This window comes from Lagenorhynchus albirostris, chromosome 5, assembly GCF_949774975.1.
Source record: "Lagenorhynchus albirostris chromosome 5, mLagAlb1.1, whole genome shotgun sequence".
Lineage (NCBI taxonomy): Eukaryota > Metazoa > Chordata > Mammalia > Artiodactyla > Delphinidae > Lagenorhynchus > Lagenorhynchus albirostris.
In genome coordinates, this window is record NC_083099.1 from 63,064,697 (window position 1) to 63,135,478 (window position 70,782).

A 70,782-nucleotide genomic window follows, 5' to 3' on the forward strand; every position below is an offset into this window, starting at 1 on the left:
ACCCAGCCGTCCAGGGAACTGGCCAAGGGAGTATGAGCAGAAGCAAATGAGTTGTGCCTCTAGTTCTCTTTGCTTTCTTTTCCTGCTGCCTGGAATGTGAAAACTGTAATTACTAGCTGTTCTCCCCACCCACCCCCAGATCTACTTGCCATAACTAACATAGTTAAAAGCAGAGATCTCAGAAAGAAAAGAGAAGAGAGAATGCGGCAGAAAAAAAAAAGTACATGAAGAAATAATGGCCACATTTTCCCCAAATTTCATGAAAACATCAACCTACAGATCCTAGAAGTTCAGTGAGCCTCCAAGCAGGATAAATAAAAAGAAAACCATACCCAGGTCCATCATAGGCAAACTGTTGAAAACTAAATATAAATAGAAAATCTTAAAAGTAGCCAGATAAAAGACACATTTACACAGGAGAGCAATGAAATGAATGGTGGCTGACTTCTCATGAAAAACAATGGAGGCCAGAAGATAGTGGAATAACATCTTCAGATGACTGAAAGAAAAACCTGACAATCTACAATTTTCTATTCTGTGAATATACCCCTCAAAAATGAGGATAAATTACAGTCATTTAAAAGTAAATGATAAAACAAATGACAGCTGAGAGAACTCATTGCCTGCAAAACTGCAGTACAAGAAAAGTTCAACTAGGGACTTCCCTGGTGGTCCAGTGGTTAAGACTCCATGCTTCCACTGCAGGGGGCACAGGTTCAATCCCTGGTGGGGGAACTAAAAGCCCACATGCTATGCAGCATGGCCAAAAAAAAAAAGTTCAACTAGATAGAAACTCATGTATAGAACATCACATCCAACAACTGCACGTCCTTTTCAAGTGCACACAGAGTGTTCAACAGGACAGACCAGATGCTGGAGCATAATGTAAGTCTCAATACATTTTGAAAGGGCTTCCCTGGTGGCGCAGTGGTTAAGAATCCGCCTGCTAACGCAGGGGACACGGGTTCAAGCCCTGGTCCGGGAAGATCCCATATACCGCGGAACAACTAAGCCCGGGAGCCTCGAGCCCGTGCTCCGCAGCAAGAGAAGCCACGGCGATGAGAAGCCCGCGCACCACAACGAAGGGCAGCCCCCGCCTGCAGCAACTAGAGAAAGCCTGCGCGCAGCAACGAAGACACAACACAGCCAAATATTAAATAAATTTATATTAAAAAAATATATTGACAAGGGACTTCCCTGGTGGTCCAGTGGTTAAGACTCTGCACTTCCACGGCACGGAGCGTGGCTTGGATCCCTGGTTGGGGAACTAAGATCCTGCATGCCGGGCGGTGCCGCCAAAAAGTTAAAAAAAAAAAAAAAACATTTTGAAAGACTGAAATCTTATGAGTATGTTCTCTAAGTATAACATAAGAAAGTTAGAAATCAGTAACAACATGATAGCTAGAAAATCCCCAAATGGGGACTTCCCTGGTGGTCCAGTGGTTAAGACTTCACCTTCCAATGCAGGGGGTGTGGGTTTGATCCCTGGTCGGGGAGCTACAATCCCACATTCCTTGTGGCCAAAAAACCAAAACATAAAACAGAAGCAATATTGTAACAAATTCAATAAAGACTTTATAAATGGTCGACATCAAAAAAAATCTTTTAAAAAAATTAAAATAAATTAAAAAAAAGAAAATCCCCAAGTATTTGGAAATTAAACAAGATAATTCTTAATAAATTAGGGGTCAAAAAAGAAAACACAGAGGAATTAGAAAATAAATTAGAAAATAAAGCTGAATGATAAAGGCTGAAATTATAAAACAGCAAAATCAGTGAGATGCATCGAAGCAGCATTTAGAGAGAAGTCTACAGGTTTAAATGTTTACATCAGAAAAGCAACAAGGGTTTAAAAATCAATGATTTAAGTTTCCAGCTTAAGAAATAAGAATTATATGGGTAAATCAAAGTCAAAGTAAGTAGAAGGAAGGAAATAATAAAGATAAGGGTGAAGATCAATAAAACAGACGATAGTCAAACCATAAAGAAAACAAACAGAGCCAAAAGTTGGTTCTGTGAAAAGTTTAATAAAAACAATAAACCTTTTATAAGATTCGTCAAGAAAATAAAAAGAGAGAAAACACAAATTACCAATATCAGGAACAAAGGATGGAGGTCAATAAGGATTCTCAGACTATGAAAAAATTAAAATGGTTTACTATGGAATAATCTATGCCAATAAATTCACCAACTTAAATGAAATGAACATTCCTTGGAAAACAAAACTTACCTAAACTGACTCAAGAAGAAACAGAAAATTTAAATATCCCTATGCCCGACTACCACAAGCAACTTTATGCCAATAAAATGGCCAACCTGGAAGAAATGGACAAATTCTTAGAAAGGTATAACCTTCCAAGACTGAACCAGGAAGAAATAGAAAATATGAACAGACCAATCACAAGTAATGAAATTGAAACTGTGATTAAAAATCTTCCAACAAACAAAAGTCCAGGACCAGGTGTCTTCACAGGTGAATTCTATCAAACACTTAGAGAAGAGCTAACACCCATCCTTCTCAAACTCTGCCAAAAAATGACAGAGGAAGGAACACTCCCAAACTCATTCTTTGAGGCCACCATCACCCTGATACCAAAACCAGACAAAGATACTACAAAAAAAGTAAATTATAGACCAATATCACTGATGAATATAGATGCAAAAATCCTCAATAAAATACTAGCAAACAGAATCCAACAACACATTAAACGGATCATACACCATGATCAAGTGGGATTTATCCCAGAGATACAAGCCTTCTTCAATGTATGCAAATCAATCAATGTGATACACCATATTAACAAATTGAAGAAGAAAAACCATATGATCATCTCAGTAGATGCAGAAAAAACTTTTGACAAAATTGAACACCAATTTATGATAAAAACTCTCCAGAAAGTGGGCATATAGGGAACCCACCTCAACGTAATAAAGGCCATATAAAACAAACCCACAGCAAGCATCATTCTCAATAGTGAAAAACTGAAAGCATTTCCTCTAAGATCAGGAACAAGATAAGGATGGCCACTCTCACCACTATTATTCAACATAGTTTTGGAAGTCCTAGCCACGGCAATCAGAGAAGAAAAAGAAATAAAAGGAATACAAATTGAAAAAGAAGTAAAGCTATCACTGTTTGCAGATGACATGATACTATACATAGAGAATCCTAAAGATGCCACCAGAAAACTACTAGAGCTAATCACTGAATTTGGTAAAGTTGCAGGATTCAAAATTAATGCACAGAAATCTCTTGCAGTCCTATACACTAACAACAAAATATCAGAAAGAGAAATTAAGGAAACAATCCCATTCACCATTGCAAAAAAAAGAATAAAATACCTAGGAATAAACCTACCTAAGGAGGTAAAAGGCCTGTACTCAGAAAACTGTAAGACACTGATGAAAGAAATCAAAGATGACACAAACAGATGGAGAGATATGCCATATTCTTGGATTGGAAGAATCAATATTGTGAAAATGACTTTACTACCCAAAGCAATCTACAGATTCAATGCAATCCCTATCAAATTACCAATGGCATTTTTTACAGAACTAGAACAAAAAATCTTAAAATTTTCATGGAGACACAAAACACCCTGAATAGTGAAAGCAGTCTTGTGGGAAAAAAAGCGGAGCTGGAGGAATCAGAGTCCCTGACTTCAGACTATACTACAGAGATACAGTAATCAAGACAATATGGTACTGGCACAAAAACAGAAATATAGATCAATGGAACAGGATAGAAAGCCCAGAGATAAAGCCACACACCTATGGTCAACTAATCTATGACAAAGGAGGGAAGAATATACAATGGAGAAAAGACAGTCTCTTCAGTAAGTGGTGCTGGGAAAACTGGACAGCTACATGTAAAAGAATGAAATTAGATCACTCCCTAACACCATACACAAAAATACACTCAAAATGGATTAGAGACCTAAATGTAGGACCAGACACTATAAAACTCTTAGAGGAAAACATAGGAAGCACACTCTTTGACAAAAATCACAGCAAGGTCTTTTTTGATCCACCTCCTAGAGTAATGGAAATAAGAACAAAAATAAAGAAATGGGACCTAATAAAACTTAAAAGCTTTTGCAAAGCAAAGGAAACTACAAACAAGACGAAAAGGTGACCCTCAGAATGGGTGAAAATATTTGCAAATGAATAAACAAAGGATTAATCTCCAAAATATATAAACAGCTCATGCAGCTCAATATTAAAAAAACGAACAACCCCATCCAAAAATGGGCAGAAGACCTAAATAGACATTTCTCCAAAGAAGACATGCAGATGGCCAAGAAGCACATGAAAAGCTGCTCAACATCACTAATTATTAGAGAAATGCAAATCAAAACTACAACGAGGTATCACCTCACACCAGTTAGAATGGGCATCATCAGAAAATCTACCAACAACAAATGCTGGAGAGGGTGTGGAGAAAAGGGAACCCTTTTGAACTGTTGGTGGGAATGTAAATTGATACAGCCACTATGGAGAACAGTATGGAGGTCCCTTAAAAAACTAAAAATAGAATTACCATATGACCCAGCAATCCCACTACTGGGCATATATCCAGAGAAAACCATAATTCAAAAAGACACATGCACCCCAATGTTCATTGCAGCACTATTTACAATAGCCATGTCATGGAAGCAACCTAAATGCCCATCTAGATGAATGGATAAAGAAGATGTGGTACATATATACAATGGAATATTACTCAGCCATAAAAAGGAATGAAATTGGGTCATTTGTAGAGATGTGCATGGATCTAGAGACTGTCACAGAGAGTGAAGTAAGTCAGAAAGAGAAAAAGAAATATCATATATTAATGCACATATGTGGAACCTAGAAAAATGGTACAGATGAACCGGTTTGCAGGGCAGAAATAGAGACACAGATGTAGAGAACAAATGTATGGACACCAAGGGGGGGAAGTGGCGGGGGGGTGGTAGTGGTGTGATGAATTGGGAGATTGGGATTGACATATATACACTAATATGTATTTTTTAAAAAATGAATAAAATAAATAAATATCCCTATGCCCATTAAATAAATTGAATTTCTAATAATAATTTTTAAAAAAACTTTCCACACAAGAAGCTGGCGGCCCCGATGGTCTCATCAGTGAATTCTCTCAAGCATTTAAGGGAAATGGAAGGCGTGGCAAGATCATATTGTAGAAGAGCACGTGGATAAGAAATATTGTTGCAGCTGTATTTGGAAATTGCAGTCTGCCACAGTGAGGCTGAGATAGGCAGAGATTTTAGGATACAAAAAGAACAAACCATAAAAGAAAATAAAAGTAAATTGAACTTACCAAAGAAAGTCTACTCATTGTAAGATGCTCTGAAGAAAATGAAAACTCACCACTCAGACTGGGAGAAAATATTTGCAATTGTTGGGCCTTAGAGCAGGCTGCCCAAGATATGCCATAATGGCATATTAATTATTTTGAAGTAGAGTTACTTGAGAAATAGCTGGTGGAAAAAAAATATTAAAAAAACACTCTGACCCCCCCAATCCCCACCCCTTTGCCCCTGAAAGCGGAAACTAAATCTCCCATGTGAATCTATCCTCCCTGTACCAGGAAGATAGAAAGCATCCTTATTACCAGAGTTAGGGAATTGAATGCTAAAAAAGCTGGATAAACAAACTTTGTTGTTTCTTTATTAGTCTGCTGCTTCAAGCACAAGGCCTTTTGCTAAATCTTCACAAATAATTGTTTCTTTGTCTAAAAATTTTATACGCAACACCCAGCTTGTTCACCTTGGGAGTCCCATTTCTGTGTCACCTCCATGTGTATGAATTAAATTGTTTTTTTTTTCCTCCCTGTTAACTTGTCTTGTGTCAATTGAATTATTAGACCAACCAAAAGAACTCAAGAGGGGTGGGGGGTGGGGGAATTTCCCCTTCCCCAGCAGTTGGCATAGTGGGCAGGATATCGGCTGGACAGGCTCCCCCCTGAGGCTGCTGCAGCTGAGAAATCCTGAAACCTCTGACAAAGGCAGAATGTAAGAGTTCTTACCTGGGTCTCTGGTGGAACAGAAAGTCATGAGAGTCCCTTTTCTTTCTTTCTAAACTTAGATTAACGGGAGAAAATATTTGTGGAACTGATTCCTTGGACCTACCAACTCTGGTGTTTGGGAAATGAGTGCTCTAGGTTTTTATGGATTCTCTCCTTTCAGAGATGGTCACTGTTTTTCTTTGTCTCTGTCTGTTGTATTGTTTGTCATTAGGAGGAAGAATCATAGAGAAAAATGCAGGCATTAACCCTTTGTAATCTTGCTGTTTGAGCTGGCCTCACAGACTGGGTGAGTTAACCGTTCTCACCAGAATGGCGTCTGTTTAGACAAACTTTGCTGTGGGTTCCCTATGTAAACTGGATGAGATTTTTCCTTCCATCTCATTTTACGTCCTGAGAGCTTGGCTTTGTGACTAGTGAGAATAGTCTCTATGGTCTCCATTATCTGTAAGGTGCACTTATCGGGGTGCATCTGGTTGACAGTTGAATAGACTGGGGTTCTGAGACATGACGTCATAAGCAGCACTCTCTTTGTCCAGCCGTGCCAGGTCATAGGGGTGGTTGTCATAAGGAGTCCCAGTCCATAAGGGGCTTATTGTCACATCATCATTTGTTGCTTGTTAGTACTGGTAAGGTCCCATTCCAGTAGTGCCTGCCTGGTGTCATAGATTAGTTCGTCTGTAATTCGAGGCATCTCACGTTTTTTGTGAGAGCTTGGAGACAGTTTTTACTACACCATCCTTACTGCCTGGGCAGTGAAGGCCTTTGCTTTCTTAGACTAACTTTGGGAGTGAACGTTTGGATTATGAGGACTCATTGTCTGTACCCTCTCCAGGATCTCATCTTGCATCCTTGGTAAAGATTTATTCTAAGCCTGGAAACTTTCCTCCAGATCTTTCCATGAAAAGGCTTATTGAATTGAGTCACTATTGGAATAAATATGCTAAAGGAGAGCCTACTCATCAATGGCCACATTTTTTGAATTGGAAAAACTTCTGTATTTGAAAAAAATTTTGGAGAGCTCTCATCATAAACAGCTGTCATTTTGGTACTTATGGGAGGACTAAGTTGAAAAGAGAACACAAAAAGAGCATACCAGCTATATCCTTAGGGAATCCCTTAATAAAATGAAAGATAGAAGTTGGAACAGAAATTAAAAACCAAATCTGATGTAAATACCCCTTCTCTTCCCTTTTATACTCCACTTTATCCAGCTCCCTGTATCTGACCCTCCAGAAGATCTTCTGGATTTCTGGGTTCCCAATCTGATGCCCCCTTAAAACCAAGCTATTATTTTCACCTCAATTCCTGCTGATGCAGCCTGGTTTACGATAACTGAGCTCTGTTTAGCTTTTTTTTTCAATCCCATTGCACCCCGACTCACAATTTCTTTTTGCATTTCTATTAAAGGGAGACAGTTAACATGGACTCGAATACCTCAGGAGATATTGTTAATCTCCCTCAACATTTTCCCAAGTCCTTAGAGCCAACTTAGAAACCATAGCCTTTACCCAGGTCTCCACGCTTGTCCGTTATATTGATGACCTTTTACTTTGTATTCAAACTAAGCAGGGAGCACTTATAGATGCCCTCATTCTCCTAAAGGCACTAGCTGAACAAGGCCATAAAATCTCCAGATCTAAACTTCAATGGGTACAAATAACTGTTACTTACTTAGGATATGACATATCTCAGGGCATTCAAAGACTCACCCCCAAATGCCTTGAGTCACTTTAGGCCATCCTTCTCCCCAAAACGAAAAAAACAGTTACATAAATTTTTACGGGCAGCTGGCTACTGTCACCAGTGGATTCCTAATATTGCAGCTCTTGCTAAATCTCTGTATGCATTCCTCCCAGATATCACCCCGGAGCCCATTTCCTGGCCTTCAGAGGCATTACGCTCCTTTGAAGCCTTAGAATTAACTCTGTCACACCTCTGGTTCTTGGCTTACCTACTTTTAATAAACCTTTTCATCAGTACTGCCACAAAAATAATGGGATTGCTGCAGGCATTCTAGGATAGCCTTTTGCCTCTCAGATACATCATATAGTATATTTCTCATGCCAATTAGGCCCTGTGCCATCCAGTATGCTGCTGTGTGGTGGCCACAGCTGCCACCTTGACTGACAAAGCCAGTACTCTAATTAGGCTCTCCCATTCACCTCTATGTTCCCCATGCTGTGTCTGCTATCTTACAAGTTCATAGAATGCAGCACCTCTCTACATAGTGACAGATCACCTAGGACGAGGATCTTTTAATTTACCCTTCCATCACCGTACATTGTTGTAACACTTTAAATCCAGCTATTCTACTACCCCTGCCTCATGATGGAGAGCCCCATTCCATTCCACATGATTGCCTTGCAACTATAGACATGGTCTCAAAGCCATGAGAGGATCTTTCAGACATCCCTTTAGACAACCCAGACTTACTTTTATTTTGTGATGACTCTTGTAAAGAAATTTCTGAGGAAACCTAACTGGTTATGCCATAGTTTCCCCACATGAAACACTTGAGGCCTACTCTTTGCCCACTATAAAACCAGCCCAAGCTGTTGAACTCATAGCTCTTGGAGTCTGCCAAGCTGTTGGCATAATTCGGAAATCCCATGGATTCTTACCTTCTGCAGGTACTCCTGTTGCTAATGGGCATATAATTGCTGCCCTATTACAAGCTAGTCACCTCCCTTCTAAAATTGCTCTTGTTCACTGTTCAGCCCATACTAAGGAGAGTGATGCTATATCTTTGGGAAACAATAGAGCTGACAGAGCTGCTAAACATGCAATGCAAATGGACCCCCCTTATCCTTTCTCCACCCAATCTTTAAACCTGGCTTTATCTCTGATTGATATTATTAACTATCAGGCAAAGGCCCCACAATCCAAAAAAGACAAATGGATACAAAAGGTGCCAAACAATTATCAGATTGATTATACATTGGTCCAAACAGACTTCCTATACTCCTTTTCTTTTGACTTTTTGGCTTGCACTTAACTCTCATCAAATGGGACACATGTATAGACAGGGGATAGTTAAGGAACCAAAAGACAATTGGTTTTGCCCTCGCATCCACAAAATTTCAGACCAAATTATTTCCCAGTGCACAACTTGTAAATCTCACCAAACTTCTGGAAGAAGTCAGTACACCCCGGGAAGTTCTCCCAGTCCCACACTGCCCTTCTCAGCACTCCAAATTGATTTTATTGATTTGATCTCAGCTTTCAGCTATTCTCACTGTTTGGTTATTGTCTGCTTGTTTAATGGATGGACTGAATGCTAACTGGTTAGATGTGCTGCTGCCATCACAGTGGTAAAGACGTTGATAACCTAGATTATTCCTCGTCTTGGCATGCCTTTATGGATTGAATCAGAGCAAGAACTCATTTTACAGCAGAGATGAACCAACTGCTTGCAAAAACTTTGAGGCACTCATTAAAATTCCATGCCCCATACCACCCTCAATCATCAAGGCAAGTGGAAAAATCTAGCCATAGAAAGTACTTTAGGAAAGATCTGTCAAGAAACTGGACTTAAATAGCCAAAACCTTTGCCCCTGGCCCTTGAAAGATCTAGAATACTCAAGTAGGAGGCATGGATTAATCCCTTTTGAAATAGTATTTGGATACGCAGTGCTTATTGGCATGTCTAAACCTTCCATTCCTGGATTAAGTGAATGTTATGGAAATGTGAGTGAACTATTTGATGCTATGACCAGCTAGATACAAGAACTAACCAGTGTACTTAAAGCATATTGCCAACAGGAAAAAGGGGCATGGTCTCTACCTACCTACAAGCCTTGCCATCCTTTTCGACCAAGAGACCGGGTGTACATCAAGGTCCTTAGAAGGAAACACGTGCTGTTACCTCACTGAGAAGGGCCTTATGAGGTACTGCTGACCACATACACTACTAACAAAATAAAAGAAAAATCCTCCTGCATTCATGCAAGCCATACGAAAATAGACCTGGATCGTTGCTCTCAAAACAGTTGGGAGACAATCCCTATAGGTGACCTCAAAGTAAGGATTTCCAGGGCCAATTCCCAGGCCCCAGAAGCAGCGGCATCATGAAGTAGACAGCTTTTCCCAAGTTCATAGATCAAGAAACTTTGCTTTTGGACTTCCCTGGTGGTGCAGTGGTTAAGAATCCGCCTGCCAATGCAAGGCATACGGGTTCGATCCCTGGTCCAGGAAGATCCCACATGCCGCGGAGCTACTAAGCCCGTGCACCACAACTACTGAAGCCTGCGTGCCTAGGACCCATGCTCCACAAGAAGAGAAGCCACCGCAATGAGAAGCCCACATGCCGCAACGAAGAGTAGCTCCCACTCACCACAACTAGAGAAAGCCTGCATGCAGCAACGAAGACCCAACACAGCCAAAAAAAAAAAAAAAAAAGAAACTTTGCTTTCACCTATTTCCCCCCTTTTTTTAAGACTCCCTGTATATATGTTAAAAAACAAACAAAAACCTCATCTTCTCTTCAATGGCCACTTTCCTCCCATGTATTAGTCATTTTAGAAGGCTGGCTGGAGAGTGCTTGTCTCCATCTATCCTGCTCCCCCTCTAAGTCTACACTATGGCTCTTTTTCAGCCTATGTCTTACCCTTATTAACCCTTACTTTTTCAGCGGGTTGGGCACTAACCAAGCACCCTATTATGCCATTTTACAAAACCCTGGCCACGTTAACCAGTCAGTCTGACTGTTGGATATGTCAGCATCTAGGTAGTGCAAGAGAACCTGAACTGGCCTTGGTTCCTGCTGATGTTCACACCTGGTGGACTAGGTGGGAGGTGCTTGGATGACAGGGTATGGTATCCATAATTAGAAAAACATCACCCTGCCTCTCCTTCTGGTGAGCTATTTGGGCCCTGGCAAACCTGTATAGAAGCTCAAGGAGTGTCTCTTGCCCAGATAAAGACAATAGGTGAAAAATTTTGTATTAAAAACAAACATGACACTGGACCTTTTCTGGGTGACATACCAAGACAATATTGCAGTCAGACCTTGTGGTTTGATTCCACAAATGGCATCTTCAAACCTCTCAGGGAGATTGTAAGTGACTCTAGCTCTACCCTTTTTGGTACGAACGTCTGCCAAATCACCAACTGTTTTGGGTAGTTCGCAAGCCGTCCTTGTACAGCTTGGGGTATTAAAGCTGCTCCCCTGATTAAACTGCTAAATACCACAAACTCTATATGAGTGGACCAAAAATCTGTATGACAGAACTAAGCTTTACAGCTGTCAAAACCACACTACAGGCCTCCTATACCAGCTATTGCGGAATCTGTTCTGCTCTCACAGATTGACAGGAACACATGGAAAATGGAGGTGTATGGATGCTAACAGTCCCAATGGCAAAGGCCATGGAATACTGCAGACCCTGGAGATTACAGGTTCCACTCTAACCTTGTCTGTAAACCACACTGGTCTTTTTGTTTTATGTGGCAACAAAGTATATAAAGGGTTCCCATCTAAATGGTCAGGATGACGCGGACTTGGGTACCTGGCTCCTTCTGTCACCAAATACTCCACCCTAAATGCCAGCCAAATTATAGACTTGGGCTCCTTTGGTCCTAAAGTTGTGTCACATAAACATGGCAGTCAGAACTGTAGAAAATCCCCTTGTGTATCACAACTCCAAGTTCTTTTCAGCATTGAGGGTCTTATTCCCAAGCTTTGGAGATTATGAATTGGAAAAAGCTATCTTATATCTCTCCATGATAAGGGAACAAGAGTTCAATATCACTATGCAGACTTCAAAAACACTCCAGTTGGAAGCTGATGTCTTAGAGTCTGTGATGCTCCAAAACTGACGTGCTCTGGACATGCTGGCAGATCAGCAAGGAGGAGCTTGTCCAATCACTGGTGAAAAATGTTGCTTCTATGTTAATCAAACCAGACAAGTAGTGTCTAACTTACATCTATTACAATAGAAGATTAACACTCTCTACCACATAAATGAAGGCATTTTATTGGACTGATCTAATCCCAGGATTGGGGAACTAGATTAATGGGGTTGGGGAAATGTGCTTCAATTTTTTCTCTTCTGTTTATTCATCCTCATTCTAATCTACAGTCTTTCCCCCCTTTGCAGATCTCTTACCTCTCAGCACTCACCTGGTTTTGCTCTTCACAGCCACCAACTTAGCTTTCAATATGTGGAGGGAACCATTGGGGTTCAGAGCAGACTGCCTTAAGATATGCCACAATGGTGTATTGATTATTTTGAATTAATGTTATGTGAGAAACAGCTGGTGGAAAAAAAAGATATTTAAAAAAAAACCAAACAAAACAAAAAAAAAAACACTCTGACTCCCCTATTTCCCCCTGAAAGCAGGAACTAAATCTCCCATGTGAAAGTATCCTCCCTGTACCAGGAGAATAGAAAGCATCCTTATCACTAGAGTTAGGGAATTCAAGGCTAAGAAAGCTGGATAAACAAACTTTGTTATTTCTTCATTCATCTGCTACCCCAGGCACAAGCTCCTTTGTTAAATCTTCACAAATAATTGTTTCTTTGTCTAAAAATGATATATAAACAGCCTGCTTTGATAACTTTGGGGGTTCCAGTTCTACAAGACTTCTGTGTGTAGGAATTAAATTTTTTTTTTCTCCTGCTAATCTGTCTTATGTCAATTTAATTATTAGACCAGCCAAAAGAACTCAAGAGGGGTAGAGAGGGATTTCCCCCTCCCCAACACAGTACCTATATATGACAAAGAATTTTTATCCAGAATGTAAAAAGAACTTTTGTAGGAAATTAATTCCCTGGTGGTCCAGTGGTTAGGACTCCGAGTTTCCACTGCAGGGGGCATGATTTCAATTTCTGGTCAAGGAACTAAGATCCTGCAAGCCACGTGGCATGCCCCCCCCCAAAAAAAACCCCACAACTCTTGTAAATCAATAATAAAAAGGCAAATAACCCAATTAAAGATAGATAAAAGACTTGAAAACAGAAACTTCACAAAACAAAGTTCTCAGTCAATAAGCACAGAAGATGTTCAACTTTCTAGTCATCAGGGAAATGCAAATTAAAGCCAAAATAAGACATTGCTTTACACCCCTTAGCATAACTAAAATTAAAAAGACTGAAAATTCTAAGGGTTGGCAGGATGTGGAACAGCTGGACTTTCACATATTGCTGGTGACTATGTAAATGGGACAACCATTTAGGAAAACGGTGTTGCAGTTTCTTATATAAAGGTAAACATATACCACCTATGACCCAGTGAGGTAGGCAGAGCAATATCCTCTGACCCCCTACAAATATGTCCTCATCCCAATCCCTAGAACTTGTGAATATCTTACACAATGTGGCAAAAGGGACAGGCCATACAGATGTGATTAAATTAAGGACTTTGTGATTGAGAAATTGTCTCAGGTTATCCATGTGGGCTCAGTGTAATCACAAGGGAAGGGGGCCATGATCCAGGGAATGCAGGCAGCTTCTAGAAGCTGAGAAAAGTACAGAAACTAATTCACCCTTGCTATGGACTGAACTGTCACCCTTCACAATTTATATGTTGAAGACCTAAACCCAGTGTGATGGTATTCAGAGATGGGGTCTTTGGGATGTCCTTAAGGTTAGATGAGGTCATAAGAGTGGGGCCTTCATGATGGGATTAGTGCCCTTCAAAAAAGAGACACCAGAGAGCACCACCCCCTCCATCCCCATTCCCCCCTGCTACTGTGAGCACACAGCAAGAAGGTGGCCATCTGCAAGCCAGGAAGAAAACCTTCACTGGAACCTGACTGTGCTGTCACTCTGATCTCAGCCTTCAAGGTGTCAAAACTGAGAAAATTAATTTCTATCTTTTAAGCCACCCAGTCTATGGTACTTCATTATGGCAGCCGGGCTGACTATGGCACCCCTAGAGCCTCCAGGAAGGAACCTCCAGGAAGGAACGCAGCCCTGATGACCACAGCTTTAGCCCAGTGAGACCTGTGTCCCAGTTCTGACCACAGAACTATAAAATAATGAATCCATGTTGTTTTAAGCCACTAAGTTTGTGGTAATTTGTTACAGGAGAAATAGAAAACTAATACACTCAGCAATTCCTCTTCTAGATATTTACCCAAGAGAAATGAAAACAAAAAAACACTACAAAAATACTTGTACATGAATGTTCCTGGTAGCTTTATTCACAATAGTAAAAACCTAAAAATAATCCAAATGTCTATCCACAGGAGAACTAATAAACAAATTGTGGCATAGTCAGACAATGGGATACTGTTTAACAACTTAAAAAGAATGAACTATTGTTATCTGCAGCAATATGCATGAATCTCAAAAACATCATGTTTGTTGAGTGAAAGACACCAGATACAAATGAGTATATGATGTATGATTCCATTCATATGGTGCTCAAGAAGGGGTAAAACTGATTTATGGTGATAGACATTGGAATGGTGGTTGCCTGTGAGGTTTGAGCACAAGGGAATTTTCTGGGGTGATGGACATAGCCTATATTTTGATTTAGTGTGTTGGTTATATAGGAATAAAAATTCATTAAAACCTTTTGTCTTATTCACTTGAGATCTTTGCATTTCACTGTGCTTAAGTTCTCCTCAATCAAAAAAAAAAATGGAAAAACAAATATTGTCAACAAATATTGATATCTCCCAGTCTTTGGCATGTCATTTATATATCCTATATTTTTTCACTGAACATAAAAAAAACCCTTTGTGCAGTAGTTAATGTTTCCTGCTGTAATTGATGAATCCCAAAATTCCACTGTCTTAGCACTAAAATGTTTCTCATTCACAGGAAGCCCAAATGGAGCTCCTGATCATTGCATTTGTTTGCATCAAGCCAGAAGCAGGGTTAAAGCTGAGAGAGTACATGTGAAGTCTGTATGGACCATGCCTGGCAGGGACATGCATCACTTTTGCTCTCCTTCTGTTGGCCTGAATTTAGCCGCATAGCTACACCTAACTGAAGAAAGGCTGGTCATTTTGTAGTCTAGCCAAGAGCCCTAGAAGACGATGAAAGGGAACTGATGATAAGTTAGCAGTGACACACTGCTAACACACTGTGTTATTAAACTCTCATATTAGCTAACATGTGTTAAGTATTTATGGTTCACCAGCAACTGTTCTAAGAGCTTTACGTTTAATCAACAACTCTCTGAGGTACATACTAGTTTAATCTCCATTTTACAAGTGAGGAAACAGAGGTGTAGAGAAATTAAATGAGTTGTCCAAGTCCTGCAACTCATAAGAAGTGGAGTCTGGATTTGAACTCAGGCAGCCTAAGCCTAGAGAATGAGGCCGTAACCACCATTTTATGCTGCATCCATTTAAAGACTGCATAATATTCTAAATGTTTGGATGAGCCAGACTTTACTTAACCATTTTCATATTGGGAGAGATTTAGATTATGTGTCATTGGGGCCTGTGTAAGTAATGCATTGCTGAACATCTTAACAGTGTTTTATTTCCCCTCCATCACAGATTAATTCCTTAGGATTCATTCTTTTTTATCTTTTAAAGTTTGCTAAATTAGGCAGATGAAACTCTGCTTCCTTTCTGAATTATGCATTGCATACAAAGGACCTCATTATTGACAAGACGTTCATCACTGGATGTTAAATGTTTTGGTTCAGCTCTGTCAGTCTGCAAATTACTCTCTACAAAATATCAATCTGCTTTTGTTGATATTTGGCCCTAAGATACTTGAGTAGACAGACAGTTCCTCACTTCATACAATGGAATCATCAATTTTTCATTGGAAAAGATTTCACAGCTTTATCTGGTCCAACTCAGCTGATGGAAGAAGATAGTTCTAAAAACGGGGGGACAAAAATAGAAGTTTTATAAATTGAATCACATGTTTTACTTACGAAGGGAGACTGCCCTCAAAGAGAGTCTAGGAGAAATGCCTCAATAAGTGAAAATTTAGCTTGTGAACAATTAGCAGCTGTTAAAGTCAAGATAGAGAAAAGGACCAAACTGGAAGCTGGCAAATTGGAAGTGATTCGGCTGTTACAAAGTAATAACTACACTTACCAAGTGCTTACTGTGAGTCAAACACTCTCAAACACTGTGCTTAGCACTTTACATACTTTGTCTCATTTAATCCTTGAGGCAAACCTATGGGGTATATATTGTTAATATCCCTGTTGTACAAATGAGGGAACTGGGGCTTGGAGACATTCAATGTGGATGCACTACTTTTAAAAGCAGAAAACCATCCCCAACAAAATAGCTTATGAAACCTCATTAACACAGTTTATCTCCTTTTAGATTTTTTGATTGACAGGGCTGAGGGTAGAGTGAGAATTCCACTCAGGTAGATAATTCCAAAATCCTAAAATACTCTTAGTTTCTCAGGTAAAAATATGGAATAGGATGGAAAGTTAACTAGTCTGGTGAAAATCGAACTTTTCTTGAAAGCGAGTGGGAGGGATGGGCTATGTAATGTTGACTGATTGATTGATGACCTTCCAAGAAGGGGTGACCCACCGACCCACTGGGAAGTCCATTGTAGTTTCTATTCCGTCACTTGCTCTTTCTCAGTTTCAAAGCTCTCCCACCAGGTGTCTGGGGAACCCTCCCCCCTTCCTTCTCTTCCTTCACCCTCTCCCACAGACTCTCCCAGCCTGTCCCAGGCCCAACCCTCCCTGCCTGTCTCAGTCCTTCCCTGTCATTCAAGCCACACCCTTGGGAACCTTCTTGAACTTCTCAGAAGGGAGCGGCTGGCTTTCAACGGGCCCCATCTGTTTAAATGAGAAATTCCTTCCTAGATCCCAACCCTTATCCTAAGGCTCCCTTTCCTCGTGTGGAACAGGGATGTGTCACAGGGGTTGTCTGTCCCCTGATGACTGTCCTTCAGTCTCAGATACCATAGGAAGCTGAACGCTTGCTCTCAAGGGACTGATGGGGAGACAGGTCCCAGGGATTTCTCTCTGGTGCTCCTGTGGGCACAGCATGGAGTTGAGGATAGCCAGACACTGGATGCAGTTTGGATCACGTCCTACATTCGGGACGCATGGCTTCCGCTGTCCCCACCTGGATGTGGCAACCTCCTCTAGGGCAGGGGAGGAGATTCCAGGGAAAACAAGATCAGAATGATTGTGTAGTGGGGTGTGTGGGTGCGTGTGTAGTAAGAGGCCTTGGTCCCAGCCAATACCGCTGATGCATCTGGTCTTGCGGCTGCACTGGCTTGGGTGCAAAGGCCCACGGGAGTTACCACACCTGCTGCCTTCCTCAGGGAGCGCAGTCTCCTTAGAAAGGAAAGACGTACACATGCTGGCTTTCTTACGGGCACCATATTCACTAAAAGCGTAAATGACGTGAAAACACCCATGCGCAGTGGAGACCTGGCTGACTAGGGACCTGCGGAGACTCAGAAAGCTGGGATTGCGCTTGCGGGCGGGGAACGGCAGGCATGTGGGTGGATTTCTGGGGTGGCCGTGGATCAGTGGTTAAGGCGTGCGAGTTACAGGACCTGGATTTGGGTCCTGGTATTATGACTATCTTGTTGAGTGACCTTAGCCAAACTGCTTAACCACAGTTTCTATATCTGAAAAGCAGGAGTCTTAATGCTACCTTATAGGTTCTCTTGTTCTGTTTCGGTTTTGATAATTAAAAGAGAGGTTATGTGTGCAAGAGCCTGGCATGTATTAAGTGCTCCATAACATTACGGAAGCCTGAATCTAGCACATTCGGGAGACTCGTGGTCTGTACAGGGAATTGCCTGGCGCAGCAGAACTCCTGTTAGGAATACATTAGTTTCCACCCGAGGAACTGCTAACAGTAGTTGCCTCCCAGAAATGGAAATGGTTACCGGGGGCAAGGGAGGGAGGCCCATTTATTTTTTTGAATTTTTTCCATATACATCTATTTCTTGTTTTTAAAAAAATAAGTAAAATTTAAAGTTTTTAAAAAGAACATACTGTATTGTATTAGTGTTTTAAGGTTGTCAGAACATCCATATATAGATGATTTTAATTCAAACTTCAAAACAATCTTGAAGTTGTTTTGAAGAAGTGGGTATTTATCTTCATTTTATAGATGAAGAAATAGAGGATCAGAGGAGTTAATTGACTTAAGGTCCCACAGCTCATGGTTAGAGAGAAGGCAGAGCCTAGCCTTGATCCAGGGCCCTTTATTAGTTTTTACCCGTTTTATTAAGAAATGATTGACATGCATCACTGTATAAGTTTAAGGTGTACAGGGTGACCTGGGCCTTTTAAACCACATTGCTTCTACTATGACAAGGGCCTGAGGCAACACCCCAGGACTACCATGGCTTGATCTCTGAACCTCTGTGTGTCCTAGGCAGGGGGAGATGGGGAAGCTCAGTGCCTCAGTTTCCCTCTGTGTCAACTGCTCTGATGCTTCATGAAGAAAGACGTTGGATAAACTTGTTTCCCCCTCTCTTCAGTCACATAGCCCCTCCTCTGTGCTGACAAGGGGGTATGCAGAGGAGACAGGATCTTCGGCTCTTCCCCTCAGTGGTGGAAGGATGGGGTCCTTGACCTGCATCAGTATCACCTGGGAGTCTCTGTGCTGCCAAGGGCCCCACACTTAGCCTGGGGTGAGCTGGGCCTGGCATCACTTAGAAGCTGCCCAGGAGATGTGGTTGTGCAGCCAGGTTGAAGGCCACTGGGTTGGAGGATTGTAATCAGGCTGCTGGGCAGTGCTGAGGCTCACCTGAGGAGAGGGTGGAGAACTGCACCTTTGCCTGCATGCAGTGTTCTGCGCTCTGAACATTTAACAAGGGTCTCTGATGCACTCTGGTTCCAGTGCACCACTGGCTGCACAAGTGAAGGTACTTGATCAAAGCTTGAAGACTGATGACTAAGCTACCTCATTCTCCCACCCTTAGATGGAAACAGTCACAGAGAAAGCCTGAGACTCTTGCTTAAGACCACAGATCCAACTGTGGGGAGATTGAGTCTGGGTAGAGGTTGATTTTTCTGTCCGTGTCTTCCCAATTCCCAGAGTTTCCATGGCTCCGTTCTCTGTACCTAGGAAAAGAGAAACACTTGGTCCTGCCGACGTTAGGTTTCTCTACATTTGGTGGGTCATTTGCCACCGAAGTTTGTAACTGTTCAACTAGTGCCTCCTAGTGGTGACTCTCAGGAACCACTCTGATTTCACGGGTATCCTGGAAGGTTGGTGTTCAGGGCAGGAAATACCTAGATGCACCTAGATGGGGTGTGGTAAGGGGAATCCAGACGTTGGGTCCATGTGTAACTTCCATATCTCCACTGTGCCTATCATGCTGGTGCTGGGGTGTCCAATGACAAAGGCTGGCTGATGTCTGTTGACTGGGTCATTTCATCTACTTGGTTGTTCTGTGCCTCTCCAATGTTAGATGCTCTCTGATGGATATTACCATGTGATACCGAGATCTGCACACTGGGACCCGCTCCCATATGTCTACTCACATCCTCTGCCCACTCCTGGTCCTCATCCTCCAATCTTTTTCCTTCCAGGCCCCTGACCAGTCAGCCAAGCCATCAGCCACTGCCTGGACATTGTACGTATTTTATCTTCAGGACTCTTCTCTTTCCACACAAAGAGGATGATGAGACGCACCATCTGAAACTCTGCCTATATACCGGAGGGCTTCCTCCCTGTTTTTTCAAGGCCACCCCTGAGGAGGCTGTAGTGCAGCTCTTATCATTTTCAGTTCACACATGCGTAGAAAGCTGGCTCATTTGTAACCCAAACTCGGGCTTTTTCTTCCTCCTCTGGCGGGTTGGACAGGAATCCCTTCTGGGCGTGAGCTGAAGAAGGGGCACTGGGACCACAGAGGCAGGGGCCATGCAGCTGGCCTGTTCCTCTTGGTCCTGCCCATGCTCAGCCCTGGCTGTGCCATTTCTACCTTACAGTGAACCGATGCTGGGCCTGCTGGATCTTAAAACTGGTCTGACAAGACCCAGTTCACAATGGGCAGTTCTGGCTGCATGGTCATTTGGTGCCCCGTAGATGTTTGCTTTGTTTTGTTGGTGGAAGCATAATTCTCTGCTGCAGAGAACATGGCCTTGCTAGTGAACCCAGGGGTCTCACTGTGAGTATCTCACTGGAGCTTATCACCCACCCCACAAGGTACCTTTCCCACCACTGAAACCTTCAGCACCATGATGTCGGCTGGGTCATATGGCTCAGGTGACAGAGCTGCTTGCATGTCGGGTAACACAGGGCCACTTGCAGACACTAGAGTGGGGCCCCCGGAGAGGGGCTTCCCTTTCCTGCTCAGGTGAGGCTCTGCAAGCTAAACGTGTTAAGTTCTTAGAAGAAGAGAGAGAAACAGAGAAAGGAAATGAAGTTGCTCTTTGCCGGCCCATCGCGTGTTGTTTTGGATATTTTTATGTATACATCTCCCAACGAGCTGTGGCTTCCTGTAGGGCAGAAGTAGGATCACAGCTCCTCTACCTATATAGCTCTGCGATCCTGGGCAAGCCACCTCACTTCTCAAGCCTCAGTGTCCCCCTCTGTAAACCGGGGATAAAGTCAGAGCCCACCGTGGCGCTGTGAGCCTTAAGAGAGAAAACACACAGGCCCCGGAGTGGCGTCTGCGCACAGTCAGCACTCCTTAAGGGCTGGCTAGCGTCCTTCCCTGTGACCCTCTGATACAAGATCCACCCCAACCCCAGTGCTCAGTAAATGTATGCTAATGTGTTAGTGGGCGTCAATGAGTTCATGGAACCCTTGGGTCACCCGTGGTTAACGTGTGTGCGTTTTAATAGGATCGTTTATAGTGACTCCAATGATGTGCGGATCATCTGGGGGCTGTGGGGTTGTTCTCTCAGGTTGTAAACCCGCCACTGCTCTGCTCCACATTCTTTTCGGGGTCTCCAGCCTACCTGCTCTGCAACCTGGGGTCTCACAGGTGCCCCAAGTCCAGGACTGCAGCGTGTATGTATATGTGGTTTGTGTATAAGTGTGTTGTTTGTATGTATGTGTGTGTGCCGTTTATGTATTGTATGTATATATGTGTGTCCTACAGTTAAGTCCCCAGAAGCCGAAAGAACCACAGACTTGGGTTCACCTTGGGTGCCACCACCACCCACCTCTGAGGGCTCTGAGCCCCTCCCTGCTCTTCCAACTTGACTGCAGACAGCACCTGTGCCCTGATATTTGTATCTAAGCATCTAACCTAGGGCCTTGGCTAAATGGGTGCTCAATTCTGTAGTACTTTTTCCCTAACTGAATAGAAAAGAAAAAAAAGCTGTCTTGGGATGGTCTTTTCTGGGTAGTGCTGCAGTGCCCTCTAGTGGGTTCTCTCTGAACTTCTTAAATTATAGTCCTTGAGCTGTAAAGCTCAGAAGTCAGTCCTGGGAATCCAGCTGAGCTTGGCCCCCATTGCTGTTGGTCATTCCTCTGCCTTGCAGAGAGCAAGGCTCAGTAGGAGCTGAGGCTGTGCGGGGGCAAGGCTGGGGTCATACTTGGGAGAGGGTTGAAGTCAGCCAACTAGATGAGAGCCTGTGGGCAGGGTAGTAGGGGAAAGCCAGACCACACAGTTTCTCCCCATCCCTCCCTTCTCTTTCTCTTCTCAGGCAGAAATGACTCAATTGATGCCTTGATTCTGTTAATTAAAAAAGGGTACCTAAGACAAGATGGCACATAGAGAGAAAAATTCTCTTGTATCAGGCTAATGCTTGCACACTCACATCTAATCCATCAGCAAGTCTTGTTGGTTCTAGATCCAAAACACATCCCAAATTCATTCTCACTGCCAGACCATTGCCCAAGCCACCATCGTCTCTGGTTTGAGTTATCCCAGTAGCCTCCCAGCCCACCCTCTGGGTTCTACTCTTCCTCCCCTACAATCCAGACTCCATGTAGCACCAGAATGTTCCTTTTTTTTTTTTTTTAATTTATTTTTGGCTGCATTGGGTCTTTGTTGCTGCACACGGTCTTTCTCTATTTGGGGTGAGCGGGGGCCACTCTTTGCTGAGGTGCACAGGCTTCTCATTGCAATGGCTTCTCTTGTTGTGGAGCACGGGCTCTAGGCGCACGGGCTTCAGTAGTTGTGGCTCGCAGGCTTTAGGGCACAGGCTCAGCAGTTGTGGCACACGGGCTTAGATGCTCCACGGCATGTGGGATCTTCCCGCACCAGGGCTTGAACCCGTGTCCCCTGCATTAGCAGGCGGATTCTTAACCACTGCGCCACCAGGGAAGCCCCAGAATATTCTTTTAAAATCATAAACCAGATCACGTTGCCATGCCCCTGTTTAAGAATACTTCATTTGGGCTTCCCTGGTGGCGCAGTGCTTGAGAGTCCGCCTGCCGATGCAGGGGACACGGGCTCGTGTCCCGGTCCGGAAAGATCCCACATGCCATGGAGCAGCTGGGCCCGTGAGCCATGGCCGCTGAGCCTGCGCGTCCGGAGCCTGTGCTCCGCGATGGGAGAGGCCACCACAGTGAGAGGCCCGTGTACCGCAAAAAAAAAAAAAAAAAAAAAAAAAGAATACTTCATTTGTCTCTCATTTCCCTTGAAATAAAATCCAAACTCTTTCCTGTGGCCTACGAGATGCATTGTGTAGAAAGATGTCACCCCAGAGGGTGGGCCCAGGACCAAATGATAGGAGTTGCAGAGCTTGAACTTTGACCCAAGGAAGGGAGGAATTTTCTAATAATCAAAGCTGTTCAGGTTGTCTTCCCAATAAGGGGTAAGGTCCTGCTGTGGACAGTGCAGAGCTGCTCCTGAGACGATCTCTGTGCGAGGTTGCCTGGGGGCTGGAGCGGTAATCTCCTGCTGCCTTCCCACACCAGAATTCTGTATCTCTAGGAATAAGAAATGTGAGAAGGAAATTCCCTCTTTACTGGTGGTGGCAAGATAAATAGAATCTGAACATAGGCAGTAGCTGTTTAGGAAGTGTTAGCCTCTGGTTCTTCTGGAACACTTCCTCCAATGTAGAGCGCAGTAGCTGACGGGCAGCCCTTTCCGTTGGTCAACACTTGAGATGTTGGGCAGGCCAAGTCTGTCTGCCTCCTCAAAACTTCCTCTTCTCGGCCCCAGTTCTTCCTCCTTGCAGAGTTCTCAGCACTCTTCCAAAAGTATGCTGGAGATGGTGCTGCGTGTTTGGGGCATAAAGATGCAAAGTGCAAACTGTGCAGTCAGGAAGCTCACAGACCAGGGGGATCTGGGCTGGCTAGCAGCTACAGTCCCTTAAGGATGATACTTGGACTGGGGAAGGGGGGTGGGTAAGTGAGGGGCAGAGCACACAGGAACTGGAGTGTGTCAGACCTCAACCCTGGCTGGGCAACGGCATCACCCAGGGAACCATGTGGTTGTGGTATCTGGAGATTCCAAGGGTGGGGCCCAGGCTTGGCAGGTTTTTGAAGATCCTCGGAGGTTCTAAGGTGAATGAGGTTGTGAACCCCTGGTTTAGTTGGGAAGAGTTTCATCTTTGAGGCACTTGGATTAGGATCCTGGTGTTGCCTCTTGATAGCCGTGCCTGTGGCATCTACCTCTGTGGTCCTGGGAATGATCAGGAGGAAGAACAGGAAGGAGGGAGGGAGAGAGGAGGAGACAAGGAGAGATTTCTTGAGCAGCATACCTGGCCAGAGAACACCAGGCTGGGGGCAGGTGTCTTTGCAAATGGCCGCATCACACAGCCCCGGCTGCACCCCAGGCCACGCAATCCTGTTGCCATTTCTGGAGCATCTGCTGCCAGGTGCATTGCAGAAGGAGCCAAGATGGCGCCTTCACGTAGGGACCACGGTAAATCCTTACAAAACATTGTGGAAGGATTTTCACTGCCACCCTATTAGGTGGGTACCAGGAGTACCTCCATTACAGAGAAAGAAATGGGTGCACTGGGTTAAGTAGTGTGTCTAAGGCACCTGAAGTTAAATACTGGACTGAATTAGAATGCGGACCTGTCTCAGGCAAAACCCGAAAGAGTCTGCCTTACTCACCATCCAGCTTAAGAAATAGAATATTATGGACACAGTCAAAGCCTCTGTATTCCCCTCCTTACCTCTCTCCCCTTACACCTTACCTCTCTCCCCTACAACCACTCTCCTGAATTTGGTGTTTATCATTTTCATGCATCTTTATATATCTTTACCATACATGTCAGTGTATGGTGAAGGTATACAAAGACAGTGTCATAGCAATGAAATCCTCCTGCAGTTGGGCGTTTTTCTCTCAAAATTGCTCTTGACATTTATCCATGTTGATACCTATATCTCTAATTCATGTTTTATCATCACTTAAAATTTTTTATTTATGTATTTTTGAAAATTGAGATATAATTGACATATAACATTGTATGTTTCAGGTGTACAACATAATGATTTGATATTTATGCATATTGTGAAATGATCACCACAATTAAGTCTAAGTAACATCTGTCACCACACATAATTACAAATTTTTTTCCTGTGATGAAAACTTTTAATACCTACTCTTGGAGCAACTTTCAAATCTATAATTCAGTGTTGTTAGCTATAGTCATCAGGCTGTAGGTTCCATCCCCAGGACTTACCTGATAACTGGAAGTTTGTGCTTTTTGACCGCCTTCACCCATTTGCCCACCCCTCACCTCCCGCCTCTGGCAACCACCAGTCTGCTTTCTGTATCTATGAATTCATTCTTTTTTTTAAAGATTTCCCATATAAGTGAGATCACACAGTATTTGTCTTTCTCTGTCTGACTTACTTCAATTAGCATATTACCCTCCAAGTCTACCCACATTGTTGCAAATGGCTGTGCACTTTTTCATATGCCTGTTGGCCATCTGTATGTCTGCTTTGGAAAAATGTCTATTCAGATCATCTGCCCATTTTTCAATTGTTTTTATCATCACTTTTTTTTTAAACGTCTTTATTGGAATATAATTGCCTTACAATGTTGTGTTAGTTTCTGCTGTATAACAAAGTGAATCAGCTATACATATACATATATCCCCATATCCCCTCCCTCTTGTGTCTCCCTCCCACCCTCCCTATCCCACCCCTCTAGGTGGTCACAAAGCACCGAGCTGATCTCCCTGTGCTATGCTGCTGCTTCCCACTAGCTATCTGTTTTACATTTGGTAGTGTATATATGTCAATGCTACTCTTTCAATTCGTCCCAGCTTACCGTTCCCCCTCCCTGTGTCCTCAAGTCTATTCTCTACCTCTGCGTCTTTATTCCTGTCCTGCCCCTAGGTTCATTAGAAACTTTTTTTTTTAGATTCCATATATATGTGTTAGCATTTGGTATTTGTTTTCCTCTTTCTGACTTACTTCACTCTGTAGGACAGACTCTAGGTCCATCCACCTCACTACAAATAACTCAATTTCGTTTCTTTTTATGGCTGAGTAATGTTCCATTTTATATATGTGCCACATCTTCTTTATCCATTCATCTGTCGATGGGCATGTAGGTTGCTTCCATGTCCTGGCTATTGTAAATAGTGCTGCAATGAACATTGGGGTGCATGTGTCTTTTTGAATTATGGTTGTCTCAGGGTATATGCCCAGTAGTGGGATTGCTGGGTCATATGGTAATTCTATTTTTAGTTTTTTAAGGGACCTCCATACTGTTCTCCATAGTGGCTGTATCAATTTACATTCCCACCAACAGTGCAAGAGGGTTCCCTTTTCTCTACACCCTCTCCATCATTTATTGTTTGTAGATGTTTTGATGATGGCCATTCTGACCGGTGTGAGATGATATCTCATTGTAGTTCTGATTTGCATTTCTCTAATGATTAGTGATGTTGAGCATCCTTTCATGTGTTTGTTGGCAGTCTGTATATCTTCTTTGGAGAAATGTCTATTTATATCTTCTGCCCATTTTTGGATTAGGTTGTTTGTTTTTTTGATGTGGAGCTGCATGAGCTGCTTGTATACTTTGGAGTATCATCACTTTTTAAAAGCCATGCTTCTGCTGAGGGACCCTTAGGTTGCTCTTAGTTTTCTGCTATTATAGACAGTGCTGCCACAGACATTTTTGTATGGGTGTCCTTGTACACACACATGAGAGTTTCACAAGGGTGGGTGTCCATCCAGGAGTGGAGTTACAGGGCTTAGGGCATTGTGCATTTCAAATTCCTGTGTAGTCTACATGCCAGCTGTGTGCCCTTTGCCCTATGCCCTCACCCACACTCGGTGGAGCCAGATCTCACATGTACAAGCCTACCTTCCTATTCTGTGCCGAATAGCCTTTTGTGATGAAAACGACAGAAGAACAGTTACACAGGGAATGCATCTAGACCATGTTCTTGGCTATTAAGTCCTCAGCAAAGTCTGGATGGAGATCGCTAAGGCAAGCTGTGCCGTTATTAATTGAGAAAGAACATCCTGCTAAGAGACATGGAGTGAGAGACGTGGAGCGCCCCGGGAACTTGGACGGGCCCGTCGGCCTTCTCCACCAGCAATCTGCTTCAAGGCACCGTCCTTTTGTCTGGACCTTGGTTTGAGGCAATAAATAGGGAGCCCAAACTTCTGGGTCTGCCTGCGGTGATCCCAGTTCATGCCAGTTGTCCCAGAGAAATTATTAAGAGCACCTCCTTTGACTCTTCAAAGTGCTTAGGTCTGAAAGAGAAATTATACGGTCACTGTAGCTATGAGTGACAATTCAGATCAGCTTCCTATCCAAAGTATTCAGATTTCTGATACTCTGCTGGGGTCAATGTAGAGATGATGGAGGGTCCAAGAGCCCAGGTGTCGAGAATCCACTGTTGCTGCCAAAGCAAGATTTAAGATGGAGGTAGGAGCCTTCGGAAACTTTCAGAGAGGGAGCTGACCACAGCCCAGAAGCCCTTCCCCTGAGGAGGTCTTGTGCTCTCAGTGAGGAGGCCTGGCCGTGCTTCTTGGTCACTGCCCATGGCCAGCTCCAGGGGCAGGTGGTACCGGGCAGCCTGGCGGGTGCTTCCCTCCCAGTCTCCTCAAGATCAGAACCCGTTCCAAGCCACCAGACAGTGCTCCCTGCCAGCCTTTTCACAAAAACAGTTCCTGGATGTGCTGCGTGAGTTGTGGCCAAGCTCTTGTGACAACACCTCCTGGAATTACAAAGAGATCTTTTGTGGACAGCCGGCTCCAGCTAACAGCTTGTGGGTGGCTGAACTCCCTCTGGCGCTTCCTTTTCTAGACAGCCCCCTCACTCCCGTCCATTCAGTTCAAGACAATCTGGGATCCTAGATGGATAATGGGGCCATTTGATCAACCTGAAGAGGTAGGTCAGGGCAGCCTGCCAGCATTAAAACTTCCGGAGGAAATGACAGGTCACAATGGGAGATCTGTGGTGGGAGACAGCTCAGGGCACCAGCATTCAGGGGTTCCCTTCCAGCATGGGGCCACCTCCCAGGTAAAGGCCACCAGCTCAGCAGTGTGCTCATAGGACAAAGGCTTATCCTTAGAAATAAATCCACATGGGATTTCCAACTGAGCAGCTGCAGCGGCCGAGCCTCTTACTTTAAAGAGTAAAGTAAGGTCACTGAGGATGACGCCTACCAGTGGCGTTCCAAGATGCCTCTGGGGGTCACCACCTCCGCAAAGGCTTTACTGAGCTGCCCTCACCCCGACCTAGGCCCAGATAATAGTGCACCCTCTTGCTTTGGTGCCTGCCCCGTGATCCATGATGAGTGTGTGCGTGTGCATACACACACATGCACGTTCCTGTCACAGTACACTTATTCCCCCAGGGACAGTGACAGTATCTCATTTCTTTCTGTATTCCCCTTTATGCACTAGGTGCTGAATACAAGTTTGTTAACTGAAGAAATGAGTCAATCCTTCACCGAAAGGGGGTTAATCCCAGAAGCTGACTGGATAGAGGAACTCAAAGGATATTGTCAAGTCTCTTTTTGCTTTCTTCATTTCTTGTCTCTCTCATCTTCTGTCATGCAAACAGAATGTTTCCATGTTTGGGGAGGATGGTCACCAGCAAGCCCTAAATCACAGCATTTCAGCTTTGGGAAAGGAAGGGAGCTCCATGGTCTTCCCCTAGTTCCTTGACCACCCCTGAGGCCATGGGGCAGGGTCCTCTGACTGGAGAGCCCACTAGAATCTTGTGATTGCCGTGGGGAAGAAGAAGTTCCCCAAAGAGGGGGTAGGTGAGGTGATCCCGAAGAGACAGAGATAACGGACATCTAGAGCAACAGCGTCAAGGCTTGAGGAATTCCTAGGAAGAGAGATTCAGAGTTGGAGGACCGTTCTTGTAGGAGGAATGACTCTTGCACCTCTAATAACCACAGCCAAGGAGCGTAGGCCCAGCCACGTTTTACAAGGACCATCTGCTCTGCAAGAACAGCAGGTTGTTATATGTGCGGGCTCTGGACATCAGTCAACGGTAAGCAGATGTTTATTGAGGGTCTGCTTCATACCAGCCACCGTGCAGGCCTGGTGGGGGTGGGAGTGGTCAGTGGTCAGCAAACAGGACACATCCGTGCCCTCCCGTGGCTCGCCCTCTACTGGACGCCCATGTCCACTGAATGGCCTCCCCTGAGCCTCTCCTCCCAGCAGGCTTTGGTTCCAGGACGATGGGGGCGGGGTCATCCTCCCAACAGCTAACTTTCTTGGAAATGGGCTTGACAGGCACGGCTCCATTTCACGCTGGCAACAGTGCTGTGATGCAGATTTCAGGATTTAGAGTCAGAAACAGGCCCTAAGGTAAGCAAAGAAAGAGAGAGGGAGAGAGGAGGTAGGGGTGTGGGGGAGGGGTGGGGGGAGAGAGAGAGAGAGAGAGAGAGAGTGAGAGAGAGAGAGAGAGAGTTCACAGAACTGAAGGAAACCACGAACAGCCAGGCTTTGGGGTGGGCTGGGACGGGACCAGGGCTTGCCGTGGTTACGTGTGGACTGGCTCAGCATCCTCTACCTTCAGTCCCTGTGACTTCTCTCAAGAGTCCAGTTCCCAGGGCAAGGCTCTGACTGGCCTGACCTGGGCCAGTGCCCAGCTCTGGGATCAGATTCTGTGATTGGCAGCCCTGTCATGTGGAGTTGAGGAAGGGTTTGTCATCCAAAGGAAGGGTGAGAAGGAGAGAAGTGTATTGGGGGCGGACAAAAACAGCAGCTGTGTACCACCTAGAGGCTGTTATTATCTCCATTTTCCAGGTGAGGAAACTGAGGCTTAGAGAGGTTAAATGGCTTGATCAAGGTCACACTGACAGTGAGTGACAGGACTTAAACCTAACCTGCTTGACTGCAGAGCCCATAGTCTTAACCTCTATGCCAGGGAAGGGGGACTGCGGGGATACCTCACTTGACCACAAATAGTAATTTAACAGAATAACATAGTGGTTAAGAGTTTGCAGACCAGTTAGAAGCTAATTGCAATCAAACAGGCAGGAGAGGAAGAACTAACTTATACCAAGGCAGGAGCTGAGATGGACAGGAGGACATGAATGACTGGAGAGCCGGAAAAGGAATGTTAAGTAGCTAAAACCTGTCATGGTTGATAACAAGTGGGGTGTAGGACAGAAAGAAGGAGTCTGTGCAGATGCTCAGGGTTCCTATGCGGGCACTTGGTGGATGGGACCGTCTTTCCCGGAGGAGCAGAACCCAGAGGAGGAGGTGGTGGGATTGGGCGTAGAAGGGAGATGAGGATAACTTTGGACATGTTGGATTGAAGGAGCCTGAAGGACACCCAGATGGAGATGTCCAGGGGCCAGTGGAGAGATGGGGTCTGGAGCACGGGTGAGAGCCGCCGGCATAGCTGGTGTCCCCGAGGGCACTGCGTAGCATGAGACTCACAAAGGCCTGAGGAGCAGAAAGGCAAGCCTGGGGATCACAGCATCTCAGCGTTGTTCAGAATACTCTCCAGGGCCTGGATTTCGTGAGAAAACATCAGGGAGCGATCTCATTCATTACTGCGCATCACTGTGGTTCCTTCTGCCTCTTCCTGCCCTGCCCCCCTCTCCCCACCTTGCCTCACCCGGCCTGTAAGTCAGTCTTAACGTTTCAGCGTCTGCAGCGTTTCCTCAGCATAGCCTGGCCTGGCCTCTGGAGCGAGCTTTATGACACCTCAGCACTTACTACATTGTAATAACTTGGTCAGTAAATATCTTCCCTGCTAGACCTGAGGTTCCATGAGGGCAGGAACCATGCCTGTCTTGCTTACTGTTGTATACCTGTAGGAGGTGGAGAAACTCCCCTCCCTTTTCCAGGGATGCTCATTTACTTGGTCAGATTCCAAGGCTCAGATAGGGACAGGGTCACAGGGTATTAAAACGCACCCACATTCCTGTGACTCTTCTTCCCCTTCCTTTACCTGTGCTCCTGAATCTGTGACAGCCTGGGCTCTCTTGGGAGCTGGCCTCTTCTCCTCTCCTGTCTTTCCACACGAGTACAGGGCACTGGGGAGGGCTCCTCATTTAGGCCAGTGCCCCTGGTAAGGCCCTGGTCTGGGCTGTGAGGCTGAGAAGCTGCCCCACCGGCTCAAAGAGACACCCGCTTTGGGGCAGTCATGCACTCACCCAGCTGATAATAAAGAGGCAAGTTGGTTTCTCACTTGTTTTTATCCTCACTGCCTTGGAAACTTTGTGGAAAGGGGGGTGATGGGAGGGCAAGACTTGGCCATCTACTAGACCACTTACCTCATTTAATCAGTTGAAAGAAGGAAAGAAGGAAGGCAGACATGCACAGACCAGAGCTGGCTTCTGCCCTCCAGCCGTTTATGACGATCTGTCCCTGGGAGGATCTGTCTTGGAGCTTCGAATACAATGCAAACCCTGGGCTGTGCTCTCGTGGGCACAGTCCACACACGTTGTGCCAGACGATGGTGATGTTACCACAGTCCCAGGCTTCATTCTGATGCATTTGGAAAGGCTCCTGCCAGCAAGTAGCAGTGGAAACCTCCAGAACGGAGCAGGAGTCCAAAGGTCTGAAAGGCCTATTAGGTAGTCAGCATTTTCTTGGCCCACGACTAGCCTCCAGATCTGAAAAAGTTCTCTCAAACTGCCTGCATGCTACATGTCACAGCAACTCTACAAGCTGATAGCATGTCTTCCCCTTATTCTACAACTTTTGTTCAAAGAAACTCTGTCATTTAGCAGAGCGCCCAGCGCTAGCAATAATAATAATAATCATTAACTAATAATGGTAAATGGCACTACCATTTATTGATGACCTACTGTGTGCTGGGCACTCCATTCAGGCTTTTACATGTTTCTCCCATTTAATGCTCCCAACTGTCCTATGAGGTTGGTGTCATTATTTTAGAAATATGGAAATGGAGATTCGGAGAGATGAAGCGACTTGCTCAGGTCACAAAGCTGATGAAAGGTGTGGTCAGGTTTGTAACCCAGGTCTGATGGACTGCAAAGCCCTTGCTCTTTCGCCGTGCTATTCTCCCTTCAGCTGGGAGCAGGAGGTGTGGTGCGGATTCTGACAGTAGCAGCAGGAACCCAGACGGGCCTGACAAAATACATTCGCAGAAGGAAAAAGCTGTTAGGTCTGACCCCAGAATGGTAGCTTCGGCAAACAGGGAGAAGAAAATCCCTCACCTGTTCCTCTGCCTGTGGAACTCTGGGGCAGATCAAGTACCATTTCCGGCTGGGCTGGGGAAGAAGCCTGGGGTGAAATTGGTTAGAGCCAGTATCAGGGCAGGTGCTGGAGAGCAGGGATAATCGGGGAGAAAGGACTGGACATTCCAATGACCCCTCCCCACCGGGGCAGGTACAAAGGACCTGCACTGCCCAGGGACCCGAGGCAGGACCTGGCAAAGGCCTGAGCTCTGCAGAGGAAAGGAGAGCCACCGGGGGGTCCCACTGAGAGAGGTCCTGAGTGGGCCTCTCTAGGGATCCTTCCACATCAGGTGGAGGTTTGGGAGGAAGAAGGGAAATGCAAGACTGAAAGGCATTCTTTTAAAAAACAAATGTGACTGATTGACTTCTCTGCTTGAAACCTTAAAACCTATCAGGGGCTTCCTACCTCCCTCGGGCTGAACTCCAAAGTCCTTCACATGGCTGGTGAAGTCCTCTGCAACGTGGCCACTGCTGACCCCACCCCCAACACATGCTTTATGATCTGGTGTTTCTCCCTACCTTCCCCCAACATTAGACCCATCTGGGGAGCTTTGAAAACACATCAGTGCCACACCCTGCCCCCAGCCGGGGATCCCTGGGAGTGGGTAGCCTTCATTTCTAAAAACCGCCCAGGTGACTCCAATGTGTCTAAGCTGAGAACCCCTGCTGCTCAGACTTTTCCCCTGTGTCACCCTCTCCTGGCCAACTCCTCTTATTCTCCGGGCCTCAGCCCTGTCTCAGCTCCATGTCTGCCTCCTTGGGAAGCCTTCCTGGACCCCGTCACGGTACTCTCCTTGACAAGGTGGACTGGGTGCCCATCTGTGCCTGGGCCCCATGCTGTCCTGGGCTTGTCCTGTGAATTCTTGACACGCGCCCTCCTCCTCTGACCATGACCTCCCTGATCACAGTTGTTCCCCCGCACCTGGCACACAGTAACTGTTCAATAAATGTCTGAAATGATAGATATCAAGTTAAAATCTGTCTCCCTAAAAGTCACCCTTAGTCCCTGATATTTCTTCCTTCCTAATTAGACATGAAAGGCCCAGTCTTTTCTGTGTTTGAAACTTTCCCCAAATGTCTATGGGTATTGGTCTTTAATTAGCACTTCTGGATCCCTCTGGGTGCTTGCTATCCTCCTGAGCGGGGAGCTGGCTCTCTGTTCCTGCAAACATTTCCCCAAATAGCTCCTAGAAAAGGAAGTGCAGCGTCTCCACAAGAAAAGACAGTTTGCAAACAAGAGTTCTGCACAGGCAGGTTCAAAGGCAACTGAGGTGTCCCCCTCTCTGGGAGATGTTTAGAGCACCTCCACTTAAGATCACAGAGAGGTTTAGTCAACACATCTATTTCCTCCTCTGCCCTTTCTCAAGGGAAGCCAGAACTGAGCTGTTGTCAGGGAGGATACTGGCTGCAGAACAGTTTCAAGAGAGTGGAGGGGATGATCCAGGTTGGATCAGAAGAAGATGAGGGCCAGAAGCTGCCAACAGGGCATCAGCTGGCTTTGGAACAGCTGAGAACCTCGCCCTGGTCCAAACACCCCGAGGCAATTTCCAATTTCCGAAAGCAACTGTGGAGGAGGAGGCTGGCACCTTTCTCACCTCCTTGAATGGGCAGCTCAGAAGTGGAGGAAGGAGCCAGGAATCCACGGGGCATCCTTCTCCGGCCAACTGTCCAGGGCCTGGAGGGAAGCCAGGCCGCCCTCCTCCTGGAGTTTGGGAATGTGCCCAAGAATAAGGAAGCTGCGGCCCGGCTCCCATCCGGGAGAGGAGGTGCTGATGGCAGCGAGTGCCTGGCCTGGTGGGGACCAGGGCAGAGAGATGGCCGCGGCCAAAGCACTGGGTGTGGACAACTAGGCTTTGTTAGATTTCTGGCTCCATTGACTTTTCTTCTCTGAGCTCAGTTTCCTCATCTGAAAATGAGCGTTTTGTTGGGCCAGGTGTCAAAGGTCCTTTCTAGGCTTGCCTTCTGGGGCTGATGAGAAAATGGAGAAAGCAGAGAGACGGAAAAGTACAGGAGTGATTGTGACTCAACGGAGCATCCTGTCTGAGGGGATTTGGCGTGTCTGCACGTGATGTCAGTTCTTGACAGGAGGCCCCACCCATAGGGGTGGAAATCTCCCCTACCTCTTGGATGAGGCATCAGATGAGGAAACTGAAGCCCAAGGAACTTTAAAAGACTCATGCAAGGTCACACGGTAGCCAGCAGAGGGCCTTTGTCCACTACAGTGATGGCAGGTAGGTGGAACTTCTATGCCAACTCTGAGATTGACAAGGGCTGTCTGCAGCATCACGTTGAGGAAAGAGCCCATAATTGATGAACAACGTCTGCCATAGGCTTGGGAAGAGGACGTGGCAGCAGGAATCACACATATTTGCTGTACTTACTGATTCATTTAGTAAATTGCTACTTCATGCAGGGCAGTGGTCCTTACACTGCAGATTTAGTGGGAGATAAGACAAGCCCTCGTTCTCAGGAAGCTAATGTTTTAGAAGGGGAGACAGACGATGCACGTGTAAACAAATGGCTAACTAATATAATCTCAACTAGTGCTAAGTAGTATAAGGAAAATAAAATAGTGCAATGGGATAGACAGTGATGGTGTAGGGGAGGAGGGAGGAGATCCAAGTGGTCAGGGAGGTGACATTTAAGCGGAGACCTAAATTCTGAGAGGCAGCTCTGTAAGAGCTGGAAGAAGAGATCCAGACAGAGGGAACAGCCAGTGCCAAGGTCCTGAGGTAGTGCCTCCAAGGGACAGAGAGAGACCAGAACTGAGGCTGCTTAGATGGCAATGGAGAGGGTCAGTGGAGGAGGTGGGAGTGGTGAAGCCAGCCATCTGCTCCATGCTGACAGGCCTCCCGATCCTAGCCAGTCCAAAATGACACCCTCCGTCCCTATTTCCCCTCTCCCCCAACCAAATTGCTCCTCCCCAAGTTTTTACTTCTCTTCCCATAAATGACCAGCCACCCCATTGCTCAGACTACTGTGCTATGACCCCAGCCCTGTCACCATCACATCTTGCCTGTGCCCTCCTCACTGGTCTCCCTGCCACCACCCTAGTTCTTAACTGAAGCCCAAAGAGCACTCATCCCTCCATCACTTACTGCCCCAAAGCCCTCTTCTCCCAGTTTTGTCTTTCTTGCCACTATCCCCAAACCGCAAACCCAGGGACACATATTTATTATCTTTTTCAAAGAGAATCTGGAGTTGGTCACAGCCACAGGAGTATTAAGCCCCAATTCAATTCACACACATTCTTCTAATTATCCCTAAACTGATCGTGTTTCAAGATTGGTTCTGGGGCCTGAGTGTTAATTGCTATAAGGCACCTGCATTTATTAGGCACCTGCAGTGCTCCTGACCCTTTGGCCAGAGCATCATAATAGCCCTGCAAGGGAGGTATGATTATTGTCCCACCTTCATTCCTGTAGATACTTGGACTCAGAAAGGTTCAGCTTCTTATCATAAGTTCCCCAGCTGGTAAATGACTGAGCTAGGATTTGGACTCAGGTCCCTCTGATGCCAAAGGCCAAGGTCTTGCTTCTATATTCAGGTTCCTCCTAGAAACAAATGGACAAAGAATGATGGGCACAGAGAGAGGCATCTTGACCTCAGTCTGCACGTTTTTCCTTCATTCCGGATCAAAGGTTGTGGCCCACTCCCTGGGTTCCCTTACCTCGTCAGCCTGGAAAGATAAGAGGGTTAGGACCTTCTGCCCATGCAGGCCTGGAGAGATGGAGGTGTCCCAGCTCTCCTTATCTGGCCTGGCTTTTCGTTCCTATCCCTCCACCTGCCCTCCTTTCATGTCTGTTCTGTTGCCAGGTGGTCAACTTCCTGCCCCAGGCTGTTGTAGCCAGCACTCAGGTGCCCTCCAGCCTGTCGGCCTCTTGATCAGGAACCATTCCCGTGGGAACCATGGTGCCAACATCCGGTGAGGACGGGCCCTCTGTTACCTGCTGGCCCGGCTGCCTCTGCTATCAGGCCCAAGAACAAAGGAGACTGTGCCTGCCGCCAGACAGGCTGTGTTTGTCCAGGGCGAGGCCTACCCTGGCACAGATGCTGGGCAAACAGGAGTGTCGGCCTCACGGATCTGCCTTACGATGAGCAGGGCTTCAGCTGGGAGGTGTTGCTACTGCCAGGCCACCTGCCGAAATATTACCCTGCCCTGCTGCAACCAGCGCCCCAGGGCAGAGGGGGCTCTAGGGCAAGCTGACCTATCTCTTGAGCCTCAGGCTTTCTAGCTCTGCAATGCGGGAGTTGCACAAGATGATCTCCAAGATCCCTTTTGTGGTCTAGAACCTTGAATGATGTTGCTGGGAGTCTCTAGGGCTTAAGAAGAGATGGAAGGCAGAAGTTCCTGGGGATGGGGGGTGTGGGGGGTGTGGAATCTGGGAATCTCATGGCATCCTCCTCCCCCCACCCCCACCCCAGCCCCAGGTACCCATGCATACCTCTGGCCAGGAGGCTTGAGCTCTCTAGAGCAGCAATGTCTTTGAGCGATGGATCCATGACCTCATTTACACTAATGGAGCTTTTAGCACCACATCTAGGGTACTTCATGGTCAGAGGATTAAGAGTGACCATCTTGCTTCCAAGGCCACCTAGAATCTGATCTCTCACACTCTGTCCTCAGAAATCTTAGGGTAGCTGGGGAAGGTTCAGAGGGACCATGGAGGGATGTTTCTCCAGTTAGGACAGTAAGAGGCTGCATGGTGATAGTGACTCTTGAACTTCAATGTGCATCAGAATCACCTGGAATGCTTATTTGAAATGCAGAATCCTGGGCCCCATACCCCAGAGATTCTGAGTCCCAACATCCAAGATGGGTGGGTGGCTCAGACTTCTTAGTTTTTAACAAGAACCTAGGTGATCCTTAGGTCTCTGATTAAGTAGAATGAGTGAGTCTAAAAGCTATACAATCATTGATTCAAATCCCACCCTGCCGCTTATGAGCACTGTGACTTGAGGCAAGTCACTAAGCCTTTCTAGATGTCAGTTTTGTTTGTAAAATGAGGCTATAATAACTTCTACTTCTTAAAAACAAGACTTTTTTTCAGAGTGTTTATTGCACTTTGCAAATGTTTGTTGAGCAAATGGGGTCCAAGTCCATTTGCCCAATCCAGAAACCTGGGAGTTCTTCTTGATGTCTCTATCTGCCCCATACCTCTCAACCACCCAATCACAAATCCTGTGACTCTACCTCCTAAAATATCTTTTTTAAAAAAATAAATTTATTTATTTATTTTTGGCTGCGAAGGGTCTTTGTTGCCGCACACAGGCTTTCTCTAGTTGCCGTGAGCGGGGGCTACTGTTTGTTGTGGTGTGTGGGCTTCTCATTGTGGTGGCTTCTCTTGTTGCAGAGCACAGGCTCTAGGCTCGCAGGCTTCAGTAGTTGTGGCACGTAGGCTCAGTAGTTGTGGCACACGGGCTTAGTTGCTCCGCGGCACGTAGGATCTTCCTGGACCAGGGCTCGAACCTGTGTCCCCTGCATTGGTAGGTGGATTCTTAGCCACTGCGCCACTAGGGAAGCCCTCCTAAAATATCTTCTTTTCTTTTTTTTTTTTTTTGTGTTACGCGGGCTTCTCACTGTTGTGGCCTCTCCCGTTGCGGAGCACAGGCTCCGGACACGCAGGCCCAGCGGCCATGGCTCACAGGCCCAGCCGCTCCACGGCATGTGGGATCTTCCCAGACCGGGGCACGAACCCGTGTCCCCTGCATCGGCAGGCGGACTCTCAACCACTGCGCCACCAGGGAAGCCCCCTAAAATATCTTAGACCTGCCCACTTCTCTCCATCCCTGCAGCCACCACCCTAGTCCAAGTCACCATCTTCCTCTGCCTGACCACTGCACAGCTTCCTCTCTGATCTCCCTGTTTCCACCCTTTCCTCCTCCCATTCTTCTTTCCCAGAGAAGCCATGTTAATCTGATGAAGTAATGGCTCTGCTTCAAACCCTAGCTCTCAGGGAGGCCTTTTTTTTTTTTAATTTTTATTGGAGTATAGTTGATTTACAATGTTGTGTTAGTTTCTGCTGTACAGCAAAGTGAATCTGTTATACATATACATATATCCACTCTTTTTAAGATCCTTTTCCTATGTAGGCAATTACAGAGTATTGAGTAGAGTTCCCTATGCTATACAGTAGGTCCTTATTATCTATTTCATATATAGTAGTGTGTATATGTCAATCCCAACCTTCCCCCCCTCACCCCAGGAAGGCCTTATGAATCTAAAAAAAAATTCCTCTGGCCCCCCACACCGATTTCCAAGCTTCCTTTTGGCCCCCCTCAGCCTCCAACTCTACGCTTAAGATATTCTGAACTTCTTTCGGCTTCCTCCGATAAATGTTTCTCTTGCCCCTGGGACTTCACACAAAGAGTGTTTGCTCTGCCTGAAACTGCCCCCGCCAAACACACATCCTGCACCTACTACTCATCTTTCACATTTCAGCTTGAATGTCATTTCCTCAGGGCCAGACATAGCCGTCCCTCTCACATGTGCTCCAGCAACTCTGTCCTTCCTCCATAATAATAAGTTACACTCTGCTGTGATAACTTCATGCCTGCTTCCATCGCTAAACTAGCTCCAAGAGAACACGAACCTCTGTCTTACCCATTGTTGTACCGCCAGAAGTTGCTTGAGTCTTTGGCTCAAACAATGATGAAATACACAGCTGAATGAATGAATGAATAAATAAACAAGCGAGAAGGCCCTCGTTGCAGGATGCGTCGCGGAGGACGCCCACCTGGTATTGCCTAAGCCGAGTTTCGTTAGTGTCAGGACGTGCCTGGAAACACAGCCACATGGCGGCGGCCCCGGGCACGTACAGACCACACGGGGGCGCCCCCGGCTCGTTGTACGTGGATGGCACCTCGCCGGACTCAGGTTCGGTTACTAAACGCCAATGGGGGACAGGAGGCGGGCTTCTCCCTCTGACGGACAGTATCGCTCCGCCCAATCTGATTCATCTTTTCCTTGGCCCCGCCCACCCCAGTCCTCAGAGAACGAAGGTGGGCGTGATGGAGCCGCCGCCAACTGAACTCCGGCAGAGTGCTCTCGAGGCCGAACCAGCGCGCCTGGCGGTCTGTGAGTGGGTGGAGGATGGCTAAGGGTGGGGCCTCAGAGATGACAGGCAGGCGGCCGGCCCCACCCCTCTCGCCCAGAGCGGCCGCGCCAGCGCTGGGGACAGCAGAAGTGAGTACGTGAGCGGCGCAGCAAGAACCCAGCTCGGACCCCGGACGGCGCGCGCACCCGGAGTCCCCGATCCGAGTCGGACCCGCAGCAGACCTCTGGATTACTGTGCACACCGAACTACCACCACTTGCGCACTCCCTCCCCGGCCCGCCCCCCCGAGTCCACTGGTTCCGAGCTCTCCAAGCTCCCCGGATCCTCCAGGACCGGTCCGTCCAGATTCCCCTGGGACCGACCTGCCCGCATCCCTCAGCATCGCCCGGCTCAGGGCGCCGCCTCGGTCCCGGAGCCGCCTGCCTGGATTGCACCCTCTCCTTGCCTGGATCTCGTAGGACCACCGTGTGCGAGCCTTCTTCGGAGCCCGCCGAGCGGACCCTCCCGCGGGTGCCCGCAGCCCCGCCGGCGCGGCCCGGCGCGGCTCGGCTCGGCTCCCGGAGCCCGCCCCGGCCATGGCCCGAGCCCGTCCGCCGCTGCCGCCGCCGCCGCCGGGGCTCCTGCCGCTGCTCTCTCCGCTGCTGCTGCTGCCCCTGCTGCTGCCCTCCGGCTGCCGGGCGCTGGAAGGTGAGCGGCGTCGGGGGGTGCGTCCAAGGGTTAAGGTGTCCGGGGTCGCCCGAGCGTGGGCCGGGGAGGGTCTGCGGTGTTGGTCCGATGAGGGCTGGGCGCACTTCGGAGGAAGCTCGGTCACCCGCGCCCTTTCCAGGGTCCGGAGGATGGGGTGGGGAGGACGCTCTCGGCGCCGCCTCGGAGGCTCCAGCTACCTCTGTGGCAGGCAGTCCGCCGGTTGCGAGATCGCGGGCAGCTCGACTCGGGAGAGCGTTCCCGAAAGTCATGGCCCGGCCGTGAGCTTCTGAGGGAGTACCCCGCACTCAGAGCAGAGGAGCGGGGCGCCGGGCACCTTCTGGAGGCAAGGAAGTGTGGGCGACCCACCAGGCGAGGCGGGGGCTCTGAGGCTGATGCGGGGCTGTGGAGGGTGGAGGCGAAGCGGGACTCCCCAGGTTGAGGGGCGGCGTTGGTTCGGAACCCCTTGGAGTGATCAGTGAGAATGTGAGTGCGTGCACCCCGCTTTGTCAGGGAATGGCTGCGGGGATGGAGAGGCGGGGGCCTGTTATTGTTTACGGTTTACGAGCGCCAACTATCCACGAGGTGCTGTGTTCACCGGGCATTACACGGGGCTCTGCGGCACCCCCTCTGCCTTCTAGCAGGACACCCCGTGTGCTGGGGTCTCCACCGAACCCCTGAGGTTCCGGGGCTTGTCCCAGGTAGTGCCGGAGCCGGTGCCTTACGCATTAGCCGGTGGGAAAAGGCCGGGCTTCTCTCTATGGGTTCTGTGAAACCTGCGGAGACTGCTCCAACTTCCAAACGACTGTGGTTGGATGGACAGCCCAAGTGTTTTTGGCCCCGGTGGGAGAGTTCACACACATCCACTTGACACAAGCCTGAGGGGACAGAGGCACTGACACTGGTTAAACAATAGACATACAGACAGATGCAGACACAAACGCACAGTTACCAAAATTTTTGGAACCATTAAATGAGGGGAAAAAAAACCTTCCTTAAGGTGGAGGGAAGGACACCACAGAAATTTGGGGGAAATTGGGATTATAGGCAGTACGTATATTTGGTATCTTTAACAAATCCGGTCACTTTCTTAGTTTGAGAACAAACACATGAATTCCATGTGACTTCGTTTGTTCATATGTTCGTAATCGGTAAACTTGAAGGTTGGAAGGAAAAAAGAACAGAGTTCGGAGAGAAAGGCATTCTCTGGTTCTTTCTCATTTTCTCCAGGGGGAAAAAACATTCTTCTGAACGTCTTTTATCTCTGCGCCCATTGGTGCTGACAGACTGATTCACACGGGTGGACGCATGCAAATCCAGACAGACACACCGAGGTCGCGCCCACGCTTGTGCACGCTCTCCCACATGTGTGTGATAGAATCACAGGCGTGAGAAACCGGTGTGGGGCTTTGTTGTTGATTGCCTCAAGGGTGTGAGCCAGGGAGCCTGCTGGAGTTCCCAGGTCTGTGTCTTAGCCCGGGAGAGGCGACACAGGCACACGCACTTACAGGACTGTGTGTGCCAGGCCCCAGAGCCCTTGTTGTGGGGCGTGGTGGGTGCTGATTCGGAGAGTGGAGTGGGGGCGTGGTTTGGGTCAGGTGAGCAAGGGGTACCTGAAAAGGCTCACCCCTTCTTTCCTCCCTCCCTTCTTCCTCTTTCCCTTCCTTTCGTCCTCCTTTTCACCCCTCACAATCTGCTGGTCCCTCTAGACCCCAGCTGGCAGGCCCTAGCTGGGAGCTGGCATCCAGGCCTCCAGGCCCAGGACCCAAGGGGCTGACCAGGAGGCAGAGGCCTGATGAGCTGTAGCAGCCCAGGAAAGAGAGGACAGTGGGGCCACTGCCCCTACTCTGTCCCCTCCTCCCTCAGGCTGTGAAGTGGGATCTGGGGCTATTCCCTGGCTGGGTGGGTGGTGGCTGGGAGGCCAGGCCAGTGTGGGGTGCCCCTAGGAAGGCAGCAGTGCCTCCCAAGCGTGGCTTTCACGAGTTCCTTCACTTTTGCCATATATGAGAACTTAGGGTCTTCCGTGAGAATGAAAGGAAAAAGAGAGATGACGCCTCAGGGTGCTGACCCCAGCCCAGTGGTCTACCTAACCACACTCCTGCTCTCCCTCACTGTGAGATGGGATAGTAGTTGAACCCACTGTGAGATGGGATAGTAGTTGAAGCCATCTCCTAGGGCTGTTATGAAGATTGAATCCTTAATGTGTGTCAAGCGCTTAGCACAGCCATTGTTATTCAAGGATTAACTGTTATTATTATTACCCTAGGGTCTGCTCCTTGGGGAGTGCCAGAAAGTGAAACTGGTGTGTACCCTTGCCCTGCTGGAGGGAGCTTAGAGGACGCAATAATGGGAGGAGTTAAAGTTCGTCTGGGGAGGAAGTTGTCCCCTCACCTCCACCTTTTTCCAGCTTTGGGAGGGAAAGGATGGGATGGGAAGAGAGCTGGGTCAGGAGACAGCTGTCGTTGACTCCTGCCTGTACCCCATCTCTATTCTGGAGCTCCAATGGCGGGATGGGTGGACCTGGGGGTCCTGGGCTGTGGCCAGAGGACAGGGCTGGGTGGGACGCCCAGCACTGAAGCTCTCTTCAGCCCCCCAAGCTTTATGGGTGGAGGATCTCACTCGGTTGCTCCACCCAGCCTTCCCTTTGGTTTTGCCAGGATTTGGTTTGCCCTTGGCCTTAGGGAGCCTTTAGGCTCTTGGCCTCCGAGGTCATTATATTTAGGCCCAGGGTCCTTGAGCTGTGGGTGCTGTCCCTCATGGTCTCATTGATTAGATGCTGTCTAGCACCTGGTGGTTCTTCCTCCCTATACACTTGGGGTTCATGAAGATTCTGCATCCAAATATCTCATCAGTTTTCCATGAGGATGGAGCCAGGGTCCTTGCTTATCCTCCTTGGTTGAAGAAACACCTCTCTCCTTGCCCTCTGATTGATTTCCACCTGCGCGCGCGCACACACACACACACACACACACACACACACACACACACACACAAATTGCCCTCGATTTTACCCTCACTCACAGGGAAACAGGGCCACCTTGTTGCTCACTCTGCTTTCAGGTAATGTCCCCCAGTCCCCCAAGCCAAGACCATTCTCCCCTTCAGGACCATGAACCAGGGAGTGGGGTCCAGTAGGTGAGCGGACCAGGAACAGGGCGTGGGATAGGAAGGATGTCTGGACCATAGGGTCCTTATACCTCAGATGGGGTGAGGAGGTCCCTGCTGGGAAGAGACTCTTTTGAGAAAAAAGAAACAGTTACCAGATGTAAGAGGGGGGACTGGACAGCCTTCTCCCAGGCAAGCCCTGTAGCTGAGCTGCTGCTGTAGTGGAAGCAGGCCCTGGCGGGGGACAGGCAGTGTGTGACCCATCTCTTTCTCAGAGGCAGCACCAGTGACCACCGAGTAGGTGGCAGCTGAGAGGGGACAGCGGGCTGGGGTTTCTGCGGCCTCACTTGTTCGAGTGGCCTCTGGCTCTCCAGCCCCCCTGCCCCGCCCCTGTTTGTCTTCAGCTGGCACCTCAGAGCTGCGACAAGGGACAGCAGCAGGTGGGGGACCAGTTAGTCCGTCACTGTCTTCCCTTTATCCAGAACTGCTGCCACCGCCGCCGCTGTGGCCTCAGCAGCAGCGAGCTAACCCAAAGCTGCTGTGGGCAAGGCCTGCGCCACCCGCCTTACACTAATTAAACAGCATGAAGAGGCTGAATCACCAGGCCTGCATAGTTTGAAAATTGTAGCCCTGCCTGTTGTGCTGAGTCAAACTGGTTTGTCGGGATTGGGCAGCTGGGAGTGGGGGGAGGGAGACTGGATACATCTGGGCACCTGATGGGGTGGGAGAGGCCCCCTGCCCCAAGGGCTGGCCCTGGCACCGGGTCTCCTGTTGCCTCTCCGCCCCCAGACTCCTGGTCAGACCCGCTGTGGCTGGGCTCCCAGGGAAGGGCTCCAAAGCGAGCTGTTCATCCGTCCTTCTGGCTGCTGGCAGGGCCACAACTGGGGTGGGGGCTGTGGGGGGCTGTGGATGAGCACTGAGGCATTTGGGCTCCTGTCCTGTGCTTCTTCCTCCCTTCTCCTCCCTCTCAGGTTTATTTAATTATAAATCTCCTTGATCTGAGGGGAAGAATGAAAACCAAAATGTGTTCTGTTCTGGGATGCTCCCCTCTCCTCCATCCCAGACTGGAGGCCCTCGGGGCCATGGCAGGGGGTGGGTGGTGGCCCTCCAGGTCCCATGGCAGGGTCTGCCTAAGACCCCTTTCCCCCCGGGCTGACCACCCGGAGTGTGCAGGTTGGTACACGCGTGTACACACACCGACACGCAGGGGAGGAGAAGGATGGGAGAAGATGGGACAGATCCCTTGGATTGGTTGGCTGAGGTAGGGACCCCAGGCGGAAGAGGGGGACCAACTCCGAAGTGACCGGGAGTTTCCTCCCTCTCTTTGCAGGCAGGGTTCCAGGGTGTGCCTTCTCGCCCGCACCCTGCCCCTCTGTCCTCCTGCCCCTGCACGCGCTGCTGGCCCAGCCCAGGAGCGTGACCTTTCCCACCACCTCAACGTCCTCGGTCTGGAGTTTGGGCCAGTGGGTTTCTTGCTCCTGTCTCTAGATTTGTTTGATTCTCTGGTCTCACTGGCATGCCTGTTCCCAGGGTGGGGTGCTCTGTGTGACTTGGGGCTTGGGGTCGCTGTGGGGTCTGGCAGCTCCATAAAGTTGTGTGTCCCTGGCCCTTCACTAGGGCAGGTGGCAGGCTCCCAGCACCAGGGCGGCCCAGTGAGGCCCTCAGACACAGGCTGGGTGCCCACGATGTTCTCCTCCTGCTGGGCCCACAACTTATGTGTTGCCCGAAGCTCCTGAGGCTAAATGCCCTCGTCATGCCACCCCCTCCCCAAGGGCTCAGTGCTGGGGATGGTGGCATTGTGCTGGCCGGGAAGTGGCCTGCTGCTTGGGAAAGGGCTGCACCTGGGGAGGCTGCACCCAGCCACACCCAGAATCATCTTCACGCCCCTGCCCCACCCCTAGCCTCGTGACCTGTGACAGCTCCTGCCTGGGTCAGGGCCACAGGAAGCTGGTCTGGGGCTTGTTCCTTCCCTGAGCCTCTGGCCGAGGCTGCCCCAGTGCCTTTGCTTTCTCAGCAGGCAGTGCCCCCTCCCAACTCTTCCTCCACCCCACTTGAAAACTCACCTCATAGAAAGATCGTGCTTGTAGCGTGTGTGTGGGTGTGGGTGTGAGATGTGCATGGAGGATGCACCTCTGAGGCTTTACACAACCTCTAGATATTGATACTTACACTGTGTCTGCATGCTCCTATGGAATGTTTTGGTGCAAATGGGCATCTGTGCATGTGCAGCTGATGCTAGTTGTGTGTGACTGTGTAAGAGCATGTCACCGTGTCTGTACATTGAAACTGGTGTTTGTGTTTGTACTTGACTACACTCAAGACTGTGACTTGTGGTTGGCAATAGTGTGCAGTTGGGTGTGTAGGGAGAACGCACTGTTGAATGCACGTGCCCTCACGTATGCATATGTCTCAGGAAATCCGCACATCTGAGGGCTGTGAGAGTCTTTGCCTAAGGCAAGCCCAGTCTGTGTGTAGGAAAGACTCACTGTATACGAATGTCTCAGGAAGACTGATCTGCTTGTACCATATGTATCCGTGTGTCCGTCAAAGACGGACTGTAGCTGTGTGTGAAGCCGTGTGTGTGTTTGCGGGTGGCCGTGGCTTTGTGTGTTTTTGTCCACCATACGTGTGACTTGTCGCTGTTTGGCCCCAGTGGCGGGAACGAGCCCAGCCACTGAGAACTGGGTGATGTGTGTGCGTCTGTGTGTGCACAGGCCGGGGCCACACGGCTGCTGCCACGTGGCTGTTCCCCGCGGCCCTGTGAAACCTGAAAGGGGTGCTGCTTTCCTTCTGAGCATTGAAGCCCCAGTCCCAGAACATCCCAGAAAGGCCTGGTGGCCACTTCCCTGCTTGCTTCGTGGGTTGGTGGGGCTGTATCGGGGAGCAGCCACTTGGTGGGACAGAGGAGGGTGCGGGTGCAGTTGTCAGCTGGGGAGTGTGGAGATTGCTCCCTCATTCCTCTTTTGTCCTTGTCCCCTGTACCTGTATCCTTTACCCCCGAGTGTGTACCTACACACACACCCACACCCACACATGCCACACACATAGAAAAGGTGGGCTCTGTTGGGCTGGGTCTCTCCCCGCCCCACCCCCAGACAGATGGATACTGGGGACCACCCCCCATGTTCTTCCTGAGGCTGGGACCCAGGCACCTCAGGGTCTCCCTCTTGCTGAAGCGAGCAGGCCCCTCCCCTCCCCCAGAGAGCAAGCCCCCTCCCCACCAGGGTGACCGAGCCCTTCCTCAGGCACACATGACTCGAAATCTAAGTCCTCTCCTCATTAATGGGAAAAATGTGCCGAGATTGAGCGATGGCCAAGGCTGAGCGATGGCCGAAGGCCGATCCCCGCCCCCTCCCTCTCTCGCTCCCCAGAAATTAAGCAGAAACGAAGATCCTACCCCACCAAACCCCCCCGCCCCCTCCCCCCACTCCTCTCCGAGCCGGCGCAGGGCTTGTTTTAAACTGCGGAGGAATCTGGCTGGAGGGGGGAGGGGCTGAATATTTGGGTTTAAACAGTTCCAGATGGGTTTGGCACTGGCTGAGCAGAAGGAAGTGAGGGAGATGGAGGAGGGAGGCAGCGCGAGGGAGCGGTGGGAGCCCTGGCCTGCTCGGCGGCGGGCGGCGGGCGGCGGGCGGCGGGCAGACAAGCAGGCGGACTGGCTGGGGGGAGGGGGTGCGCTTGGCTCCACGGCTCCCAGGGACAGCGGTACTCCGGGCCGCTGGCTAGCGAAGAGGCTACTTGGCAGCCTCCCTCTCTGTCTCTGTGTCTGTCTCTTGGGGCCTCCTTGTCTCTCCATCTCGCTGTCTTTTGTAGTCCACCGCCGGCCATCCCGGCTGTCTGGTCCTAGCCAGCCGGCTCAGCACATCCCTCCAGTTCGATGCCGCCCACCATCCGCCTGCTCCGCCCGCCTGTCTCCCTCCCTGCCTGTTTCTGGGGCCCCTGCTTCTGCCCATCCCGTCTTCCCTCCCGTACCCCTCTACCCCCTTGCTAAATGTCTGTATCTGTCTGTCTGCCAGAGGGGCCTGTCAGGCCACCGACGATGAAGCTGGGATAGCGCATCCTGCAGCCGGGCCCTCCAGGGACCAGCTGCTGCTGCAGGAAGACGAGGGAGCCTCACTCCCCAAAGTGAATGGCTGCTGCTCGCTGCTCCCTTTGCCTCACATGAGGGCCTGGGGCCACAGCTGCCTCATCCCCCATCCTAGGCTCAGACCCAGACTGCAGGAAAGTGGCGAAGGCCAAAAGCCTGGAGCCTGTGGGGTTTGGGCCTTTCCCTTCCTGGATACCTCCAGCCTGCCCCATTGCTGACGTGGAGGCCTTCAGAAGTTCTGGGGCGGCCCTGCCCCATTCCAGGTTGGAGTGGAGGGGAGAACTGCTGGCTGTCTTCCAGGCTATGGGAAAGGACCTGGGGCCTCTTTTCTGCTCCTGGGTCTAATGTTGGGGTCACACTGTCAGAGAGGAGAGTTTTCAAGCCAGAACCCAGGATCCAGGTTCCTAGGGGAGCAAGTTTAAGTCAGAAACATTAATAGGCGCCTCCTGTGGCCGAGCAAAAGGAAACAGATAAAAAAATCCGAAGCTCAGAAGAGGATCGGTGCTATGACAAAGCACCTGGCCCTGGATGCATAGAGGAAGGTGTCCAGCCCTGACTCGGTGGTTCAGGGAAGGCTACCTGGAGGAGATGACATCTTGGGTGGGACTTAGAGTATACACAGGAGCTTTCCAGGTTTTCTCTGTTCCCCCTTTACAGAGGGGCATATCGCAGTCAGAGTGCCCTGGTTAAGGGGTTAGTTGTGGAATCAGATAGACCTGAATTTGAGTCACCTTTCAACTTTTCACCTCAAGTCCTAACGGTTTTACCTTACGCCCTATATGTACTGTATCTGGGCATCAGTTTCCTCATCTGTAAAAGAGGTACGGCAGCAGTACTTTTATCCAAGGATTGCAGGAAGAACTGAACTAGCTCTAGAGGAACTAGTCTGGGCCTTGGTGGCCCTCACCCCGTCCTCAAAGAGCATTCCTGTCCTGTCCTCCAGAGATGGTCTGTGGGAGGCTGGGTGAGAGTGGGCTCTGGCCTGTGACTGCTCTTCCCTTCCCCTGGGCGTGTGTGGAGCTGGGCCTTTGTGCTGGGAGTGGAGTCAGGGGAGGCCTGAGCAACAGGGTCTGAAGCACACGGCCCTTTGTTCCAGGATAAAGGCCCTGCCAGCCCCTTTGTGTGGAGATTAGCAGAGCCTGTAGGTGTGTGAACTGGCCCTGGCTTCTGCCTCATTAACCCAGACCTGGGGTCAGCAGCTGACACTCACTCCCAGCTGGCCGGACAAGACATCTTTGGCGTTATGACATCTCTGGGGGTGGCTGCAGGGTCTCCTCTGGGCCAGGGGAGCTGAGGGTTTGGGGAACTTGGGGATGGGGTGGGAGTACCTGGTGGGAATCAATGCCTGGCGTCCTGGCCTTTCCTGGGCAACCTCCTCTTTCTCTTCATCCTAAGCTTGGCCCCTGACCTTTTTTCTCCTTTTGCTCCCCCAGAGACCCTCATGGATACAAAATGGGTGACGTCTGAGTTGGCATGGACATCTCATCCAGAAAGTGGGGTAAGACTTCCCCACCGTTTCTCCTGAGCGTTGGTTGCCAATTAACCCCTGCAGCAGGGCTCAAGAAGGGCTGCCTCTGCCCACTGCTTGTCAGTTCCCCCTCTTGCGGCATCCCCGTCCTCTTCATCTGTCACCTTCCTCCTTTGCCTGATGGTCCGTTTCTGTGAGTGTTTTCATCTCTGACTCTTCGGCCTGCTTCTGTCCCCCCTCCCACATACACACCACCTTTGGCTCATTCTCCCTCTGCCCACCCCCCAGCCTGTCTTCAGCCTATTTCCATCCCTCTCCTGCCTGACATCCCTTTGCATGTCTGTCCTGACCATCTCCCTCCTTCCTGGGTGCTTGGGAACAAGGAAACCTTGGTTCCAGATCTCTGACTTGCTGTGTGACCTTGAGCAAGACAGTTTGCCTTTTTGGGCCTCCATTTCTTGACTGTTACATTCCTGTAGTCCTGACGTCTCTAAAGTGTTCTAATTAGCCTCCCTAGATGTCCTTCACAACTACAGTAAGTTCTGGAACACTGGATTTGGGTGATATTATAGGCCCTTAGTCACCAGCCCTGACTCTGTGACCTTGGGCAAGTCCCTGCCTTTGTGAGTCTTGACTTCCTCTCCTCTGGAGTGGGGACAACAGATGTATTGGATAGGCCAAGAAGTTTGTTTGGGTTTTTCCGTGAGATGTTACGGAAAAAGCTGAACGAACTTTCTTGCCAACCCAATGAAGGTTAAATGTGATGGTAATAGTGATAACCAAAGTTTAGTGAATTGCTTGCTCTGTCTGTATCAGGTATTGGTGCAAGCCCGTTACATATATTAAACTGATTTAATTCCTCACAGCTTCATTTACTTGCAATCAGTCCCACTTTATAGACAATGAAATTAAGGCATAAAGATAATAAACATTATAGCTAATTCTCACATAGTACTTACCAAGTGCCCCATTCTAAGTGCTGTAGTCATTTAAAGTCATTTATTCCTTATACATCTTCTTACCATGTTACAGATGGGGAAGTGGGGTTACAGGGAGGTTAAGTGACTTACCTGTAGTCACACCACAAGCAGAGAACTGGGATTTGAACCCACGTAGTCTGTGTGCTCAACCGCTACACCATGGAAGCATCTCTGTGAAGTAAATGTAGCAGATCTGGGCATGTGATAAGCACCCGGCAAATGCCGGTGCTTACTCTCTGTCTTTTTCACTTGCACAGTGGGAAGAGGTGAGCGGCTATGACGAGGCCATGAACCCCATCCGCACGTACCAGGTGTGTAACGTGCGCGAGTCAAGCCAGAACAACTGGCTTCGCACAGGGTTCATCTGGCGGCAGGACGTGCAGCGGGTCTACGTGGAGCTCAAGTTCACTGTGCGTGACTGCAACAGCATCCCCAACATCCCTGGCTCCTGCAAGGAGACCTTCAACCTCTTCTACTATGAGGCTGACAGCGACGTGGCCTCGGCCTCCTCCCCCTTCTGGATGGAGAACCCCTACGTGAAGGTGGACACCATCGCGCCCGATGAGAGCTTCTCGCGGCTCGATGCCGGCCGTGTCAACACCAAGGTGCGCAGCTTCGGGCCGCTCTCCAAGGCCGGCTTCTACTTGGCCTTCCAGGACCAGGGCGCCTGCATGTCGCTCATCTCTGTGCGTGCCTTCTACAAGAAGTGCGCATCCACCACTGCAGGCTTCGCGCTCTTCCCCGAGACCCTCACCGGGGCTGAGCCCACCTCACTGGTCATTGCCCCTGGCACCTGTATCGCCAACGCCGTGGAGGTGTCGGTACCCCTCAAGCTCTACTGCAACGGTGACGGGGAGTGGATGGTGCCTGTGGGTGCCTGCACCTGTGCCACCGGCCACGAGCCAGCCGCCAAGGAGTCCCAGTGCCGCCGTGAGTGGGGACTGGCCTGGGGAGGGTCTGGGCCACAGCCGCCCGCTGCCCCCTACCCACCGCTTCCTACCTGCCAGACAGGGGGGTCTGGCCTTAGGTCTGGGGCAGAGGGAGGAAAGGGAGGAGGGGTATCAGGTGCAGAAAACATGGTGTAAGGAGGGAGATGAGAGAAAATGAGCAGAGACACCAGAATACCAGGAGAAAAAAATGAAACTAAAGAGAGAGGAAGGAAGACGTGGAGAATCCTTGACAAGGAGGCAGCTGAAGAACGTGCTCCGAGTCTCGGGAGGCCAGCAGAGACGCCCGTTTGTCCAGTGCCACGTTTACGTTTCACCCTGCAAGTATTAGGTGGGACCCAGAGCTGCAGGCACCTCGTGATTGGCGATTAACCTGAGGGGTCTCATCTGCATCTTGAGAAGCAGTATTTATAGCACAGAGGTTAGGGGCCCAGTCTCTGAAGTCCTGAGTCCTGACTCTGCCACTTACCATCTGTGAGACCTTGGGCAAGTAATTTAACTCTTTGAACCCCGGTTTCCTCATGTGCAAAATGGGGACATTAATGGTGATTCCTTCGTGGAGTGGTAGTGGGGCTTAACTGAATCAGTGCATGGCAGCCCTGGGAACAGTGCCTGGGACGTGGGGAAGCACAGCACCATGTAAGTGTTAGCTGTGACTCTCGGGAGCCCTGGGATGCACGGGGGACAAGGCTTGTTTGGTCCTGGTTTCATAGACGAGGAGGTTAGGAGGCCTGTCTTGGGTGGCTTGCCGAGACTCATAAGACCTCCCAGCGTGCTAGATTTTCCAGCTAAAACACCCGTTCATGAGAGGTTCTCTCATCTGAGGCTTACCACAACTTTGTAAGGTAGATTCCAGCTGCGTCTCCTGTGGAGCCAATAAGAAGGCCCAGAGAGGCTCTGCACTCTAGGCCTCATAGCTGGGAATGTGGGAGCTGGGACTGCAGCCTCACCCAGTGCTGTACCATGCAGGCCAAGGTGCTGAGGGCCTTGTCTTCTGTCCCCTCTGCCCTGTTCTCCCACCTGGCACTTGCAACCTGAAGCTACTAGGGGTGGGAGCTGGCTGTTAGCACAACCCTCAGTGTAAGGGGGCTGGAGGCCCAACCTGGCTGTGAGGCCCAGTGTCGGGTGCTGTTGTGGGAAGGTGAACAGTGCCTTGCCCTGCCCCTCTCCACTTCTCTATGGGAACCTGCCCCCAGACTTCCTCCTCCTAAGTGGAGAAAGGGGTGGGGGTGATGAGCCTGACAACCTGAAGAGCGGCTAACACTTTGCAGGTCCCTAGCAGGAAATGCACTATGGTTCCCATAGCAACCAGGCTGGCCTGGCCCCTGCCCCCTCTCCCACTGGCTCAAAAGAGCTGGGATGGAATATCACCTTAGTCGAGGGAGATTAAACCCCAGAGAAGGGCACAGACCCAACACCCCGGACGACCTCCCCAAAGGCAGTTGTATATGGGCAGGATGACGATATGCTTTAGTGTGTCCAGGGCAGTCCTGGTTTATGCCTGTCATGCTAACGTGATTATTACTGGTGCCTGCTTTCACTCTCAAAATAGTGCAGTTTGAATAATAAATTATACGGCCATCGTAGCTATGGGGACTCTCCAGAGCCAGGCCCAAAGAGAGGCTCTGAAGGGGTGTTCAGGCCCCGAGCTCTGGGCTCCCTTTGGGGATTGGGGTTCCCCTCGTGGATGCTTTGAGGCCTCTGAACTCCAGGTGACCCCAGCCTTCCTGCCTGCTTTCCTTCTCTCCTTTTCTCACCCCTCCTCAGCACCCACCCCTGCCCCAGGGCAGAAAGGAGCTGCTGCCCTGCTCCTGGTTGGGTGGGGAGAGAGGCTGGCTGTGAAACTCAGAGGCCCCACCTCCTGGCTCTTCTGGGGCGTTCTTCAGGATCTTCAGGAATAATTATCCTCGAGCTTCAGGGAGGGGTGGGGGCGCCCCAGCAGAGTAGAGGCTGCTGCCAGCCCACTAATGGTCTCTTCCCGTCCCCCTCCCTCCTCTTCCTCCTCCCTCTCATCCCTGCCTCGACAAGTCCAGGCTGTCCGGGTGATGGAGCTGACGCCTTCGTCCGTGAGGCCCCAGAGTTGGGGGTCGGGGTCGGGGCAGGGGCGGGGAGGAGTCCGCTGACGTGGGGTTTCCACGGGGCAAAAGGGCCTTTTGTAGCTGCAGCTGGACTTAGGCAGTACCAGCACGGCCCCCGCAGTCTGGGAGGTGGGGGACAGAGACCTGTGCTTGGGAAGGGCCAGATTCCCACAGAGGTGTGGCGGGTTAGTGTCTGCAGGGATAGAGGTGAGACGTCCATCCTCTTCTCCCCGCCAGCCTGTCCCCCTGGGAGCTACAAGGCAAAGCAGGGAGAGGGGCCCTGCCTGCCCTGCCCGCCCAACAGCCGCACCACCTCGCCAGCTTCCAGCATCTGCACCTGCCACAGTAACTTCTACCGTGCAGACTCCGACTCTGCAGACAGTGCCTGTACCAGTGAGTGAACGCGCATCCTCATACTCTCCCACTCCAGGCCTTCCCTCTGCGGGCCAGCCCGGGGGTGCCTAAACAGTCTCTATGAATAGCTCCACTTTCCAGATAGGATAACTGAGGCTCAGGGGGGTTAGATGTTGTGTTCAACATGGCACAGGTAGGAAGTGACCGGCCCTGAGCCAGAATCCAGGTGAGCTGAAAGGCTTAGCCCTTGCACCAACATTTAATAAGCATTTGTTAGCTCCTCGTTGGGTATCAGAAACTGGCTAGGACCCTCTAGTCCATTACTCCTTCCTCTGTCTAGAACTGCTATTCTTTTGGCCCAACTCTAATCAGAGAGGGGACCTCACAACCCTGGGGCAGCCTGGTGTCCTGCATTTTCCCTGCTTCAGCCTTTAGTGCCAGGAATTGCCAGGCGCCAGGGATGTGGAGGAAAAGATACAGTCACTGTTCTAGGAGCTTGCAACCTGGTGGGAGAAACAGATGTGGAAACAGATAATGACCATATAATGTGCTAAGTGCTGGGCTGGAGGGATGCCCAGGAATTGTTACAGGAATGCAGAGGACGGGAAGAGAATGAATCAAGGAAGGTTTCCAAGAGGAGGTGACCTCTCAAGTTGAGCCTTAAAGGCCAAATAAATAGGAGTGTGCCCAGCGAAGAAGCGTAGGAAAGCTATTCCGCTTATTAAAGCAGAGGCACAGGCAAGGAGGTGGGAAGCAGCTTGGAGTGTGCAGGAACTCTGGACAGACGGTGGTCCTAGGGCCCTAGCTCACTGTCCTCTCCTTCCACCTTTCCCACAGCGGTGCCGTCTCCGCCCCGGGGTGTGATCTCCAATGTGAATGAGACCTCGCTGACCCTCGAGTGGAGTGAGCCCCGGGACCTGGGTGGCCGGGACGACCTCCTGTACAACGTCATCTGCAAGAAGTGCCGTGGGGGCCTTGGGGCCGGGGGCACCGCGACCTGCTCACGCTGCGATGACAACGTGGACTTTGTGCCTCGGCAGCTGGGCCTCACAGAACGCCGGGTCCACATCAGCCATCTGTTGGCCCACACGCGCTACACCTTTGAGGTGCAGGCCGTCAACGGTGTCTCGGGCAAGAGCCCTTTGCCCCCCCGCTACGCGGCTGTGAATATCACCACCAACCAGGCTGGTGAGGAGGGCGCACAGGAGGGTAGGGCCTGGGTCATCTTCTCCTACATAGAGCTGAGGTTGCCTGGGGCACAGACCATCGGGGGTCCCGTGGGAACTGGGTCCTTGGGAAGGGTGCCAGGGCCCGTGATGAGCCCCTCCGCTCTTCCCCTAGCCCCGTCTGAAGTGCCAACACTACACCTGCACAGCAGCTCCGGAAGCAGCCTGACCTTGTCCTGGGCGCCCCCAGAGCGGCCCAACGGAGTCATCCTGGACTACGAGATGAAGTACTTTGAGAAGGTCAGAGCCTCCAGGGGCAGGAGGAAGCCTTGGGACAAGAAGATTACCCCAGAGAGTGTCAGGGGCCCTTGAGAGCAAAGCCTTGGGTACTGAGTCGGGGGTGGGCAGGGGCCGATGGGCGTCAGGGCCCACTGAGACACAGCCTTCCTCCTGGTATTGCAGAGTGAGGGCATCGCCTCCACAGTGACCAGCCAGAAGAACTCCGTGCAGCTGGACGGGCTGCGGCCTGACGCCCGCTACGTGGTCCAGGTCCGCGCCCGCACCGTAGCTGGCTATGGGCAGTACAGCCACCCGGCTGAGTTTGAGACCACAAGTGAGAGAGGTACACACCCCCCCCACACCTGTCCCTGCCCCTGTCCGCTTTCCACCCCACCACTCACCTGTCCCTCCCCGTCTCTAGGCTCTGGTGCCCAGCAGCTCCAGGAGCAGCTCCCCCTCATCGTGGGCTCTGCCACAGCTGGGCTTGTCTTCGTGGTAGCTGTTGTGGTCATTGCTGTCGTCTGCCTCAGGTACTCCCAGGCCCAGGGGCTGACTAGAGCTTCTCTTTAGTGCCCTAGAGCCCTCTCGCCACATAGGTGAACCATCACCCACGTCAGACCTAGAACCACAGCCTTCCCAGGCCCAGGCTATCCTTGTCAGAAAGGCTCTCTCCAGTCCATGCCCATGTCCTCGTCCTGTCCCCTCCCTGTCCCCTGAATCTACTGGCAGATTCCCTCAGGGACCAAGTCCACTGAGCCTCTTGCCCGGAGGCCCAGTGGCAGCTGTAGCCACTGACCATAGCACCAGGCACTGGGTGGCCCCTATGCTCTCTGCCCCTCCTGTGAGCCCAAGGGTCCCCTGAAGGGAAGGAGCTGCGGACTTGTCTCATGCCTACCCTCCACCCCGCCCCTCCAGGAAGCAGCGGCACAGCTCTGATTCAGAGTACACGGAGAAGCTGCAGCAATACAGTGAGTTTGCTTCCTCATCCCAACCTCCCAAAGCTCCCTTCGTCCCTGCAGGGCTTGGAGACACCCCTTTCCCTGTCTGGGACTTTATTCCTTTAACTCCTACCCTGGCTGCCCCCTCCTGCTTCCAATTAAGTGCCACTTCCTGAGCCCCTACCTCATGCCCACTAGCCCCAGAGATGAGTGAGATGTGACCCCTGTCCTCAGGGGTAGTCAGTCTTGTAAGAAAGGCGACATAGGTATACACAGGAAACAATGAGAGAACAATTAAGTGTTAAGCCGGGTGTTCCTGGGACAGAGGGCAGTGAGAGTTCAGAAAAGAGGAAGGCTTCCTGGAGGACGTAGCCTTGGGCTGAGCTGAGCCAGGTGGGATAAGCAGGGTTTAGAGAGGTGGGGGAGAGCATTCCTGGCTAGAGGAGCCTCTGGAAGGTAGCGGGTGGGGTGGGGAGAGTGTCCGACAGGGGGGCCAGTGAGAAGGCTGGTTTGACAGCTGCTGGGAAGCCAGGCTGGGTAGTTGCGGCCAGTCCTTGGAGGGTCCTGAAAGGCAGGCAGAGGAGTTTGGACTTGACTGCACCACCGGTGATCTGAAAGGCTCTCAAGCTGGGGAGCAATACAATGAAAGTATTGTTGTAGGAAGACAGGTGTGTGGGCTAGATTGGTGAGCAAAGTCTAGAGGCAGAGAGCCCAGCTGGGAGGCTATTGCAGTAGTCTGAGTGTTGATGGCCTAGACAAGGTCGGGGGCAGTGGGAATGAGGAGAGGGACGGATCTGAAATAGGTTTTGACACGATGAGAAATGAGGGAGAAAGAAGAAGAATCCTAGGTGTCTAGCCGTCATGGTTACTAGTTCTCACAAAGAGGACAGTGGCGGGGTGGGGAGGGGCAAGCTCTGGCTTCAACAGAGGAATACGGAGCAGGTTTAGCAGAGAGGCTGGGAATGTGTTCCTGTCTGGGGGAAGAGCCTGGGGCAGTATCCCAGGTCGCAGAGTTCCCTCACTGTCCCCAGCTCAAGGATCTCACCCCCTCTCACACCCACCTTTTCTTCCTTAGTTGCTCCTGGAATGAAGGTTTATATCGACCCTTTTACCTACGAAGACCCTAATGAGGCTGTGCGGGAGTTTGCCAAGGAGATCGATGTGTCCTGTGTCAAGATCGAGGAGGTGATTGGAGCTGGTGAGTCCCCTGGGGCACGGTGGGGAGGAGAGGCTGGTGGTGACCCCGAGGGAGGGCAGAGGTGGTTGGGTACAGAAATAGCTTACTATCTGTGCCCTGTGCCCTGCAGGGGAGTTCGGGGAAGTGTGCCGGGGTCGGCTAAAACAGCCTGGCCGCCGGGAAGTGTTTGTGGCCATCAAGACACTCAAGGTGGGCTACACAGAGAGGCAGCGGCGGGACTTCCTCAGCGAGGCCTCCATCATGGGTCAGTTTGACCATCCCAACATAATCCGGTTGGAGGGCGTGGTCACCAAAAGTCGGCCAGTCATGATCCTTACTGAGTTCATGGAGAACTGTGCCCTGGACTCCTTCCTCCGGGTAAGAGCCAGCCCCTGGCCCCTCCCCCTCTTCCTCCCCCCACCCCCCAGAGAGCTAGGTTGGGCAAACCACCCCCTCCCACAAGTCAGGCAGACCCTATTCAAGTCCAAATATTTACCGAGGTGGCATGGTGCAGGGAAAGAGCTGGGCCTTCAGAGCCAGGAAGACCAGAGTTCTCATCCGGACTCTGTCCGCCCCCTACTGCCTGTGTGACCTCAGGCTTTACTTAACCTCTCTGAGTCTCAGCTGCCTTGGTTGTAAAATGAGAATGGTAAGTTATTTGGGTCCTCACAGGGGTTAATTGGGTTGATATATACAGATGCCGGCCACATAGGAGGGCAGCTTCCTTACTCTCAGTGCACGAGGGACATGGTCAGAGGGGTAGATGAGGCATGGTCTTGGAGGACTTGGAGAGGGTGGGCAGGCGGGCAGGCAGGAGGGTCTTGGGTGGGCCTGGGGCCAGGCAGGAGGCAATGGGCACCCCCTTGAGCCTGCTCGTTGCCTCCAGCTCAACGACGGACAGTTCACGGTCATCCAGCTGGTGGGCATGTTGCGGGGCATTGCTGCCGGCATGAAGTACCTGTCTGAGATGAACTACGTGCACCGAGACCTGGCTGCCCGCAACATCCTTGTCAACAGCAACCTGGTCTGCAAAGTCTCAGACTTTGGCCTCTCCCGCTTCCTGGAGGATGACCCCTCTGATCCTACCTACACCAGCTCCCTGGTACAGGAAGCCGCCGGGAGGGAGACTGGGGGCGGGGCCAACCAGGCAGGGGCTCGGGGCTGGGGATCAGCCCGGAGACATAGGGTGAAGGGCGTGTGCCCCCCCCACCAGGGCGGGAAGATCCCCATTCGCTGGACCGCCCCAGAGGCCATAGCCTATCGGAAGTTCACCTCTGCTAGTGACGTCTGGAGCTATGGAATCGTCATGTGGGAGGTCATGAGCTATGGCGAGCGACCCTACTGGGACATGAGCAACCAGGATGTGAGTGGGGCCAGCCAGAGCGCTCGGGTGGGTGGGAACTGGCTGGGGAGCAGAGTGGTGGCTTACTCCAGGGTTCCCTGCTCTTGGCTCAGGTCATCAATGCCGTGGAGCAGGATTACCGGCTGCCCCCACCCATGGACTGCCCCACAGCACTGCACCAGCTCATGCTGGACTGCTGGGTGCGGGACCGGAACCTCAGGCCGAAATTCTCCCAGATCGTTAACACCCTGGACAAGCTCATCCGCAACGCCGCCAGCCTTAAGGTCATCGCCAGTGCCCAGTCTGGGTCAGTTCCTCCGCCTCTGCCCCTGCCCTGCTCCCGAGCCAGCAGCACTACCCCTGCTTCCCCTGACATCAGGACTCATCAAGTCCCTCTCTTCTCCCCACAGCATGTCACAGCCCCTCCTGGACCGCACGGTCCCAGACTACACGACCTTCACGACAGTTGGTGACTGGCTAGATGCCATCAAGATGGGGCGGTACAAGGAGAGCTTTGTCAGTGCGGGGTTTGCGTCCTTTGACCTGGTGGCCCAGATGACCGCAGAGTGAGTGTGCCTCCCATTTGGAGGGGCAGGGCTGGGGGCCCTGAGCTGGGCCCGGAGTGGTGGGCAGTCGGGGAGGGACTGACTGTGCCCTTGGCCCGTCTGCAGAGACCTGCTCCGGATCGGGGTCACCTTGGCGGGCCACCAGAAGAAGATCCTCAGCAGTATCCAGGACATGCGGCTGCAGATGAACCAGACGCTGCCTGTGCAGGTCTGACACCCAGCTCCCACTGGACGGGTGCCCTCCAGGGACTGTGCAGGACTCTGACCAGCTGGCTGGACTTCGGGACTTCGGGATGTCTGGCCTTCGGCTGTGGCCCAGAAGATGGAAGTCTGGGAAAGGCCCAAGCTAGGACTTCTCCTCCAGGCCTGTGTTCCCTCCCCAGGAAGTTTGCCCCAAACCTCTTCATATTGAAGATGGATTAGGAGAGGGGGTGACGACCCCTCCCAAGCCCCTCGGGGCCCCGGCCTTCCTGTTCTCCAGTGGGGGATCCCCACCACCTCAGACTTGGCTGTTCTTCAGTGCTGGAGGTCCTGGCGCGGTCAGGTGGGGAATACACCTGGGTTCCATAGGGCCCAGCCCTGGCAGGGGTCTGGACCCCCAGGTAGGCAGAGAGCAGTCCCTCCCTCAGGAACTGGAGGAGGGAACTCCGGGAATGGGGAAATGTGACACCCCCATCCCGAAGCCAGCTGGCCCCTCCAGTTTGCACAGGGACTTGTTCTGGGGGCTGAGGGCCCTGCCCCACCCCCGCCCTTGGTGCTGTCATAAAAGGGCAGGCAGGGGCAGGCTGAGGAGCAACCCCTTGCCCCCCAGAGACTGACTCTCAGAGCCAGAGGTCGGATGTGAGTGAGTGAGAGAGAGAGAGAGAGAGAGAGAGAGAGAGAGAGAGAGAGAGAGAGAGTGTGTGTGTGTGTGTGTGTGTGTGTGTGTGTGTGTGTGTGTGTGTGTGTGTGTGTGTGTGTGTGTGTGTGTGTGTACACGCACTGGCCTGCACAGAGAGTATGGGTGAGAGCTTGGCCCTCTGCCCTGCCGTGGGGCCAGCTGGGCCGTCAGCGAAATAAAGGCAATAAGATGATTCTTTTGCCCCTTCTCATTCGACCTCCCAAGGCAGGATTCCCTGATGCCCTCGAGTTCACAGTCCCTCAGCTCCAGCCCTTCAGAACTCCCAGGAGTCATTGGGAGGCCAGATGCAAGCCACTCCAAGTACCACTTCCCTTATGCTTCAGCCTTGCGGCATCTGACTTCTTGGAAGTGGGGAAGTAACAGTAGAGAGGAAACTACCCCAGAGCTCCTTCCTTCTAAGGCCCAGGCCTTCCCAGGGGCTGTCGGAGTCTGGAAGGTGTTTTACAGATGGTGTTTCACACCCATTGTCTCTGAGGGGGCTGGGGGTAGAGGGAGTTGGTCAGCTCCCAGGGTCACATGGCCCTGGACAAAGGGGATGAGAACCCACGGGTGTTCGGATGCAGAGGCCAGCTCCTTTCAGCAAGTGTCAGTGGAGCAGTGCGGCTCCTCTTTACTGAACGGTTACTATGCTCCTGGCACTGGGCTAAACCGCTCCGTTTATACACGGATCTTATTTAATCTCACAACAACCCAGCCAGGGAAGGAAGTATTTTTATCTCTTTTTTACAGAGGAGGAAAGGGAGAGGTTAAGTAACTTGCCCAAAGTCGCTGAGCCAGTAAGTGAGGCCCGAGGCTGGGATTCCCACCCAGAGACTGCCTGCACACTTGAAAGGTTCAGAGGATAAATAACCAGAACCAGGGAGAGGGTTAGGAAAACAGCTTCTGGAAATAAATGTCAAAGGAGAAAGGGGGTGGAGTGGGCGTGGGGCTCAGAGGCCCCATAGATGCAGACACATGCAGGGAGGTGGGGTGGGAGGTGTGTGCAGTCACTTTCCCAGTGTCAGAAGGAGGGAACCTTGGGCAATAAACCTTGGTGGGGCGTGGAACAGGTTTCTAAAGAACCTGCCCATCCGGGTCTGGCTGGACCCGGGAAGGAGTGTGGACAAAGCCTCACGGATCTCGCACATCTTTCCAGGCAGGGCAGAGCTCCGTAGAGGAATTCTAAGTGGGGGCAGTAGCTAGGGGGAGGCGATGCTGCAGCTGTGGAGGCCCAGGCAGCTATTTCAGGTGCAGGGGACCGGCCCCGGGAGGCAGGCCAGGCCGGCGGGAATGGAGTTGGTCTAAGGCGGAGGTGGAGGGTTTCGGCCCGTCGGCTCAAAACCTGGCGGGGAGAGGGTCAGGGGCGCGGCTGTCGCGCGGTGCCGGCTCCGGGGCCCGCTCTGCCCCTCGCCGCGCGCTCCCGCTCTGGGGCTCTGGGGCTTGTCCCGCCGCGCGCCGCTCCTTAGTATTCCCCCCACGGAGCCCAGCAGCGCTGCAGAGGGGGAGGGGCGGACCCGAGGGGGTGGGGCAGGAGGCGGGCGGGGGGGACCCGGGGACCGGGGATCGGGTGGGACGGAGCTCCTCCACCGAGCCCTCCTTTCTTCCCTGGTTGGGGACTCTGCCGAGGGCGGGGGCTCGAAGGGACGATGCGGGGCGCCGAGGCCGCCTTAGGCCCAGGCGCCGCCGCTGTCAACGGCGCGAGGTGTGGCGGGCGGCCAGGGGAGGGGACGCGGTGCTGAGTGGCGTCCTGCACACCCTGCGCCGCATTCCCGGGCTGAGGGCTCAGATAAAGGGGAGGGGGCGTTCCAAGCTCAGGCTCAAGTGTCCACTTCCTACTCCCGAGGCTGCGGAATGGGGGAGGGTTCGTGGCCCGCGTCTCCTGGAGTGACCCCCTAACTTACTCCTTCACTCTAATCATTTTAGCGGGAGTCTGGGCTGGGGGCTCCGCACGAAGAGGTAAGGCATCGCCGCCTACTGGGTAGGCAGAGGGAGCGGGACAGTTGGGCGCTGAGCGCCGGGGCTGGGGCGGGGTGGGGGGTGGGGGATGGGGTGGGGGGTTGGGAGCCGCACAGTGAAGGGACACTTGGTGTATGCGCTCCAGGCTGAAGATTTCAAGGGGCGTCTGGAACTCAGCAATCGGAGTGCATAAGGTACGCTGTTGGATGTGCCCTGTGCAGCACAGGACACATACCTCCCTTCACGTGTGATCAGATCTGTACTCCCCTGCATGCACGCTATGTCCCCAAGTCACCTCCCTTACCCAGGTTCTCACGTCCTGTTACAAGATCCTCCCTGGCCCCATCTCCCAACCCACACACCATAAGAGCTTCCCACGACTGAAAAGAGGTGGGGGAAGGGATGCCGAGAAGGAAGGACAAAAGCCATCCCCCTTCCTGGAAGGCTCCTCCCCGCCAGTGCATTCCCACCTGGGCCGCCTAACCCTGCTAACCTGTGTCTGTCTCACTGGGGGCTGGGATGAGTCCTCAGACCCAGGAGCAGTTGGGTAAAGAGGGATGAGGATAGGGCATAGGAAGGATGAGGGTACTCCGGAGGGGTCTGGCTTTCCTGCGGCCAGGTGAGGAATGAGAGGTAGTGAGGTCTTAATCTGGTTAGAGTCTTCGTTAATTAATTACACATTCCTGGGGGCAGAAAATTAGATCTCCCAAGTTATTGCTTAAAAAGGGAAGCCAGTGGGATGGGGGCTGGGGGGAAGTGTTAGCCTTGGGGTACCGGCAGCTTCCCCTCACCTCCCTCATCCCATCTGCCCCAGAGAGGGAGTTGCAGCCCCAAATGACACATTTCGTGCCTCTCTCTGTGCCTGAACACAGAGAGTAGGGATAGGTAGAGAGAGTAAGCTGCTCTAGACTGTGCTCAGCCCCTGACAGTATCCCCCTCCTCCAGGATGGCCCCAGGGAGAGGCCCCTGGACAGCAGCTGTTGGATCTAAGCCTGGGTGGCCAGACTACTCCTGGATTAGAACCCGGAGATCTGGGGTGACTGGGGTAGTGCAGTGGGAATGGCTGCAGATTTAGAGTATAGGCAGACCTGGGGTCAAAGCCCAGCTTCCTAGTCTTTGACCTTGGGCAGGTTGACCTCTCTGTGCCTGGATGTCCTCATCTATAAAAAGGTGTAGTAATCATTTCTACCTCATGAGATTGTTGCAAACATTAAATCAGTTAATACATGTAAAGTGTGTGCTGGGATCATAGTAAGTACTCAAAAATGTCAGCTACCATTTTTATTGGTATGACGTTTGAATAAAATATAAGAACAGATAGGAAAATGCTGAGTAGTGCTTGGTGGCATAGCGGGGGGGAAACCAAGGTACGGGGGGAAATCCACCAACCCTGTTTCAGCCATGGGGATGCTGGACATTATGCTGCAGGCTTAGCCCAGGCACCGGCCCACTTCCTGGGATAGGGCTGCTGGGGCCTGGGTGGTTTGATGGCAGTGAGGGTGAGGGTGACGAAGCTCATTAAGGGGTAGAGAATGCAGCAACTTGCCAAGGAACCGAGGGACCATGGTTTCTGCATTTCTCCCCTTAGTTCCCTGATCCTGGGTCTGTTTGGGGGTGGGGGAGGGGATTCCTTCTCTCCAATATTCATTCATTTTTCAAATATTTACTGGATATTTGCTATGTGTCAGGCATTGTGTTGGGCACTAGGATATTGTGATGAACAAGAGCAAAGACAGATGCTGCTTCAAAGAGCTTAGTCTAATAGGAACATAGATGCTCTTCAAATAATCATGCAAAGAAATGTATATAATTACAAGGCAAAGTAAATGTTATGGGTGCAGGATAAAATCACAGCTTTAGTGACCTGAGCCAGTCTAGGACAAGGCCAGGGGTCCTCTAACCAGTTATCTGATGCCCAGCAGAGGAAGCTGGGACCCCCATTACTATCCAGGTCCCTTTATTTAGCCTTTTGGTATCTGACCCTGAGTATATCTTCCTTCCCTTCCTCCCTCCATTTATTCAACATACCTTCATTGGGCTCTTCCATATGCCAGTCCGAGTGTATGGAGCTGAGGGTGTGGGGATGAACCGGTTACAGCTCCCACTTCCTCAAGGTACACACAGCTCAGAGGGGGACACTGATATATAAATCAACTAATACAACGTGGTGAGGTAAGTGCTACAGCTAGGTAAGCACCAGGGGCTGGAAGGAAGGGACCTGGGCTGGGAATTCCATCAAAGAAGGTTGCCACAGAAGGTGACTTGAATTAAGCATGGAGGCTGTTTGCAGTTGGCAAGAGGGGAGAAGGGAGCAGTATATGCAAAGGTCCTGTGCCAGGTAAGAGCAGGGCAGTCCAGGGGCACACAGGACATTCCAACTCAGGATGAGGAAGGAACAGGGTCATGGACAAATGACATTGACCAAGACTTCCCCTCTCCCATAATTCCTCCCCAGCTGGGCCTTCCACTTCTCACGGCCCAGAAGACTAGTCTTGGGCACCTGGTCCCAGCAGTTCTACAACTCTACTTGGGCACCCTCTCCATTGCTACTTCTGTAGCCTCTGCTCTACCTGTTCCCTGCTGCAAGGCACATTGTCTACAAGCGTTTCCGAGCACCTGACGCCTTCTATCCCCATTCTACAGAAGAGCTCAGAGAGATGACGTGGCTTGGCTGACGTCACAGAGCCAGTCAATGGCAAAGCCAAGATCTGAATCAGACCTAACCTACCCACGATTCTGTGTTCTTCCCACTACAGGACAGCTTGGAAAGGAGCCTAAGGGAACCTAGAAGTGTTTCACCTGGGCCACTTCAGAGTGACACTCTCCCCCCAAGGAGGGGGCTCTGCACACATGGGCAAGGGCTGCCTCAGCTTTCCGTCTTCAGAGAAGGGACTGGAGAGGGAGGAGGAGAGCTGGGCCCCCAGGTGCTGAAGGCCCTTGTCAGGAGTACAGTCCAGGAATGGTACAGGGTTCCACCTTGGGGGAGGGGGCGGCCTGACAGGCAAGCAGCTCTGTCCCTCCTCTTTGCCTCTCTGCCCTTCTCTGTTTCTTATTAATTATTCCTGTCTCATGGAGCAGGAATGAAAACAGACTTGGGCTCTGGCTGGAGGCCTGCTGTGACATCAGCCCGGAGGTGGCTGCCCTGACCCTGACTATTGGGGGCTGGGGAAGACCCCCTTCCCTGCTTTGTCGTGGCCTGATAGGGAGAAGGAGAAAGGCAGGAGACAACTCTCCCTGGACCCATCTTCCTTCCCTGGGCATTGAACTTGGGGTGAGAGAGACAGAGGGGGCGAGAGAGACAGAGAGAGAGAGAGAGAGAGAGAGAGAGAGAGAGAGAGGTGGTATTTGCCTGAGGGGATCAGGAAGGGAGTGTCTGCAGGAATGTGGGGGACATTGGAGCCTGCTTTCTCCAGACACCCTGCCACTCCTTCCCCTCAGCCACCCCCAGCACTGCTCCCAGGCATTGTTCTCCCACCATCCTCTCCACTTACTTTTTTTTTTTTTTGCGGTACGCAGGCCTCTCACTGTTGTGGCCTCTCCCGTTGCGGAGCACAGGCTCCGGATGCGCAGGCTCAGCGGCCATGGCTCACGGGCCCAGCCTCTCCGCGGCATGTGAGATCTTCCCGGACCGGGGCACGAACCCGTGTCCCCTGCATCGGCAGGCGGACTCTCAAGCACTGCACCACCAGGGAAACCCTCCACTTAACTTTTGAAGCCACCTTTGAGCTCTTCCCTTGTACTACCTTCCTCCCATCCTCACCTCCCTTGACCTTTCTGAGCCTCAGATTCACAGTTAAGCTTCTTCTGGGACTTGGTACCTGGCCAACCGCTCTTCCTGGCTCCAACCTCTTGGCTTTCACACCCAGATGCTGACCTCTCACCTCCGGTGACCTCCTCTTTCATTTCTAATTAGCCTCCATTTAGTGCAGCACATTGGGCTACGCTGCAATCCTGGTTATCACTTAGCCATCTCCTCCAGATTGCACGTCTGATATGCCAGGCTCCCCCCACTTCCTCCTGTCTGCCTAGTTTCAAAATCTCTGGTCCCCAAACCCCTTTTTCTCCTCATCTGGGGGCCTTCTGAGGTGCACTTCTCTCCCTGCCCAACCTGGACTATTCCCACTCCCAAACATTCCCACCATGATCTCTCTGAGCAATCCTTTTCTTGTTTTGCTAATTTTCAATAAAATTCCCTCTGCAGCAGCTGTGCAGACTTTACACTACTCGAGCCCCCACTTGCACCTTCTTCCATTCTCACCTCCTATTTTACTAAAAGAATGCATCCTCTCAACAAACACTTAGACTTCCTCTTCGCCAGGCATGGAGCCTCAGGCAATGTAGATAAGTGAGCTGCTCTCAAGAAGCCTCCAGTCCAGGGGAGGAGAAAGACAAGTGACAGGGTGATATAGGAATATTCCAGGTGTCACTGATGGATTTTGAAGAGTGACATCATGAGCACACTGTTTTGGGACGTGGAATGAGGCAGGTGTGGATGGATTGGAGGACACTGAGATAGAGGCAGGTAGGCAGGGGAGGAGGCCACAGTCTGGGGGAAGGGTAATAAGGTCCTGGATGCAGATGGGGTGAGGAAGAGGTGCTGTAGAGATGGGGAGGAGAAGACAGGGTGTGAGGGATCTTGCAAAGGTAAGTAGCAACATGCTTAGTGACTGACTGGATGTGGGAGGGGAAATATAGTAGATGTCTGGGCCTGGGTGATTCTGAGGACTGGGCAATTGGGTGTCCTTTGGCACCATTTATGGATTCAGGAGTGCAGGAAGAAGAACAGGATGTGTGAAGGAGAAAAGTAGGCTCAGTTTGAAGCTTTCAAGGAGAGATGCCCAGTAAGCCATTCAATATACCGATCTGGAGCTCAGGAGTGAGGTCTGAGCTGGAGTATCAGGCATAGGATGGAGTCCAGGGATGAAGTTCAGAGAGTGGGTAGGATTGCCCAAGAGAGTTTATAGAGAAGAGAAGAGGCTGAGGTGGGTATGTGGGGAATGTCCCTCTCATTACTCCTAGGCATCCTTCATGCCTCTCTGAGAGCTCTTATCACATGCATTATAAGTGTTCCTGCTTGTCTTCTCTGCCTGGATGTGTGCTCCTTGAAGAAGGCACCATGTCCTTATGAAGCATATTTCCCAGGAAGATGTACGTGGGTCTGGCACAAGATAGAAGCACGTTAATGCCTGAGGGATGGATGGATGATAATAGTAATGTGTTGAGGGCTTACTATGTGCCAGGCACCATTCTAAGTGCTTTACATTTAGTAATTCATTTAGTCTCCGGGACAACTCTACATTTCCAACTCTCAGTGGTAATGTACTCTTGCCATTTCCATTTTACACATGGGAAAACTTGGCTAAGAAAAGTTAAATAACTTGTCCAAGGTCACAGAACTAGTAAATGGAAGAGCCAATATTTGAATCCAGGTAGGCTAGCTCTAGAGTTGATTCTTTTTACTCCCACACTATTCTGCTTCTCAAATAAAATCTTAGAATAAGAACAACTACTCTGATTACCATTATTGAATGCTTACTGTGCCAGGCACTGCGCTAAGAACTTGATTAAGTTATTTAATTTTTTTCTATATAAATGAGTTAACAGATAAATGTATTGATGGATGGAGTAAAATATGTATGTATGTATGTATGTATATATGAACAAGTGGATGAATGATGGATTAATGAATGAATGAGTAGATGAGAAAGTAAATCACAGGATGGATAGAGGGATAGATGGACAAATAAGTGAATGTCTGTATGAATAAATAGTTGAATAAATGGATGACGGGTAGGTGAATGGATAGATGAATGGATATATGGATGGATGAATAGTAGATGAATGAAAGAATAGGCAACTTGGTGTATGGATGAGAGAATGCATGGATGGATGAATATGAGAAGAGATGGAAGAATAGGTGAATAGATGGTTGGATAGAAAGATAGATGGAGCGATGGAAAGATGAATGGATACACAAGCATAGATGAGAAGATTTTTAGGCAGATGAATGGATGGATGAGTAGATAAAGGAATGGGTGGATGGAAAGATGGATGAATGGTAGGATGAATGGATAAGACAATGGGTATATGGATGAAAGGATACATGAATGAACAGATAATTAGATGATTAGATGACTGGATGATTGGATGAATGGACGGTTGGATGGATGAGTGGATGTTTAGATGGTTGGCTGGATAAAGGAATGAATTCCTGTATTTAGGGCTATAGAAGAGAATAAGAAAACCCACAAATTATAGCCTCTATCCTTTTCCCTAGATATATCTATGACTTCTCCTGGCCATTTCTTCCACATTGGTGTATGGAATCTGTCCTGTCTTACCCACCCCACACAAACCCACAACCAGACACCAAAGCTTGGTCCTAAACACCTCCCCACCCCCCAGTACAGAGACATCCTGGAATGGATTCCAGCAACCCTGATTCCTTTCCTGGTCTTCTGCTTTGATGGCCTGGGAAAGCTCCTTCCAAATAACCAGCCTAGGAAGAAGGTGAGTGGTAGAGGAGGGGCTCCTCCCTCTGTCCCCTGTGTGGTCTCTTTAATAGGCCTAACCCCAGAGCCCCAGGACACAAGCAGATGCTAGGGTTGGAAGGTTGTGGTTAAAGTAGGAAACAGGCATCACAGAAGGTGTTAGGGGCACAGTGTTAAGGGGAGAGGGGTGTTCTCTGGGGCTGGCAGGACAGCCATATCTCTTCTCAGGTAGAGAAGGGGTTTTAGGAAGTAGCGGTCAGGCAGACTGGAAGGAATGAGGCCTTGCTGAGTTAGAAGGCAGGACCCATCTCTGAAGGCATCCAATTATAAGTCCTTAGCTCTACTGCAGGGGAACTAATAGCATCCACCTCACATGGTCGCTGAGAAAATGAAAAAATGAAACAAGATGATGAAAAGAAAATGTGCAGCACATAGTAGACCATTAACAAATGCTTTCAAGAGGTAATAAAGTGTGAAGGTTTCATTTTTTACTTGAGGGTAGGGGTAGATAGCTAAGGCTCTCTGCTCTGCGTCCATTTAGGAAGAAGTGTTGGTTTGGGGGGACAATGATGTCATGGGTCTAGGGTCCCCATGGCCTCTGAGGACCAGCACAGCCTCATGGGAACCTCCTGGAGAAGCCCTTCCCCTGCCTTCTGACCCTTGGCAATTTCTAAGGCCCGGGCAGAAAGAAGTAGCATCGGGGTGCAGGTGGGACTGGGATCTAGCCGTGGAACCCCTGTGGAGGCCAGACCCACCCCACAGCCCCTGCTCCTGCCTCTCTGGGCCAGGCACCAGCAGGAAGGGCACCCCACTCAGTGCTGAAAAAAAAGAGTGGCTTGTTGTGGAGGATGAGTCATGGAGACCCTAGAATGGCCCTGGGAGAAAAGAGGGGCAGAGGGTTCCTCCTCTGATCCAGAAATGGGCCTTCTCCCACAGTGTGTGAGCAGGTGGGGAGCATGTGGATTAAAGGAAGCCAGAAACTGGGATTTGTACCTTTTCCCTTTCCCACTGCTCTTACTTTCACGTCTCTTGTCTCATTTCATCTCTACCATGTTGATACGTTTTCAGGTGGAAGAACAGAGGCTGGGCATCTTGCCTTGGGTTTCACGGAGGTCTCTAATATTGAACAGCTGGACTTTTGACTCTGCTGGGGGCACTTTATCCTCCTAAACTGGGCTTGTACTGGGCTTGAACACAGAATGTATGAAGGGAGGAGAAGGGAATGACTGTGTCTTGTACTAGACTTTTTTTTTTTAATGTATTTTCATCCCCACAGCAACCCTATGAGGTTATAAGGAACTTGTTATTGCCCCATTTTACAGATAAGGAAACTGCCTTATCTGAAGGCACGTGCCTACTGAAGGTTACAGCCTGTATTTGAACCCAGGGTATCTGACACTTGGCAAAAGTGGTACCTTAGAGAGGGGGCCTTGAAGACAGGGACCCCCACAAGGGTTGGGAGAGGAGGCAACAAGCTCCAGCAGCACAGGGAGGACTGGGGTGCTTTTCTGTTTGACTCAGCGCCAGAGCTCTGGCTTCACATGCCACTCTGTGCGGGGAGCCTAGTTCTTCTGTGTGTGCAAAACGAAGTTGCTGGGACTTCCCTGGTGGCGCAGTGGTTAAAAATCCGCATGCCAATGCAGGGGACACGGGTTCCATCCCTGGTCCGGGAAGATCCCACATGCCGTGGAGCAACTAAGCCCGTGCGCCACAACTACTGAGCGTGCGTTCTAGAGCCTGCAAGCCACAACTACTGAAGCCCGTGCGCCTAGAGCCCATGCTCTGCAACAAGAGAAGCCACCGCCATGAGAAGCCCTCGCGCCGCAACGAAGAGTAGCCCCCGCTCGCCGCAACTAGAGAAAGGCTGCGCGCAGCAACAAAGACCAAACACAGCCATAAATAAATAAATAAATAAAACGAAGTCGCTGAATCTGTGCCAACCCAGCCCCCACCCGAGGGCTCAGGAAATGACATACCTGAACTGCAGAACAGATTGTTGGACCCATCTCTAGGATCACCTCCCAGGAGAGGAGTTTGCAGATGGTGGCTCAGCGGTCCCTAAGAGGGAGGAGGGCCAGGTGTCCTGGGCTGAAGAGTGCCCTCCAGGTTGACCCAGACCCAGCAGTGTGAGTGGCGGACACTGGCCAGGGCTCAAGTCCTGCTGTGTGATCTTAGACAAGTTACTAAATATCTCTGGGCTTCATACTCCTTGTTTGTATACAAGGGTAGAAATTTTCTTCTGCCTACCTTCTGGGCATAGGGCCTGGAGGGAGAGACCTTTTCCACCGTGCAGGTCTGACTTTGGGTCAGAACACAGTCTTAGGAAAGAGGTGGGGGAACGGATCTCTGCCTGATCTTGCTGTTGGTAAGGAGTGTTAGGAAGCATGAGACAGCACCCCGGGGGCTGCCTGTAATTTTTTCACAAGTCTGGCTGTGCACAGGGACAGCTTCCTCTTGATACCCTTGCTGTGGTATCTGAACAGAGTCTTCCTGCTCCAGGGGACTAAAGAATGTGTCGGAGGCAGGCGGGGGCGGCTGGTAGGATGGGGATTTGTTCTAGTCTGGCAGCTAAACTCTACTGAGGGCAGGGCTGGGCTCTGGGCTCAGCTCTAGAACATCATCTGCTCCTGTGGCAGGTGGGGTGACTGAGGCCCCAGAAAGGACAGACAGCAGAGCCCAAGCTCCCACATTCTCAGACCTGAGACAGAGCTCTGAGTGGCCAGCCCGCAGGGCCTCTCTTTTGGGGTCGCAGGTTGCGTGGAGGCCGGGAGTGCCGGGGGCGGGGCCGGGGGTGGTGGTGGCCGGCGTCACTCTGAGTGTCGGGGGTGGAGGGTCATCCCTTCTCCTTCCACACCAGCCTTGGCTGGGGCAGCAGCTCAGGCAGAGGCAGGCTGGGGGAGGGGAGGGCAGAGCTTTGCAAAGGAGGAGGGAATTCTGGTTGGAAATCATTCAAATGAGGCTATGAAACCAGAACCCTGTCTCAGAACAAATTGGCCAGATTTGGCCTGAGGGGAAGGGGGGTTACTAGGGGGGTGGAGGAGGTTGGGCCCTGGCTGAGGGGGGAGGGGCTGGACAGGACTCCCACGTGTGTTCCCAGGAGGAGCCCAGGCCTGGGCTGTCATGGGTGGAAGGGGGCAGCCATCCCCTGGGCTGCCTGCTGTGCTACAGGAGGGAGAAGCCAGGTGCCCAGGCACCCATGTGCCCTTCCTGAAGGGGACGGGGCCAGGCCATCGTTGACTCCCCTAGGCCTGCCCAGCTGTGACCCTGCCCCATCCCTCCCCCCGTCTCTGTTCCTGTTCTACTTCTGAAGCAGAGGAGCCCCTGTGACTCCCCATCTTACCAAGTATTCATTCAAAATTTCCGTTTCCCTTTTAAGTCTCCGGCTCTGTACTAAGCCTGAGGGTTCAAGGATGAACTTGGCTGAGGGCCCTCAGCGACTGGGGAGGAGTCGATTGCCAAGGCTCTGAGGTGTGACTTGAAGATGGGTCCTCGTTCCCTGTCCTAGCTGCGGAGGTGTCTTGGGGCTGGCCCTCACGGGGCAGAACTGCCCTGGGCAGCCTGGGGAGGGCCTCTCCTCCCCAGTCAGAGCCAGGACTAGGCCTTGCTCTGAAATAAGGGGAGGGGTGAGCGATGGGGGGTTCACTGCGGGGCCAGGCAGGGGCACACACAGCAGAGGAAAACCAAGGCCTTCAGAGACTCATCAAAGGAGCTGCTGTGTGAAAGAGGCAACCTTGAAGGGGTCACCGGGTTCACACCGCCTGGAGAGGCATTAAGGCC

At 50.6% G+C, this 70,782-nt stretch overlaps 1 protein-coding gene across 6 annotated transcripts; it reads left to right on the forward strand.

Moving 5' to 3' along the window:
• Positions 1 to 38,611: 38,611 nt before the first annotated feature.
• EPHB3 (EPH receptor B3) lies at positions 38,612 to 58,327 on the forward strand. Of its 6 annotated transcripts, none has more exons than XM_060150210.1 (16): positions 38,612 to 39,194; positions 47,817 to 47,881; positions 49,089 to 49,761; positions 52,094 to 52,249; positions 53,048 to 53,398; positions 53,552 to 53,676; positions 53,839 to 53,998; positions 54,077 to 54,185; positions 54,571 to 54,623; positions 55,669 to 55,791; positions 55,901 to 56,148; positions 56,657 to 56,872; positions 56,963 to 57,133; positions 57,226 to 57,419; positions 57,523 to 57,678; positions 57,784 to 58,327. In XM_060150210.1, the coding sequence occupies exons 1-16, from the start codon at positions 39,083 to 39,085 to the stop codon at positions 57,890 to 57,892; spliced, it is 3,021 nt and encodes a 1,006-aa protein (XP_060006193.1). In that variant the 5' UTR covers positions 38,612 to 39,082; the 3' UTR covers positions 57,893 to 58,327. The 6 variants fall into 6 exon arrangements, with proteins under 6 accessions (XP_060006193.1, XP_060006194.1, XP_060006195.1 ...); XM_060150211.1 differs by having other exon boundaries at positions 56,984 to 57,133; XM_060150212.1 differs by having other exon boundaries at positions 53,839 to 53,989; positions 56,984 to 57,133.
• Positions 58,328 to 70,782: the final 12,455 nt, after the last annotated feature.

Bases quoted from the DNA above. Each gene is read 5' to 3' on its own strand.
- EPHB3 (XM_060150208.1), top strand. From the start codon at position 39,083: ATGGCCCGAGCCCGTCCGCCGCTGCCGCCGCCGCCGCCGGGGCTCCTG. The intron at 47,882-49,088 runs GTAAGACTTCCC...TCACTTGCACAG, and splicing joins CATCTCATCCAGAAAGTGGG to TGGGAAGAGGTGAGCGGCTA. The intron at 56,149-56,656 runs GTAAGAGCCAGC...CGTTGCCTCCAG, and splicing joins CCCTGGACTCCTTCCTCCGG to CTCAACGACGGACAGTTCAC.